The 72,089-nt window shown below is 31.3% G+C and overlaps 1 protein-coding gene and 1 long non-coding RNA gene across 2 annotated transcripts; both read right to left on the bottom strand.

The window, feature by feature from the left end:
* Positions 1-15,758: 15,758 nt before the first annotated feature.
* On the bottom strand, positions 15,759-18,681 carry LOC121116058 (uncharacterized). The gene is made up of 2 exons (XM_040710271.2): positions 16,503-18,681; positions 15,759-16,428 (listed from the first exon to the last, which is right to left on the bottom strand). The coding sequence occupies exons 1-2, from the start codon at positions 17,130-17,132 to the stop codon at positions 15,991-15,993; spliced, it is 1,068 nt and encodes a 355-aa protein (XP_040566205.1). The 5' UTR covers positions 17,133-18,681; the 3' UTR covers positions 15,759-15,990.
* Positions 18,682-35,685: 17,004 nt separating this feature from the next.
* LOC139905077 (uncharacterized) lies at positions 35,686-36,732 on the bottom strand. Its single transcript, XR_011779554.1, has 2 exons — positions 36,180-36,732; positions 35,686-36,074 (listed from the first exon to the last, which is right to left on the bottom strand). It is a non-coding gene; the product is annotated as an uncharacterized lncRNA (long non-coding RNA).
* Between the last annotated feature and the right edge of the window lie 35,357 nt (positions 36,733-72,089).

The raw sequence follows: 72,089 nt of genomic DNA, 5'->3' as shown, positions 1-72,089 counted from the left end.
CTGATGGTGGCCAGATTCATAATTATTATGCATTGTTATAGTAAAAAATATCATAAAATAAAATTTTCTATGTAGGATATCGTCCTGGTCAATTATGAGTATTTTAATGACTTCTTAGAGGTAGATCTCAGTACTTTTTCTACACCCGATACGATCATTTATCCTAAATGAAATACAAGGGTGTTCTGATATGTTTTCGACCTTAACGTGAAGATGGCAGCACACGTAAAAAAGCCAGTCACACCTATCTAGCACCTGTTGACAGCTACTCACCAAAGTTGCACTGTTATGTAACAGTAGTTTGAATGGGTTGATGTGAGTGTTTCTTTTTATTTTTCAACATAGTGTCCTTGTAACTATACATACTTTTTCCAGTAATACTCCCATCTCTGTAACTCGTCCTGATCTGTAATTTCGCCGGGATAAATTGGTAAAATCACCAATTTAATTGTATACCTCAATATGTTTCAAAGTTATTGTGGATTATGTAATTTCAACGTTTTGTGCTACCTTGACCTCTCAAAATTGAATGGCCTCTTACTGAGACCATATATAATCTTCATGCTATGTTATATCAAAATGGATTTGTAACTTTTGGTGTAATCCTGGTGACCAACAGACAAATAAAAAAACAGCAGCAAAAACATAAAAATCTCTAAAACCAGTTGTTAAACACAACATTATCTTCTTTTATTATCTTGCAACCTTTCCTCCAAAAAAAAACAAAAAAACAGTTACAAAATCATTTGGTATTAACTAGGTCAACTGTGTCCTTGCTATTCAATAATTATTCATAGCTTAGAAAAAAAAATCATATTTTTTTCATCCAATTCACGTACAGAATATTGATAAGAAGAAAAGAAGGCAAGACATCGCAGCTAAAAACAAAAATACATATTTTATAGATTTTGTTTGAAGAAGTTTTATTCTACAACTTAAAAGAATTCCAACTCATAAACGTGGTAGCTATTATAAGATGTTGGTACAAGGGGTCCCTTAATATGGTTCCTTTACTTGTCATAAGATGTAATGCCTAAGATATATAAAGAATATTAGAGGGATTCTGTGACTACAAATTATAAATGGGTAGTAGGCCTTCACAGCTACTTAATTTTATATCTATCTTTTTCTGATTGATTTACTCGAGTCGATCCTTATTATGGTGTTAGCTTTATCACATCACGCAACATTTCCATAAAAATTAACAGAAAAAAGTGCCCAAAATCAATTGGAGTAGTAAGCTAATTCTTCCCTAACTATGAAATTATTATTCTATAACTAATTGTTGGCAATTGCTAATATCTTAAAATGATATAATTTGAAATTCTCAACTACGGAATTCTAGAGGCCTGGAATAATCAGGCCGAATATTCATTCCCACATGAGGAGAATATAAAATAAAAAGATAGTCAATAAAAAAGAAAAAAAAAGAAGAGTTAACGTCATGTTTTACTCCATTCTTTCAAGAGGGGAACACAGAACAGAACCTCACTAACACAAAAATACCCTACATATTTTGTTGTTGGCTGTCGATTCTCTCCTCTTCCTTGATATGTCATGGCTATTTCATAATGTATTCTTTTTCATAAATAATCAAAAGAATAAGTTATTCTATAATTATATTTTTTTTTCAAAAAAAAATGGAATACATTTTCTTCTTGATCCCTCGCCCTTTATAGGAGATATATTGGCCATTTATTATATATATGAAGAAATTTTGGCCATCATATAGTAATATAAATTAATAGCTACGCTTTTAATAGATTATTATAGTATTGCTTAGTAATATTCTATTCAATAAAATACAATGTAGGTTTAAATATTACTAAATATATTCTAAAAATGTTGAATAAACAATATTTTAGGGTGATAGTCTGTGAGTGTATAAAAGATATAGATGAATTGGTATGATTGACTTATTTGGCTAGATACCAGATAATTTCGGCCCTTTTTTCTGTTTCTTTTCGGAGGAAAGGCTGCGTGATACAATAAGGGTAACGACGTGGGAAATAAAGGAAAACAGGCTACGCTGCTTGAGTGATTATTCCATGTGTCCGGAATTGCAACCAATCAACGTTCAGAACACCCATTAGTGAAAAATAAGTAGAAAAATCGGCAGCTGCTAATTAAGTAAAGTGTGCAATTTTAGTATTTTAGCCATCTAACGCCGTGGAGAGATTTTTTTTCCAAATCCTTAATCACAGACCCTACCCTTCAATTGCAGCTAGACTAATTAAGAACTATATCTTTATTTATTAAGTAATATGTAAAAAGAAAGTAGGGAAATCATCATCATTATATTATTATATTAGTATATAAATCCAAAAAATAAAATAACTTCCCGTATAATCATCAAGACACGCACAACATGGGAGTCAATGATATCATTAGGTAAAAAAAAACATAAAATCGGCGAAGCGTAAAGCTTTAAAAAACGTCAGTTGTTGCGCAAGAAAAAAAAAGTTGTACATAAAACCTTATGTATGTGTGGAGTATCTACAAGTGTAGTCCATAGTCGTAATTATACTATAGTTACTAATGAAATAATGAAAAGAAGACAAAAAAAACCAAAAAAACAGACATTATTGTAAATTATAATGATTTTTCGTTAAATTAGTAACCAGTAGTTCCTTTTTGATTTACACCACTAAATATATATGTAGTATTAAAGAGACAATATTCAGAGTGTGATTGACTCCAGTCTAATGGAACTTTTTAGTGAGAGCTGGAGAAAGGGTGCAGCTGAGTGTGAAGAAGATAGAAAAGAAGAAACTCTCCATTTTGAACTTTTAGTTAGATGGAGCAACAAACGGGGGAAGGGGGGGGGAGAAAAGAAAAGAGCAGAGGAAAAGAAGAGTGAAAAAAGAAGAAGAAATAGTCCTTGATATAAAATAAAATATATAACTATTAAATAATGCAATATTCCTGGAAGCATTTGAACAATTGTTGTAACCGTGAAACAACATCTCCATGGGACCATGCGTTGATTACATTATTATTATTGTTATTTACTACAATTTACAGAAAGAACTATACACATTACACATATCTCTATAAGAATGAAATAATAATAAAAATGACTCACATCCTGTCGGAACATCCATCAATATACCAACCTATGTATTTTTTTTTTTTACAAAAGCATTCTGGAAATTAGCCATTTTTTTTCTTCTTTTCTTCATTAAATGGACACGCAGCAATTTTATTTTTTTTACAAAACAAAATACATTTATAAACTTGCAATTGACTTGAAATTAATTAATTCATTTATATGAATCCCAAGGATTTCCTTTTCAATATACAGCAATACTTTGTTCAGATTCAATCAGTTCTTCTTTTGCTATAGAGTATTTTTACGTCATGTGAGCATTGTTGACATCAAAATAATCAAGCCATGTTTAGGGATTTTTATTAGATATTATCTTGGTTTAATTCAAATACCGGTATTTATCATTTGCATGAAGCAGTATTCAATGCAAATGTTAAGTCTTTTTATATTTATAAAGTCATTTGATGAAGTTTCATCAAGATTTAATTGAAATTGGTCTATTTTATGAAGTAAAAAGATCAACTTTGAGCACACAAAATGGCGTCGTTTAAAATAACTACTTTATATATCCTGCACGGTCCGGACTTTAGGGGAATTTTTTTATGGGTTTTAACCAATTTTCAAATCGATTTAGAATAAAAAACAATACTAAATTCAGAAGGATCAAAATCCAATTATTGGCTATTAAAAAATATCAAGAATCTGATAAAAAATAGTGAAAGTTCATTAATATTTTACTGGTTTCATAATGTTAACCCCTCATTCATCTAAAACCAACATTGATCGACACACATGCTCTATTTCTGGAAATGAAAATATGGTCATCGTAAATAAAATCTATAGTTTACTCACCTACAAAGATGTAAATTCGTACTTCGTAGCACACTGATAGTCTGGTACAGATTGGTATTTTTATGCAGAACCAATAACTTGGAATGATTGGAAGTATTGATGAATTTAAAAAACAGGGTGTTAAGATTAATTCAGTGCACTTTTCAAAACTCCTAAATGGTCACTGAGACCATATTATTAATTGGATTTACTTGCAAATTTGCTTGAATTGTGCATATGAATGTTGAAAAAGAGAAAATTTGATGTATTTGATGTTCAAAACTTTTCTGCCTTAAAAAAAAAGAAAAGAGACGCCATTAGACAGCTAATCATTACACAATCACTGGGTCCCTGTATATATACGGTCAATCAATACAAAAAAAGAAAGTATTTTTTTCTCAAAAGTGATTTTTTATATTCTTCAACTAATAATTTTCCATTTTTACAAATGAATTATTCTAATTAACGCTTCGAAGGGCCGACAAATTCAAATTTATTCTTCTCAAACATTATTTGTCACAAATAAAAGAAAATAATGAGATAGTTAGATTATATTTATAGGTCATATAGATCTAAATAAAGTCTCATAAATCAAATGAATGCAGGGACGTCTAAACTTTTTTTATCATGGGCCAAGTCATATATTTAAGGTGATATTTTTTTATCATCAAAGTTTATTAAATGGAATAAACATAGAATTATGTAATATGTTGTTGCATATGAGTATAACTATAATTTGAGTAAGAAGTGAGACTCATAGGCCCAGTTGCACCAACTCAACTTAAATTTAAATTCAGCTACTATATAGTTACGTCATAAAAGAATTTAATGTGCTGCAATGCAATCTGCATCTCTCAAGTGGAACATCCCCCCACGATACTATAGTAGACATTCCTTTGCATCTCAATTTTTTTCGGTTAGACATTTGAATATAAAGTTCATATTGTGAGAAATATATCTATCAAATAATTTTAGTTCGTTTGAACATATTTCAAAAGTAACAAAATAATTTTGGAGTATCGCATTTTGTTGATTTTTATTCAAGAAGTATTTTGTGTTGATGTATCACATAATACCTAAATGCATAGATGAAAATAATAGTATAATGTAAGAGGGCCCGGCTTTTTGTAGTTGCTGCCTGAATATACAGGATGTCAAGAAATGGATGTCCTCGTTTTTAATTTGCCACCTCTCTATAAAGAAGTTCAAAAATGAAAAGGGGAAAAAATAAACAATAAAGCACGTGGGTTTAGGGACTCTAAAAAATCTGTATCGATCCAAATTTAAGGTAAGGAAGCAAGGATGCATTTTTTTTCTTAATCGAAATTTTCACATAACTATTAAAAAATATGCTGTCACAGAATGGTGAAGGAGTACTCCTTAAGCACCCGAAACAGGACCGTAGGCCAACTACAGGCCGGAAAAAGGCAGGTTGAGATCATTCGGCACCTTCACGTTTTTGTCGGAACCATTAGAATGTGGTGGAACTGTCACTTTTCCAGGAAGAGCCTCGAGAACATTGGTGGAATCGGAAGGATTTTTTTCCCAAAGCTGCAAAAATAACAATCGCCTAAAGTCTTAGGAAAAAAGGTCAATCCTTGGAAAATTAGGGACCAGATTGATGTCAAATAGTCATCCAGTGTTACACAAGACTGTTCTGCAAGCACATAAAGGAATCGCTGAAGGTTTTGAAGAACAGGTCTCAAATGCAACCGAAACTCACAGAGATTCAGAAGAAAGTGCGACCTATTTCTTGTCGTGAGAGGAAAAATTGGTCAATAAATTTTTCTCTTATGAGTTCACTTTTGAACTGTTTTACCATCTCAATCTTCAAAGTGGTAGCGTTTGGCTCGCAAGAAGGAAAATGTTGTGACAACTCCGGAAGTATAGTTTCCCTTGAAAATTCACGTCTGGGGTCTTTTGAGTTACTGGGCTCTTAGTGAGCTTCATTTTATACCTCGAGGACAAACTGAGATGTCTTCATACTATGTTGAGACCATACTAAAGAAGTTTCTCACCACTGTGATACAAAGGAGCCGAGAAAACGGATCGATTCTGACGCAGAAAATGCTACCAGACATGTCAGGAGCCATTTTCTAGCAAGACAAAGCTCTTGATCATAGCTCTCACGTGGCTCAAGCATGGTTTCAGACTAATTGGACTATTTTGAACAAAAGGTACATGGTATAGCAACAGTCCAGACTTGTCTCCGATAGAAAAATCTATGAGCCATTGCCCAAAATAACATCAATAAATTATCGACTGCAACCAATGAAGCAATTCTCGTCCAAAATGTAAAATTTGCCTGGTTGGAAATTTCAAATGAGACTTGGGATAGTTTAATTGCTTGTATGCCCGAACGCATAAAAAATGTATAAAACTTAAGGGGGGATATATTACGAAATAAAATTATACCATATTGCTAAATTTACTTTAATTTATGTGAGTTTGAAAAAGAGGACATCAAATTCTTGACATACTGTATACTAGGATGGTCTGAAAAGTTCCAACCTCAACGTGAAAATGGGAAATCTACAGGGATAAAAATCTCATGTATATTGGGCATTAAAACCCCCCGAAAATCAACATGGTAACCCTGAAAATTTGAGGAATGTTCTGGAGGAGAATTTTTCTTAGATATTTTCAACTACTCTTAGATAATAACTTTTTTTTAATCTTTTTCAATTCGTGGATCGATTTTTTCAGTATCATTATAGAGAACGATTTTTTTCAGTCTCAATCTATCAATGCACCGATTTTTCCCCCTGTCCTGATTGTAGATTTGTAAAAATATCATTGGTACAACATATTTAACCTTATATGATGTTATTGTAGGTTGATGTTTACAATTTTGAAATAACGTCATCAATAATTAGTCTATAGAATTGGTCTATAACGAATCTTAAATGAGTCTGATCCAATTTGAATGTGAGACACTTTAGACTCATGAAATATACGTTCATCTAACTACGACTGGTATTCGAATATTCTGAAAGATACCTAACTAGTTAGTACGGATTGAATTGAAGGTAATGATTCCTCAATATGTCCAGTTCACATATTGGATTAAGCCGGGACTACAAAGCGGAAGGGAGGTCATAAGCTTCAGAGACACTTTTTTATCAATGTGAATGCATGATCATGATGATTTGTTTTAAAGGAAAGGGATTCATTGATTATTTTAAAGATCCTTCCCTGCGGATATATCCATGGATCTTTTAAATTCGCCAAGATTCTTCTCTTGTAACAGATGGATGATGATTGATAGTTTTGTAAATCATTTAATACTAGAAACTTTTAAGCGAACGCTCAAGCCCGCCCGTTACAAATGGGGTAGAAGAACTGAGCAATTACTATAATGACATAACATAAGTTTAAAAGGCCATTTGTCAACTATTTATCATATTTTTATGGAAAAAAGTATTTATTAGATTTAAATAGTCAAACATACATATACCTATATAAACGATCAGGCTTGTGAAATTCATAAAGCTCCTTTTTTTGTGAAATTATTTAATTCCAATACCACGCCTATGAAAGCCTGTTATTTTATCTATAGGTATATATTCGACAATTTGATTTGAATAAATGGGTCTTTTTTTTCAAAAAAATATAACAAATGGTTGACAAATTACCTTATGAACTTATATATGTCATTGTAGTAATTTCTCAGTTCTTCTACTCAATTTGTAGCGGGAGCGCTTGAGCCTTCACTGACAGGTTTCTAGTATTATATGTGTAAATCCTGTGAATTTTTTTGGCTGACTCGTTTTTGGAATTAGTAATCAGAAGAATACATTTTCTTTTCCTTAGCATTTATCATTATTGTATAATTCATGAGTAGTTTACAATGTACATCTTTTTCTAAATAGATTCAATTATAATCCAAATCTGATTGAACATTAGTGTGCACTCATAAAAGACAGAACGTAGACCTGAAGATTTGTTGCGGAGTTATAATTAAAGTCCTTGTTGTACTCGGAGTAGAGCTGGGGATCGAGATTCGAGTAATTCTTGTCAATGTTCTTGTTTATGCCTTATCCCCCTCATCCCTTGTCACTGATGATTGTAGCTGATCTTCTCCAAAACATTCTTCAAATTGTCAAGATTAATTATACACAAGATTTTCATGACTGATGATTGCTGACCTCCCTCTCTCCCAAAAACTCGAATATCGACAGCTGATAAGCTGTTTCTTAGGAATCAGGGCTACCATATTCATTTTATATTATAGGTGTGACCGTCTAAAACTGAACGCTCCTTTAAATTTTACGCCATACACATATTCTTGATTTTATTGAGTTGAAACCGATTTATACTTCGAGGCAAGGGTCTTGACTAGTTATAAACAAAACTCCAGCAAAATCTAAATATCAACAGCAAAACAACAGCCGATAATATGGAGAGACGTCGAGTTGCAATTTTGGAACTTTCTGGGGGGAAACTCCCTCTGAAATTGCCAAGATTCTGAACTGCAGCCCCACCACCATTTACAGCGTGGTAGCCAAAGGGACTCCTGAGGCGACCACAAGATTTAAGTCAAGGCCTCGAAGGTCGGACGAAATGGTTGCTGCCGTGAAAAAGTCTGTCGAGGACAAGAGAGGCAAGTTCACCGTCAGCGGCCTCTCCAGGGAGTTCAACATCAGCAGAAGGCCCATGGACCGGCTAGTTAAGAAAGATCTTGGCCTTAAGGTCTACAAGAGAACCCCTCGTCAAGCCCTCAAGCTGTAAAATTTAAAGGAGTGTTCAGCTTTAGACGCGCACACCTGTATAGCATGAGTGGTTATTTTATAAAAAATAACATTATTTTTTAGAATTTGTTTCCCCAAGAACTTGACATGTTTGTGAAACGTAGAGGTTAAAGAATTAAATTAATTTGGTCGGCTAAAAATCATAGCGGTTTCAAAGCAGTCTAGGATTTCAGACTGAGACCCACCACTAGTCAATAATACTACGTAAAATCTATGTTCCACGTATCTTTTAGTGGTTATGACTTACATGCTTGCCTAAACCGCAAAAGGATTATTGAACTTTAATTTGTCTTCTTCTTTCGTTGCCAATGTTTCTCTAAGATATTTATTTTTTATTTTTTTACACGGAATTGTATTACTATTTATTTCAAGGTTTTACTCCTTTAATACATAAGTTCTAATCATATTTTTAGTAGTACATACACATTATAATACTATCTGAACAAAATGACTTAACCTTGAAAACAGAACAAAATATATAAAAATCCATTTCAAACTCTCTACATATAGAAAGGGGGCAGACGGGAGGCAAAAAGGTTGTTTGATATAATGCTAACGACCTTTGAAAATATAATATAACATTGGAAAGGCCAATTATACCTGTCTCGAGAAAGTCTTTTTTGTAGTATATGAACATAATATTTATTAATATTCTACACTATCTCAAATGTGGCCCGTCAACATACAAACAGGCTAGAAGGATTTTTCTCAAAATGGAGTGGAGATTACATTTGTATTCTTCGACAAATGATCGTCAATTGCTATCAGCAAATAATTCTTATTAACCCTTTGGGTGTGTCACAAATTACAAATTAAAGCAGACAAAATTCATCGTCATAACAATTGATAGATTATTAATTTGAAAGAAGCCATATCGAGGGCAATATAAGTCTATTCAATCAAGTAAAGGTTCTAAACTATAGCCGAAACTCTTTAGTACCTTAATCCGTCTCATAAATTGGAGTATAAAGCATATAATTAAGTCAAATATGTGAATGAAATATTGGCCTGTAGCTACAGGGTTGATTTTATTTTGTGATACACTTCATTTAAATTTGAATAAATCGGAAATTTATTCGTCGATTGTCTTCAAACACATCGAAAGATAGGTTTTCGGACTCAAAATTCCTTATGTCAAGTTTCGACTCAATTAAAAACAAAACAAACGAGAACATGGAGCAACAAAGGAGGGAAATTTTGAAGCTTCTCTCACACGGCTTCTCCCCCATGGCCATATCCGAGGAGCTAAGATACAGTCGTACCACTGTTTATCATACCAGGGACATATTCACCGCCCCTATAGTCTTGGGTGTTGTGGCCAGAATACGCGAAGTCTGCCCTCTCTTTTTTGTAAAGAAGAAAGAACAGCTCAATACATTGAACTTCTGGATTAGAAAGTTCTACCTTGGGCTAAAGAAAGTTTCTGGACAACTTTGTTTTCACTCAAGATAGAGCTCAATATCATCGTGCCCCTATGACCCAGGCCTTACTGAGAGACAGCTTTCCACACTTTTGGTACCTCAACATGTGACCGCCCTCCTCTCCAGACGCGAACACTTTGGACTACTCTATAATGGGACATCTGGAGATAATATGTGTGCCATATGTGTCACATGAGTGTCCAGCCTCTAGAGGATTTCCATGAAATAGCAAACCAAGCTGGAGTCAAGGCCTGCAAGGGCTTTAGGCCTCGTACTGAGAAAATTATTAAGGCTGAGGTCTCACATATTTAATAAAACTCGTGCCACGCACTATTTTCAGATGATTTTAAAAAGAAAATGTACTTACCAAACCTCTTGTTTTAATTTTACTCTTGAAAAATTGGAAATAACAAAATATGTAACCCTAGATAAAATTAAAACTAAGTTTCTCCCTTCCTCAATTTTTACTCAAGTTTATTTTTATATTGACACACCACAAATATTGTTCTTTTTGAGAAATTATTATATAAATTCTTTACTATAAATGCAATTATAAATAAATATGGATTAATTATAAAATTTCCGCCTTTTTTTTTATTTCCACAAAAAAACCATCCAGGAATATTGAAATACAAAACTCAGCTCTAATAAAATTGAAATTTTTATTTTCAAAAAAATTAGTCCTAAGAAAATAATAAAGAAGAACTTATACATTATTTTGCAAAACTTAAGTAACAATTTAATGACCTTCCTATTTTTATCAATTTTGGTTTATATTTGAAGATGAATAACAAATAAGGGCATGTGACAGGGGAAATATAAAATGGAGTCCTTTTAATTCTTTGTTTAAATTTGAATTTAATTTAGAACCGAAAAATATTTTTTCTAATGTCAATTTTTCTAGAACAATATTTTAATAACCATTTTTTGTTAGAACAAGATATTTGTTAATTTTTGAAATAATTTTTATAAAATTAACTCTGTGCAAGCGCCTTTTCTTATATTCAAGTGGGGCTACGGCAAATGCCCTCCCCCTCCCAATACCGGCATTGCAAGTGATAGCAAATGGAAGTAGTTCTGTGTCACATACATATAAAATAGACACAAAAATAGGTCCCTTTGTAGTGGTGTGCCTTAGAGCAATAGCTCCACTACTGGGAATAATATTTTCACAATTAATCCTTGTTATCATGGAAGCCCCCAAATAGGTTTTATTATTTAAGAATGCCTCTAATACAAATAAAAATACATTAGTTGAAATATAAGGAAACACAGGTGTAAAAAATGCATTTTGAAGTCAGCTGTCGTTGGTAGTGTAACATATTATATAAATCTCAAAAATCAAGTCGTTGCTCTACATGGTACTCTGTTACCCTCCGAATGCATAAAATTGAAATAAATTAAGAAAATACAATTAGGGGGTGAGCTACATATTTGTTCTTACATTCAACGTTTTTATAGTGCAATTTGATCGAGTTGGGTAGAAGGGCGAAAGATTGAACTATTTATTTGCTAGTTCCTTCATAAATCTCCTACAAGATATTCTGAGTTACTTAGATAACTGAGTTAATTCTGGAGCTAAAACACACACAACATGGGTATCATTTTTACCAAACCCATACAAAGTTAGGGATTCAATTTGTCAATAATATTTTCATAAAAGTAGATAAAAAACATTTGATATGTATAAAATTAATTTCACAACTTTTAACTTTTTTAATTAAATATGATTAAAATCCGCTTTTTTCATACACACAGTACCTCTTTTTGTTTTATATGCGAAATAAAACAGCATTCTCATATTAGTAGTACTCTCTGAGTAGAAGTTATATATACGTAGGGGTGGGTATTTTGTAAAGCGAGAGGAGAAGGTGGGAGTAAGACTTATGTGTATACTAAATTTAAGAACCATGTTAAAAACAACATTTTTTTTTTTTGTTGGGGGGGGCGAGAGAAAATGGGTTTCTGCTATAGAGATGAGAGTCTACAACATTTATAGAAGCATTAATGTATAAAAAATATTGTAACATTATATTTTAAGGTATATATTATTATCCTATTCTGCACTTTAAAATATATATATATAAAATATACCAAAAGTAGGATAGGAATTTATCATTCAAAGTGAGATGTTAATACCACGACGATCTATTAAGGAATGAAAAAAAAGGAAAAAAAGAACGAGAGAACTAACAGTTATTTTTGTGTGTACTTTGCCCATCCCTTTCTACTTCTTTCTTAGACTAGTGATTCACAACCTTTTCATCACGCCAAACCCCTAAAACATATTTATGTTCTCCAATATATTATTTATTACCTCGGCGACAAAGTTGGAGGGAGGCTGTGTTTTTGCCTCTCTTTGTTTGTTTGTTAGTCACGAGGAACATGGACATAAGTTACAAATCAATTTTTATCAAACTTGGTAGAAGGATTACACAGGGGAACACTCATTTTGTACAAATCTTTGAGCGTAGAATACAAAACTGATCTCCGTTTTTCTCTCAGTCATCTGAATTTCTTAAATATCTGGAATTTTAGTAATTCGGGACAATTAACGTTTAGAATAATTTTTTACACTTAAAACAATCCCCAAATTAAAAATAGGATTAATAAAAAGTGTTTCAAAATGTGTTAAAATGTTTTTTTATGATTAAAAAGTATTTTTATTGATTCTGTATCTTGTTTTGTTCTCGATATATTTCCATTTTCTTCATGAGACCCTTATAATACATAGTGATGAAGAATATATTATAGCTTATATTACGTAAAACATTCAATGTATAATTTTTAGAAAGATCTATTTAAAAAATATGTATCTCCAAGGATTATTGTTCGATTTTTTATTCTTTTAAGGGATCCCATTTTGAAATATTAAAATTATCTACTCATCGTGAATGGATCGCTTTATTGTTTCAATCCTGGTATCTCATTCGAAAGGAATGAGTCCACTCTACTCCCTTATGAGGTCTGTTAGTTTTCCTCGGATGAATTCTCCTTCCGTTGTCCCTCGATCTTCCTTTTACAAGGCATGTCGTCATGAAATTGGTATTCAAATAGGAAAAAAATATAATGATTATGTAGACTATTTGCTAGTACACTTCCATAAAAAATGTGAGATCACTACAAAACAGAACAAAAATCCTTATTGTCCTAGTTATGAAGTTCTAAAGAAGAGTGTCGTTTTGATCCTTTTTTAGCCTAAAAATGGAAATATATCGAGTTCAAAACAAGATACAGAATCAATAAAAACATTTTTTAGTCATAAAAAACACTTTTATTCATCTTTCTTTAGATTTGAGGATTGTTTTAGTGGTAAAAAATGACTCTGAACGATAATAGTCTCAAATTACTAGAATCCCAGATATTTCATCAGAATTCAAATGACTGAGAGAAAAACTGAGAGATTTTGCGCTTCTGGATAAATTTAATTTCTGTCTTTAATCCATTTGGACACATCCCCCCCCCTCCTTAATTGTTCCCCTGAGTTAAATATGGTCACTGTAAGAGGCTATTAAATCTTTAAAGTCAAAGGCCAGGCTAACACAAAATTTACGAAATGCATAATCGCCCATAACTTTCGAACAAATTGAGATACAAAACTCAATATCTAAATCCATCCAGCCATTAAGTTGAGGGTCATTAAAACTCTTTTCACAACAGTTGATAATTATATGTACTTCATATTATTTATACCCAGTCAATACACAATATGCATAATATACTTAATATATAAAATCATATCATGGAGGCCAAATTTTTTATTTAAACAACACGCAATGACTTTATGATTGCAGCCTTTTAATAATAATAATATTGTTAATAATTGACTGGTTGTCCAGGCAGGCAGAATGGAATTATTGACTTGATAGAATATCCTATGAATTGACTTCATGTTATAAAGAAACAAAACAAAATATTTGAAAGGAAGAAGGAATCGACGAATAGATACCTCCTTCAGAGGACGATACACATGTTTATATTAAGTTTATGACAGGGAAACGGTACATTGAGTGTAAAATATATATTCATGTACACATAAGTGGAGTTGTATATTAAGAAAAAACAAACAAAAAATATATTATTATTATTTTTTATTATTGAAGGTTGTAAAATGGATCATAAAATCCTTTTCAAATTATTGCTATCGATCAAATAGAATGAAATATATAGTATATATGTAGTACACTAACTGAAAAACAATCTGAAAATATAATGGGGCACTTGGCAGAGTGTTAAACTCCCCCTAAAATCAAATTGGGTGATGTATTTCAATTAGTTAAAGTTAGGTTCGATTATGCATTTTCATCTCCACAATAAGTTGACTTTGTCTCTGTTTTTTGTTAGTTTGTAGTGATGGGACGATTAATCGGAAGCGGGCAATTTTCTGGAATCGGTATCGGAAAATGTTTAATTTACGATTTCGATTATTATGCATTAATATTTAATACCGGTATTTAAGTATTTATTACTCTTCTAAGTTATGAAATAAAAAAATATATATCCATCAAGATATAAAAAACGACCATGTGAATTTGTTTCTAGAGTAATATAATTTTATAAATCCTACGTAGTATTAAAATAATTAATGTGTGTGTCTGATTTCCGTTTGTCCGCTAGGAAAAATGATGATAAAACTTAAAAAACGGAGACAAACACATACTTTAGACATAAAATAAAAGTTGCATAGAATTCTGTGTTACGTACTTACGTATATGGTCACAGTAAGAGGCCATGAAATTTTGAAAGGTTAGGGTCGAAGGTCAAGGTAACACAAAAAGTATAAAAATGCCTAAGCCTTAGTACAAATTGAGATACATCATTCAATTAGATTTTAGGTGGGGATTTTGCATTCTACCGAGTGCCCATTCTAGTTTACACTTTGTGTTACATTGACTTTTGACCTAAACCTCTCAAAATTTATTGGCCTCTTACTGTGAACATATATAATCTTCGTACCAAGCTTGATCAAAATCGTTCTGTAACTTTTGCGATAATCCTGGTGACTAACAAACAAACAGATCAAAAACATAAACTCTGTTCAACATCTTTGGTGGACGTAACAAAGATGAAGAAAAGTAAATAATTTACTATTTATTTTTGTATATAATATACAGTCACATATTTGGACCAATTATCGATTTTATAATTGGTCATAGAATACAAATGGAATTCTAGCTTGACTTTGTGTTGACGGCCCATATATTTATATATAAAAAATACCTATCAATCTATCTTTGTAGGTATGTAAAGACTTATTTTTGAGTTGCTAGTAGTCCAAGTCTCTTTTGTATGAATTCACAAGATTCGTATATTATAGAAAATATGAGATAATTTATCTTTAATGAAGACTTAAATTAATGCCTTAAGAGGTTTATTTTTCAACGAACTTAGCCTGCTGTGATTTTTGTTTTGTTTTTTTGTTCTCCTTTTGATTTATGAACTGACCGTGATAGTTCAAAAGTTGTACATAGTTGAGGAATTATGTTGTATCTACTAAGAATCTACCAAATAATATGGAAGCATAATAACACAGAATTTATCTATCTGTGTAATGATTAACTGCTATCGTGTTCTTGTATGTAGATAAAGCCTAGACAAGGAGCATTGTTTTTCAATATCATTCTCAGTGAATTATGTATAGTCTTTTACAAAACAAAGTCATAACACTCAACCAATAATAATTGTTGTTTAAAAAGACATTGAATATAGACAAAGATATATTCATATATATTTCTTGAGTAACATTTTAAAATTATACATACATATATATTTATGTCGAGAGACCGGGTCCTGACTGGATTTACATACATAGATGTCGTCTTTATATTCAATCATTTAGACATATTATCGACATACATATATCAATAATTAATAGGTAATAATAGCAATTGAATCATAATTTATTAATATTAATTAAAGAATATATACGTATTTCATGTTAATATTTGGGAGTACAGAGTTGAAAATGTACACTTCCTTGATTGTATAAGTAAATGTGTTTATTTGTGTTTGACGGCTTTCCAGAGCCAATTGAGGGATCGAAATGTAACCACTCCCATCTATTCCTTCTCCCTGGTACAAGAGCCAGTACATGGACATTAATGTTGTATACAACGCAGGTTGCGATGATCTCTGTCGTTTCTGCAAACTCTTGTCGATCCGTTCGAGTTTTCCTCGAGAAATAATCGTTTGTTGATGCATAGCCGATTTCGGATTTGATCATGGAAGAGTAATTATCCAGATTTTCTCGTATATATGACATGACTTCTCGTCGATAGTTGTTGTAATTGGACTCTGTTCCTGTAAAGTAGAGACTCAAGCATCGATAGTAGCATCCTCCGTCACCTCGAACGTCTTGAACAGTATATCCACTCAACTATGAGTTAAAAGATTGAGAATTTTAAATTAATTTTTTCATAAATCGAAAAAAAAAATAAAGAGTTGACTTACCTTTTCTCGCACTTCTGATGGAAAGGACGTTAAGCTACTTCGAATACCACTGTTTCCAATGCTGCCGATGCCATAGCTGCCAGTACTGCTGCTAGTGATACTACTTCTAGGAGTACAGTAGGAGGACGGCTTGATATCCTCTGTGAATCCACCACTTGTATAGTAGGATGTTGTTGGGCCCACCGTTTTGGAGCGAGACTCCCGTGGATCGGCCTCTTCTTCTTCTCCTCTATGAAGAAGTGCTCTACTATATCGCCGATTACATTTCTTCTTCCATTCCGTTTCAACATCCTTCGAGGCATAGAGCCCCGAGATGGACTCACCATTCTGTAGTTTCCATTTTTCGTAGTTGCTCAGTTCCTTCCCATATTTGTCATATGTAGGAGCGGAGCGTAGTCCAAAGGTGTCCGATATATATCTTCTTGCCTCATATAAACTCCGAGAAGGTGATGATGAAGAAGTTGTTGGGTTGTCAGGAGAGTATAAGTATGCAGAGACTGTGGAAGGAGGGGAGTAGTGATCCGAGTCAAGAAGATAGGACGACTTCTTCCTGTATGAGCTATAGTAGGAAGATGGTGTTGAGGACAAATAGGAGGAGTGGGAGCCCAGGATGGATGTATTGTAGCTCATTTTTGGACTTGTAGGACTACATCATTAATGTATTTTTGTTGTTTTTTTCCTCTTCTTTTCTTTAATTCGCTCTCTTCTTGTCTTTTTATAGGCATAGATAGACGAAGACGACGTCTTGAGAAAGGCCTAATTGAACTGCCTTGTTAACGAACGTACATACATATAAGGTTATATTATGTATGTATTTATTCCCCCCCCCCTCTTCCTTCAAATCTACTTTCTAGTAAAATGTTATGTAAAAATCAAGAAAGGAAAGTCAGTAACATTGATAAGAGCTATGACTAAATGAGTAATAAGGAAGAGAAATAAGGAGAGGAAAGGACATGGCCCATGTCCTAAATTTCACCTTTATACGCAATAATATACTATACTAAACATGCAATGGCACTACTAAGAGGGAGAGAAGAAGGACCACCCTGTCCTTATTTTAACCAACTAATTGTCGCAACAACGCGCGTCCATTCTATTTGCTCTCTTCTTTGACGTGTAAAGCACATAAACATTATTAACTGATTCTCGAAAGGGCAAGAAGCAGCGGGAATCAAGGTTCTGTTGAGTCCTTGCAAAAAATGAAAAGTTCCGCAGAGGGAAAACTATCACCAAATGTACATTCATTTTTACATAATATGCCTTTAAAAAGATAATCGATGAAAATTGGTGATGAGAAGACTCATCCATCAAATTATACACATAAAAAATAAAAATATCCCCCCCCCCTCCTCCCTCAAATAATATAATTATGAGTTATGAAGCTCCAAGAAACACACCAAAATGATTCTTATTAAGGTCCGACAATAATATTATTAAAATGAAGCATTTAGATATATTTTTTTCAAATGGATAATTAATTATCACTTTTATTGACGAATTTCGTATTTTATTTATTAGATATATCGGTAATGTTAATATTTATAATTATGTATTAATGATTAACTAGCTAAATAGAGACTTGATGGCTTTTATTTGGTCAACTATGACACCGGGGAATCCACAACGGTCAAATATAATTCTCTCACTATTAGTTCTTAAGTCTGTTTTTACGAGTTTTTTTTAAACTTTTTTTATATGGAAATAATTAAAAATAGATAATTTGATAAGCATACTCTGTGAATTCTTCCAGTGCCAAGATTAACCAAAATATTGAAAGGTTTCTGAGGGTAAGGCTATAAGATTAAACCTTCTCCTTCTTCACGAAGAGAATGTATGTCTGTTGGTATGATGGAAAGTAGCTGAGCTGAAAGGCAATGACTTCGTCTTCAAAAGTCAGAGTTGAATTATTACACAGTATAATCGTCCAACAGCACTCACACTAACACGGAACAAAAACATAAGCAATGACGAAGATGCCTTCGGGATTTGATTCTTCTTCATCGTGTTATTATTTTTCTTTTTTGTGTTGTTGTTATCGTTACCTAGAGCCCCTTCAGGGCTCTTTTTCTTCCTATCTGGTGCATAACCTCATAGTATTTAGATACTACGTAAATACAAAGAAGTTACATCCGTTATCATAATGAACTGCTCCTGAGGATGTCGAGAGGAAGAATCGCTCTGTATGGAACGGGAGATCCACGAGAGGAATACAATGTCTCATTTTTGTAATCATAAATATATATGCTTATACAAACAAGGCCCCGTGAATTCTTCCAGTGCCATTAAGAGAGATTTCATCGATGGTAAGAAAGGGAGGCGTAAAAAATATATATAAAACAGAACATGCGTTAAATATGGATGTTCATACATAGTTGTTAATAACATTTCTATTTTTTAAACTACTCTAAGGAAAGAGAAACAATCAATCCTTCATCATGACTTTTCAAAAAAAAAAAAAAAAAAAAAAAAAATGTAACTATGACTATTTTTTTCACGCAAATGACTTAATCTTTTCATAGTTATATTATTTAAAGTTTACATGAAAATCATACATGACAAAAACATGACGTGAGAATACATTTTGATAAAGAGTTTCGCAACAGAGACGGCATCCTTCTCGTTGTTGTTGAAAAAGGCCACACCACAACGATGGACACACTTTAATTTCACATTTTTTTTTTTTTTAAATGAGGTACTTAAAATTAACAGATGGAGAGCCTAAGACGACATCTGGCATTCTACTCAGTTGGTTGGTTGGTTGGTTAGTAGTTTGAAAAATTCTACTTCTATGTTAGTTTTTTTGTTGATGTGTTGTTGGTTATTTTAACTTACCACTCATACAGTAATTAGAGGTATTATTCATGGATCTATGTACTATTCTACGGAATGGGATGAGGATTTTTGGTGCAAGTAATAATTATGATTAAATAAAATAAAAATAAAATAAGAAGATAAAATAAAACACTTTAAAATGGATTGGTTGGTGAAGTTTTTCACAAAAGTCCCAGAGAATATTTTTCTATATAGGTTCGAAGCAATGTTCAATATATATAACTATATATATGTATTAATACTTTGCTTTGTGTCTCCTTTGCTACAAGGACTTTAAGTAACTAAAGTTTTTGTGCCGAACTCCTGGCGAAAAAAAGAAGTAATTTTTCGGTATAATTATTTTTGTTTTTCTTCCTTTGGAAGGCGAGCCTTTAAATTATTATTATTATTGGTACAAAAGGTAAAAAAAGAGCGCTTTTTCCGAGGGCCCAAGGACCGCGCCTTTTCTCCCCCTACTACCATATTACGACCACTAAATATAATATATTCCTCACCGAGTATGTATATATGTATTCAATACGTGATGGTGGTAGATTTTTTTACTTTATATTTTTTTTACAGAAAAAAATATTTATTCTTTTTAAATTACGTCATTTAAAAAAAAACATGGTAGCCAATTGATTTCTCAGAGCTTTTTGAAAGTTATATTTAAGTCATTAATCAAATGGGCTTTTTAATATACATACAGTGTGATCCAAAATCCAAAATGTAGAGTACCATTCACGTCATTAAATTACTAGTATTGTGCCAGATAATTTATTTAACCAAGTCAAGAAAATAGGAAGGGGCTCCGGGGGGTTCCACAGGATTATATATAGAGAGAGAGATATATTTTTTTTTTTTGGGGGGGGCTTAAATTTGGATTTTTTTAAATAATCTAAAAATTAAAAATTTTTGAAAGAAAAAATTCAAAAATCTACAGCTATTGACAAAAAATTAATTTGTTTGGAAAAAACAAATTCAAAAATCCATAGCTATTCACAAAGTATTGAATTTTTTCGAGAAATAAATCAAAAATTCTCAGAATTCACAAAAAATTTCAAAATCTATAGTTATTTGTAGATTTTTTTTTTTTTTTTTTTTTGAAATTGGGATATTTGGACGCTCCGGGACTCCATTCATTACTGCAAGTAATGGCAAGCATGGTTTATTAACCATTTTGAGCACTTTTGGCCTCCTTCTTTATTTGATCATAACTCCTTTGACTATGCAATGTAGGGCAATTTCAAGTGGGAGATACAGTCAATATCCAGGCCCAGCAAGGAATCCCTCTTGGTAGCCACATATGCAAAAATTCCCGTAGACGCTGTACTATAAGTCTGTTAGAATGCCAAGTTGTTCATAACAAGGACATTTGAATGATATATTACTCAATTGGAGAGCTGGTAAGGGAACCATTTAAAAAAATATATATATCCATACCACTGTACCAAGAGTTCGTGTGGTTCCGTATCCTTACCACCGTATCAGTTTTTCAGATATAGGTTCATTCTCCTTTTTATCACCAATTTGTGTCGAGTAACACGGGTTGCCGAGATACTCGAAGAGTTTTACTAAATAAACATCATATACTAAAGCTCTAAAAAATACTTATGACCCACCCCTCCTTTTTATCATTGGAGGTTTAGAGGGATTACACTAAATATGTATACATAAAGAGGTGCAATTTGAAAGGACAAATGCAAAATTTGTATAGGGGCTTAATTTCACCTTCGTCCGTGCCCTATATTCGTAGCATTTTTTTCAGATGGTTTCGTATCTGTATATCCGTGTCCTTCTGATATGTACATAGGTCTATTTTCGATCAAGCAACGGGCATAATAGAATTATGCATTATTTATTTTTTGGATTTTATGAAGGAAGATTTCATAGTTTTACTTTTGTGCCCAATACTCCACCAAAAATTGACCTAAAGACTCAACAACAAATGATACCGGCAATTGGAAAGGGGCCATAGGGCACTAAGGCATAGTTCTACTTGACCCGATACTCCAGCAAAAATCGATTTAATATCACACCTGTAAAAAGGGATTACTGTTGCAATACAATCCTTATTCCCTCAATATTTTAATTTTTGTGATGGAAATCATATTCGGAATCACCTTGGAGATACATATTAATCTTATTAATAAATAACATAATAAATAGGTGGTGAAACACATATTATTATGGGTGGGGGGGGGGGAAGTCTTCTAAAAGTTGTAAGGATTGTGGTAAAAGCTAAAAAAGTCTACAAATAAAATTTCCGAAATAAGAATAATTATTTAGGCTGTTAGGTAGGGAAGTTGGGGGTCCAATTAAGGAGTCTCATAAAAAGTCAGACATGGGTTGTTATGAACACACAAACACACACACACACACCATAAAAGGGAGTGTCAATGACAAAAAACAGTAAAAACCAGAAATAGAAACAGTACACGATGACTTTCTTTTTTAATGAAAAATAAAAACTCTTTTAATCAGATTTCTTTTTGCAGGTAAGAAATAGTCCAGGAGTTGTGAAGTGTGCTTTGCTTTGTTTTTTCCCCTCCATTAATACACGTTTGATTTTTAAAGGACAAAAAAAAAAAGCAGCTAGCTAGGAACCTATTTTCATAGTATATTTTAGAAGAAGGGGAAGGGGGTGAACGTCCATGGGAGGAAGAAGAAAAAGAGAGACATGAAGGAAGGCCTCTCTCTCTTTCACCTGACATACCTGCTCTTTCCAGAGGTCCTGTAGAATATATAAATACATATATATAATTTTGGATTTATCTGATAAGAAATAAATTCTAGGAATTTGATTACCGGGTTTTTTATTTATTTTTTAAATAATAGGAGGAAAATGAAGGGCGGTTTTTTATTATTTTTAGAAAGCAGTTTGTAGATATACACATGTAATACTCATGACATTTAGAAATGAATCAATAGCCTTCCTTCCGTCGTTGGTTAGATGGTATTCTACCTTTCACTGTTACCATTCTTATAATAATAAATATAACAGAAAAAGAAAATCCATCGAGAAAAATGTACGTATATGTTATCATAAAATATTAACCCCTTTTATAAAATATTCAAGATCTTTTTGTTTTCTAGAGTTTTGCTTTTGTCTTTTCTCCACTCATGCTACGAAAAAAACACACACATAAAGGTCAGAGAGTTGTATCGATAAATTATACTCTGGTGGTAGTTGCAGGGGGATTGTATGCTGTTTATACGTACATATCATACCTACTTGATAAGTACCACAGCAGAACCATTGAATATACATACATAAAAAGGGAAAGCACGTCACGCAAAATATAAAGTAGATACAACCATAAACCAAAGTATCTAAAGTGAGGTAGTCATACCTGAGTCCCCCCCCCCTTTTTTTTTTTTATTTGCGTGCTAGGGTTTTTATATACATATATATGTTTGTATGAACATACATACGTTTATATAAAATATACATATATTTGATTGACATTCGAATCAGGGAAAAATAAAAAGAAATACTAATACCATACGTTATGAAAAAGGTGAAAATCCCACTTTTTTAAACATATAATATACCTATATATATTATATATACAATATTACCCTGTGGCACTTGTAATTTGTACAAATACATTGTATAAGTTACAAAAATGAGATTAATAGTTTTAAATCAAGAACTGGTACCGCTTCAACGCTTAAATCTAAAGATTAGAGCATTGGCTAATTAAGAAACTATGTTAATTTTTCGGAGAGGGGCATACATTAAGTTTACAACACTTTGAACAATTCATAAGAAGTTTCATTAGTTTTTTTTTTTTTTTAAGTAATGAAGAAAATTGAGTATGAACGGACACTCACGTGCACTTCTTGAATCGGAAATAAAATCTGGAGGCTCACTTCCTTCTGCAGATTCGGGCTAACTTTCCGATGATTATGTTGTCACGTAATTAGACGGATCTCCTGCTCACCTTGGCAATGCTGCTCAAAGATGGTTGAGTAATAACATCAATTTCTGGCCAAAGAAATATTATATATTTGGAGGGGGCTTGGTTTTTTGATAACAAGCCCAAAAATTAGTTTTTTCCCAAAAAAAATCCAAAATCAGTAGCTATTGATAAAACATTTAATGTTTTGGAAATTTTTTCAAAAAACCACAGCTGTTCACAAAAAATTAATTTTTTTCTGAACAAAATTTTAAATATTAAATTTTTTGAAAAATAAACTCAAAAATCAATAGCTCTTCATAAAAAATTTAATTTGTACAAATAAAATGTTAGCATCAATATATTAAATTAAATAAATTAATAAAAAGAGTCTAAATTGAAGTATCTCTATCTTTATTGAAGTGGATAAATTAAAAAAGTAAAAACGGAAAAATACAAAACGAAGTGCTCTAGCGGCGTCCGCAGGATCATAAATATATATATATAATTTTTTTGGGATGGGGGGAGGGCTTGGTTTTTGATTTTTTTTTTTTTTAATCTATAAATCTAAATTTTGTGGAAAAGAATTTTAAAAATTAAACTACAATATTCTTTTTTGGGAAATAAATTAATTTTTATTTAAATAACTATGTAATTTTGAATATTTTTTTGGAAAAAAATTATAATTGAAATTTTATTTAAAAATTTTTTTCCCAAAATATTTTAATTTTGTGAACAGGTGTAGATTTTGGATATTTTTTCTAAAACAATTATTTTTTGAGAAAAGTAATGGATTTTTGAAATTTTTTCTAAAAAATTTTATACTTGATATTTAATTTTTGAAATTTTTGTGAATAGTTGTGTATTTTTGAAATTTTTTTCAAATAAACTTTAAGTATTTAATTCTTTAGTAAAAAGCAAAAATGCCTTTATGAGGATGGGGGGGCTACAGACCGTTCAGCCCCCCCTCTTGCAGACTCCCCTGTGCCCGTTTATTAATTTATTGTAATAATAAAATACTTTCACTGTGTACATTGACTGTGAGATCGTGTAATTCCTTAAGAAATCAGTACTATACACTTTATAAAAAATCATTTAGGAACAGCAACACTATAAAGTTTAAAACAACATGTATGATGTTTACTGATAAAAATCACTAGCTTTTAAGAGACCATAAAAAAAGGATGCTAGTTATCATTTCTAAATCCAAAATATCATTTTCCTTTCGTGTAAAACTAAATTATCCAAAAATGATTCTATTAACATCTTAAGTAATATGGTTGAAATAGAAATATATAACATAATTAATAAACCACCAAGTTTGGAATTACGGAAAAAAACTATGCAAATTCTGGTACTTTTCTCCAAATGAAGATATTTTGCAATAGAACTGTAGCAAGTCATATATCTTCAAAATAGAAGAAATGAATGAAAAAAAAATTCTATTTTGTATTGGAGTAACAATCATCTTCATGGAAATTTAAACAATATACCAAATTATAATGCTTAGGGAAAGTGTCATTCTGTGCTTCAGTAAATTCGTACAGAAATATATGTAAAATAATATTTTGTTAAACAATAATATCACTTATCTGTAATATAACAAAAGATATTAATGTACCATAATATATTAATAATTTAATAGGGATTTATTAACCAGGTGTGTCAGGTAGACTGGAGAGGGTAGAGCCCCCCCCTCTGAATAATATAGTTTTTGATTTTTAATAGTATTTTTTTTGTCATTTGGGTATATTATAATGCAGAGAAAAATATTTAATATTTGAAATTTTGGTTCTAAAGAATGATTTTTTTGTCACCAGCTATGGAATTTTGAAATTTTTGTATTTTTTTTCAGAAAATTACAAAAAATCAAGGCCTCCCCCGTTTACTAATTCTTAATTCAATTTTAATAAATTCATAACTATGAGCTTGGATGTGGTTAAATTCGTATAAAGTCCAGCAAATAACTTTTAAACAACATTTTTTACTTTTTATGCATTACATTCACCCAAGAAAGAGACTTATTTAATAATTTTTCCCTTGATTTTCTTGTTGGCTTATCTTGTTCTAATAACATTGGTAGAACCAAGTAAATAATTGTTCAAGTCGACACTACACTAAATTAAAATTGATATTATGATTAAATAAAGTGTAAATATGTAATGTAAAAATTGTAACTAGTATTATCTGTTCAGGGGCGTCCCCAAGGGGGTGAGCTATAGCCCCCAACAAAACAAAAAGTGAAAGAAAGTTAACTTTCTACAAGAATACGTAATATTTGAAATTTAATTCAATTTTTCTATTTTTTTCCCCAAAATTTAAAATTCTGTTAACAGATATGTATTTTTTGAAATTTTTCTGCAAAATATTGAATATTTGATTTTTTTTAAAATTTTATATTTGAAATATAATTTTTGAAATTTTTGTGAACAAATTAAAATATTCCCCCCAAAAAAAAAAATATATATATACATATATTCATGCGGACGGTCATGTTGTTTAATACGGATATAACGATTTTAAAATTTAATCGTCCCGCAAAGCTACGTCTAAATAGCAATTTGTTGAGTAAAGGATGTCCCATAGAACATTTTTTGCTAAATGCCTTCATTTTCAATCAATCTGGACCATCTAGGATGCTATATTTAAAAGAATAGCTTATACTTCAACTAGGTCTAATTAAGAACAATAGGAAATAAATTTGTGCATGGCAGATACTTTAAGTTTAACTAACTAATTCCATTGGTGAACATACATTAGTGAAATTGATGGCTTGTAGAGGCCCCTCTGAAATTTTGGAAGTTTTTCAAGGACAGATAACAAGGACGGGAATTGATGTGAGGCAGGACTGATTGTAATTACTACATATATTAAAGACTCATACAAACATACAGCTTATACACGTAACAACCTGTACACAACATTTTTATCAAAGATAATGGGAGACGAGCTATACTCGTCTCACTAATTGAATGGTTCTATGTAGTGTATGTGTCAGTTCTTATTTCTTTAATCCAATCCAGTCTAAAGACCGGTATCATCAGTCTTTGGGAACGGTACTTTGGACTATCAGTACTAAAACTGATTTAAAAAAGAAAAATAAAGTTGAATGACGTCATCAAGGATGGAATTTTATAACCTCATTGGACTAATCTACAGAAATGAACTGGACTGGACCGATACTCAACTGGACGGGACATCACACTTCTTTTCCAAATAAGGACTGACACTTAACTAGCTCTATGTATAGTGCATTTCCATATAAGTCATAAATCACATCATTATTGAAGTCCGTCTTGGGGGCTTATAGCTGAATTCATAGATTCATAAAATTATATTTCTTTAATGATCATTTGGGGCCTAGAAAAGTATGAAAATTAGTTAAAAATTACAATAAAAGTTGACCGGAGATAATATTTTTTTGTTAGTTTGTTTGTTGATCAGCAGGATTAGGGCAAAAGTTACGAATCGATTTGATCCAACTTGGTATCAAGATTATGTATGGTCAAAGAGCATTGCAATTTGAGAGATGCAGGTCAAAGGTCAAGGTAGCACAAAGCGTTAAAACTAACATAATTGATTATAATTTTGCAACATTTTGAGGTACAGAGCTCAAATTAGCATCCTTATGTAGGTTTAATAGAAATGCTTTAAATGATTTAAAAATTTAGTTCCTCTCCTGCTGATGGGTCAATTTATTCTTGAATGGCTCATATATATTAATCGTACTACTCAAAAGACTTTCATTTTAAATGGATGGACTTGAATTTTGTTATGCAGGTATTATATGTTAAAAAATAAATTCAGGGAAACATAATTTGATCCGAAGCCCCTACAGGTAGAAGTCCCTTGTCTTAAAATTGGGTTAGTCTAAACTATGAATCCGACTTCTTTTTATTGATTAACCATTTTAAATAATTAAATTATATTTTTTTTTGCTTAATAATGTATATAAACAAGTATGCTGAGGTGTCAGTGGAATTGGTCTTATTGATAACCGATTACAATACTTAAAAAAAGTTGATTCTTGTCGGTACTCTAGTTTAACTCTTTTATTTGTTAGTCACATTTTGATATGAGCCATTAGTGGACTATTTTCCTTAACATGAATAAAAAAGGGTTTTTAAAATCCTCCAAAATGGTTGATATCAACAATAATGACGTCACATGAAAACGCTTTATTGTATAAGTGTACCAGGTGGAAACTTGAAACTTACACACTGTATTATATAAATTTGATAATTTCTGTGTGTGAAAATTATAACTGTCTGTAATTTTATTTGTTCCCATGTATCTCAAGCACTGCTGCTTTTTGAATTTTTTAAATTGCACGAGAAATGTCATTGCAGCGAGATTCAACACTTTGAGTATCTAGTCGTTTTCGTGCGGCTAACACTCCAACAGATGGGGCCAGGCTGGCGAGAATGAGTCGTAGGTCCATCTACATTGTTAGAAGAGGCTAGACCACAACAAAACCATAGAGAGGAAGGAGGGCTCCGGAAAAATCCCATCCTTAATGCGGATGCTTTCAAAGACCCCATCAAAAAGGACCCAACCAAGTCTTTGTGCATCCATCCCAAGAATCTTAACGTCAGCCACAAGTTTGTTCAAAAATGTCAAAAAGCTGGTGCAATGTCCCTGGTGAGGTTGAAGATTACCCATCTTCAACGATGTTAGGGACTCATCAACTTATGTCGAGTGCGACGTCAGGCAGAGTCATCCTCAACTCAGACGATAAGACCTTGATCTCGTCTACAATCCACATGATAACCGTTATGTCAGCTTCAGGCAAATCAATAAGGATCTTCGAACTGTAACCACCACCAAACCCCGAAAATCATCAACAGCGCTTAGCATTGTTGATTTTAACGGCATTGCAACACTTTGTTCTGATTCTTAGAGGGTTATAGGCTAACGACAGGCATTTACATCGACCTTTATCAACCTGCTCCCCTGAATCCAGGAAAGTTTTCTGAAGGGCAACCTCATCTTTCAGCGAGATGAGACCCCGCTCACATTGCGAAAATTACTCAGACCTTCTTAACTAATAACAAGACATGACAAGAGAATTTTCCTGCCATACAGTCCGGATGTCAATCCCCTCGACTTTTCTTTTTGGCCACATATCTAGATGATGGCTTGTAGTATCTGTCAGCCGAACGTTGAAGCCATGAAGGCTTTCGAGGAGTGATCTGCCATGGACCCGAAGTTAATTTGCAACTCTTTCACAAGAGGCTATTTGCCATATTTGATACCAATAGCAGACGAATTGTATAAATCAATTTGACATTGCCTCTGTATCAGAAAAAGATAAATAAAGGTTTTTGTTAAATGTACATAATTACAAAATGCCAGGCTATTTTTGTTTTTCTTTCCAAGTGTGTATGTTTCAAGTTTCCACCCGGTATTGGTTGAATTAATACAACGTTATAGTTAAGAGAAGGAAAAGGAGGCATGAGATAAATGACTTCATAGAGTGCCTCCCTTCGTCGTCTTCTTCCTCTGCTGCTTCTTCCTATTTATTATTATTATTCAATGTTGTAATGATGATCAAGTCATGGTTGCATGAAATTACAGCTCTGCCTAACCATTATGTATGTATTACAATTTTAGTGTCTACATGAAACAAGAAGAAAGAAACAGAGAGAAACGTGGCATTGATGAGTATACAGTGTATATTACAGAATTTTCTTTATATATGTATATATTATACAGTAAACCCTCAAGTCATTGGACTCGAATACACAATATCTCTATGTTCTCAAGATTTTAAAGATTTTGATCTCCTCACGGTCTCAACTTTTCCTTTTAGCCTTGCTTTTCTCTTGATCTCCATGACCATAGATTATAAAACGAATGAAATCTGAAAAGTTTCCAACCCTAAAGTGAAGATGGCAACACTCGTAAATAAAAGCTATTCACTTTTACCTATCAACTGTTGACTGTTACTCGGCAAAGTTTCAGCCATTTTGAACGCACAATTGTTATGTAACAATCGTCTGAGTGGGTTGAACTGAGTGTTTTTGCCAATATGTACAAAATCGATTATCGAGCTGTCATTAAATATATTTTTTTGAAAGTGTAACCTTGGAATATATTCAAGTAATAGCTGACATATAAATGCTTGTTGTGTTCAAATTTGACGTGTCTAAGCCAATCCAGCTCGGAGTAATTGAGCCAAAAAAAATGTCTCGTGAACTATTATTTTGCATAGAAAAACGCGGAGTACTATTTGGACGGGTTACAGAGATGGGAAGATCGCTGATAGAAGTGTGTTGAGTTACAAGGAGACTATGTTGAAAAAAAAAAAAAAATCAGTAAAAATATCTTGTATCTTTGTTAGATTGGTAACTTTTCAGACCAGCCTCGTAGATAGATAATATTTACTGAGGTCAAAAATTGCATTATAATTGAAGGTGAGACCATGTTGAGGACTTATAATATATTCAAACCTACATTAAGTGGTCAGGAAAGGGAAACTGTTAAGAGTGCACGAAGTGCAAGTTATCTCTTAAACAAAGGTTTCCTATTTTGTAATAATTCTAAATTAGAAAACTAGTTATTACCACTTATTGCGGTGATACACTTAAAACAGATGGCACTTAGCCCAAGTTTGACTGTATATTTTTTTGTAAATAAAATGAAGAAATTTTCAAGAAATGTTGATGAAACTTTATTAAATGGATTAAAAAGTTTTAAAACTTTACATTTGTATATAATCATAGTCGTAAAAAACAAATTATAGTCGAATATTTGGGACTAGCACTTTTTTAAAACATTTTTTACCAAAGACATTTTTAATTGTTTTTAGAAAGCTCAAATATACTATATTACTTTCCCGAATATTGCTTCGTTTTCCCTCATTTGGGCGGGGGTAATGGCCCCTTCTACCCTCTTGTTTCGTACGCCCATGCATACGAGACAACTACAATAAAATAAAAGCAAGACTATTTGAACTAGATCAAATAACTGAAGGCTGATTATCCCAATGAAGTGGATAACTGAGACAATAAATATCTCATTTTTACAATTGTACTTGTTAATTTATTGCATGCACTATGTATAAACAGGGTGCGTTATATAAATCTATACAAATGTTAGTACAACAATTTTTGATCTAAAAAAAATAAATTCTCATGTAATAAAGTTATAATTGATTGAATATGATTCCAATTAACTACCAAAAACAGCCTCTAATCGGGTCTTAAAGACAGAATTAGTCTTCTAGATGTAGCCCTAATCAATTTTGTCCCAGGTTGCAATGATGGAAGCCTTTAGGTCATCTAGATTTCTGTGGAAAGTTCAACTGGCTTCACAACGCTTCATATGCTGTAATCTAATGGATTCAGATCTGTTGATGATGGGGGCCAAATGGATACCGGCCAAAAATCACACAAAGTGGACTCAAGCCAAACTTTGGACTTTAAGCCTTCAAGTTGACCCAGATACATCAAGGCTGCATACACAGTGGTGCACGGTAAAACCCAAGTGGTCGGCAATGTTCCTGGGCTTGATTCCCTCGGGGAGTAAAATCAGGATGTTGTTTCATTTTGTTTGTTGAATGACTTCAATAAAAACAAAATTAATAAAGTAACACACAAATCTTCTTCATAATATTATAAAGCCTCGGTAGACTTTTCAAAATTCTAACTCTTGTCCTTACTCTCCATTTTAACCCTTTTATGCTAGTCCAGATTTTGGTTAAGCAAACTGGTAATGTAATTAACACATATTTTTAAAATACACTCAAAATTAAACAATAGAATATATATATTTGATAGACAGTAAAAGGTGTATCCCTTATATTCGATGATCTCATTTTGATATCTAAATGGATTCCAGTACTTTCCTTAATATTCATGAATACAAATTCTTATAAAAAATGGTTCTTCAGATTCCCAAGATGCCCAAAACCAATAATGGAAACGTTACATAAAAAGGTTTCAGAGAAGGAGGAAGTTTTACTTGAGGGGGCAGTCATCATATCAGCTGTTGCAGAACAAATGTATGCCATATCTTTCGCTCCCCAAAAAACGTTTATGGAAAGTTTCAAATTTATAAATTAAGAAGAAATGGTTCCTGCGTTACAGGGCTAAATAGAGGGGAATGGAAACAAAAAATGAATGCAGAAGAAAAGAGAGAGAGATGTAGAAAAAGACAGAGAGGATAAATAGAAAGAAGGGAAAGCGGTATTATTTCTGTCCAAAACATTCTTTTAATGACCTCATAGGCTAAAAAAATATCAAAGGAACATGCATGGTATTTTTTACGTCATGCTTTTAATCAGAGGATGAGTTAATTTCTAATTTTTGTTGCTCGTCTTCTAATTCGATTAAGACATTTTATTAATAACTTAAGTAATTCTAGATTCAATGAAGTAATGTATAATAAGTTGTTAGATATATAATCAATTATAAAACAATTTCGCTATATGACGTATTGCTTCTGTACCAAAGTAATAACGCTATATTATTAGTTTCTTAAAAAGTAATATATTACATACTAATTAACGCGTTAGTATCCAACACTGTATTAGAAGGGTCTTTTCGGTCTTTAGTCATTTAAAAAAGTTTATGAAAGCGTTCCATAGACTAAGTAGAACACGGACCTCCAAACATAGCTTCTTTTCGTTAAACAAATTCATTGCTAATATCCTCCACTATATATACATATATAAATTTTATACGTAGTGAGTAAATTTTTTAAATGATTTATTAGGAGTAGTCAAAATAAATCTATTGGATTATTTTTGATTTTTTTCCTATAATGTTTATCACGGTCGGACTCAACGATTTATACTATTTTATCCAGATTTTTTTTCTTCTGGCTGTGAATAGATATCCACAGAAAGTTACATTTTTTGGAAAAAAAATAGAATTTTTTTTTTTTGGAAAAATGTTTCAAAAATTAAATTTCAAATAGTGAACTTTTTGACAAAAAATATTCCCATATCCATAGCTTTTCGCAGAAAATTAAAATTTTGAAAAAAAAATTGAGCAATTCAATTTCCATAGTTTGAAATTTGAATTTAAAAAAGAAAGAAATTTTGGAAATAAATTGCAGAGCCTTTTTTCGACCATTTTGTGGGGAATAACTAAATTATATTTTTACACGGCCTTTTTGAATGAATAATATCAAATATATTGAAAATACATTATTTTTATAACGACCTTTTTTATAAAATTCTATGACCTTTTTATATAAGACTTTTCACGAAAAAAATATTTTCCATAATAAAATTTTCTTTATTTTTTTCCAAATTTGCCAGTCTACAAAAATATTCCTCACTGAGGGGCCACGATTTCCATACTCCAGCTACTCCGCCAATATGCCTCAGTAAATTTTTTCTCGGATCCGGGTCAGTTCGGATCTGTAGACCAAAAACTGGGGTAAATTTCGGGTACCCGAAATTTCAGATCCAAATCCGAAACCAAAATTACACAGATACTTGTCTCGAATTTTATAAAAAATTAACAAGAATTTCAGACCATTTTTACTGATTACTCTTGCCGAAATAAACAAAGGTCATTACTATTAAAACATAATTGTTAGTTATTATTAGAAATATTGTTATAATAAGATTAGACATGTCAATCGCCTTCTTGTATCTCGCAAACTCTCATTCGAAAAGAAACAGAAAAGGCCCCAAATAGTTGCCCAGTTCTTTCAAATATGGAATTATTATTGAATAATAATTGTTACCTGTTCACAATAAAAACTAAATACTCATTCGTATCCAACTAATCAATTTTAAGAATACTGATTAGAGGAAATGAAGAAAGAAACATCTGACAACCAAATAGATTGGTATATACATCGTATTTTTTATCAGCTGTCGTTTTTTTGCTTCTTCTCTCCTACTCAGTGTTCTTAACGTTGATTGGGTGAATTATAATTAGCTCCTTTTAAATTGTGAACAATTTTTAAACGTCATTGAACAATATTTCCAGAGTTGGGAAGAATTGGTAGCTACCAACTGTTTTTAACCATTTCTTCTGTTTGTTTTTTCGGGGAAAAAGTTCTGTGATACAATGTGTGACAAATCCTGTGTAGAATAACACCGCGATACAACTATTTATGTAGTTGTCGCTCCAATCACTAATCAATATAATTAAAGTGTATGTTCGATATCGATAAAATATTTTTTTCTAAACTACGATTACGTATTAAGCAATACTACAAGCTTTTTAAGATTTTGACAATCCTTAAGATCTTTTTATGATCCGTAAAAGTTCAGGTATCCGAAGAAAGTTCAGGTCTTGCATCTTTTTGGATAATACAATTTTATTTATACTGTAGCCTGGTACTTCGGATCCGTATAAAAGACCCGTTCCATCTCTATGTTTAAGTACTCTAGTACCACCATATGACCGGTATACCAGACAATCCTTATGTATATATAACACTAATCATGAAAGGTTTGGTAAGGCCTACTTTGTACTCAAACAGGTGGTCCACCTCCTCTGTTTCCTCGTCCATGGAAGAAACAGATGCTTATACATATATATTACCTATATAGGTACTCAGTCGTTACAACTCACAACCTCCATCCACCGGAAGAGGATCAAACAACAACAGTTCCTTTTCTTTTAACTTTAAAATAAATATATATATAAACTACAGTTATGTATGTATGCAGATATGAGTGAACATGAATTCTACAAGACAATTTTGCAGCTGCTCTATGTACGTAAGTACATAGTGTTATTATACAGGGAGTACTTATATATCGAGCAGTAGTGCTCGTTAACTACAAGGCTGGAAGATTCTTTCTGTATAATGCACAAAGGGTTTGCAAGTAATCTATATTACCAGTATGGAACGCTCTCTTGAGGAAACGTGAGCACTTAGGTAGCTGATTTTTGTTTGTTAGAGCAATTGTTCAAACCTGCACCAGTTGGAAAAAAATGGAATCAATTGAAGAATTCGTTGTCCCAAATATTTGAAAAAGGCACGGAGCCCTCTTTGGAATCCACACCGGGAGCGATAACATAACAATTGCTGGAATTCTGGGACTCAGTGAGACGTTTGTTTGCAAGCTTAGTAGTGAATTTGAGGCCTTTAAAGTTCCTGCCACAAATCGAAAAAAAAACTCTCAAATGGCTGTAAGACAATTTTGACGACTTCATCTTGCAGGATTTTTACTCTCCAAACTCACTGGATCTGAATCCAATGGATTTTTTTTTTTGTGTGGGGCACAATCAATCGTCAAACTAACCGAATCTCCTGCAACAGCAACGACAAACTTATAAGTCGAATCAAGAAAGAATTCTAGAATTTGCCAAGGGGCCAAGTGGAAAAGGCCTATTCGCCCTTTCGGCCTGGAATAAAGACTATAATTGAGGCTGGATGTGATTTTTATTACATTGAATAAATCAAATTCTATCAAGCTTTCAGAATCTGGTTTTAATTTTTTTATTCTGAAAACCGGTTGGAGAGAAAATTGCATTTGAAAAAAATCATTTTTGCAGCATAGATATCTTCCGCACCTCGTACATAAATGTGGCAAATGCAGCGAAACTGTGCACCGAATAGTGTTTATGGTTTTGATATTGTAATAGCCCATTACAGGCAATTTTGGTTTCGATGATTTAATTCCGGTAATTTTGATGTCAAAAGTACACCACGCTCTGGAAAGCAAATTGACGAAAATGGTTTGATTGCCATGGTGCTATACATATATTAATGGAAAATAATCATTCCATTACAAATAATGGATTTATTACTGTTTCCACCATATACATATATAATATTTATATATGTAATATTATATAGGCATATACTTATATGTAAGTAGATATATCTTGAGGCCTCCTCGAAGATATTTAGAAAATACGAATGTACACAGTGTAATACATATAAACCGTAAAATTGGTTTTTTGCAAAAATAAAAAATAAACCTTTATTTATATGCTGTTGACAATAAACAATGACGATAAAGAGAGTTATTTTCATGTTTTTGGATGGATATATATTAGTGTTGGATTCGAGTATAAATATTTGAACTCGGAAATAACTCAAATTTAATACAGTCTACATTTTTTTTTGAAATTACTTCAAACTCAATTTCTAATTATAATCAAAACTCGAAACATTATAAGTAATAATTAGTCAAATGGCCATGTAGTATCACTCCATTAATGACTAAAAAAAACTACAGACTCTCCTGTTTCATTAAAAAATTGTTGATTATCTATTAAAAAGGAGAAAACAAAAAAAAAATGGTATATAGTGTCCTAATATGAACACGTTGACTCAACGTAGAATTCAAATAATAACCTGAACTTGACAGAATTTTGACTCGAATAACTTATATAATACATTTACAGTCAAACTTGTATTAAGTGGTCAGGCAAGGGAAAGGGTAAACACGACCGCTTGGTGCAGGTGATCTCTTAAACCAAGTTTCTTATATTGATACCATTCTAAATTAGAAAAGTTTTAAGTTCATATAAAAGTTGAGACAAAAGTTATTTTGTATTTTTCGCTGTATTTCAATGCTAAATAAGAATTATTACAATCAATCTAATTAATCCAAGTATGCCCCGTTCTGTTCCATAACTTGTTGCCAAGGAGAGTCCAACTTCATAATGCCCTTCTCGTTGAAGGACTTGTGCCGATCGGGAAATAAACTGAGACAATCAATTTTCACAGGCCTCTATTGTGGGCAAAAATTGTATCCCCAAGCGCGTTGACCATAGATAGAAACAAGGGGTAGTCATCTGCATAATAACTTCCCATCCAAGGTCCCGGAGCTTCTAGCGCGTTATGAAATATATGTGCGGTCTGGTGTTGTCTTCATGATGTCTTGTTGTCTCTTATTTACAAATAATGGCCGCTTCTGTTCGATCGCCAGCTTCTAATGGTCCAGTTGTTCACAGTAGAGGGTAGAATTGAGCAGGGGAAAAAATAGTTTGAATTAGTATTGTGCAACACGAACAGAATGAGTATCAGTCCCGAATACATCGCAAATTTTCTTGGTCGCTTTCCGTGCGTTTTTCCCTTTGAGACCTCCATGCTCGACGCACGATAATTCACTACTGACACGGGCAAGCGCGATACTGTCGAAAATCGTTTGTAGAATACAATCACATCTTTTCAAGGTTTTATTGTATGATCCGATGTGACCAATGATAAACAAGATATACTTTGTTAAAAAAAAAGGGCGGGCAATACGAAATTACTTTTTACCCAACCTAATATATATCTATTAGTTTTGGGGTATTGGTCTGGAAGTCTTAACCGGGTCAGAGATCGTTTCAACTTTATTTAATTTCGTCTATTTTCGACTTGAGCCTATATGGTAGTAAAATTTACAAAAAAATAACAGCCTTTTTTGAAATGGAATTTTCAATCTTCTATTTTCGTTCCGGTCTACAATTTGACTTATAGTCTAAATCAATATTTCTGTTCAGATCCCTCTAGAAAAATGTATTAAAAGACGAGTTATCACATACATCATACGTGTAGAAACAATTTATATCGTGGAAACTTGCATCTTCAAACCTCAACAACTCTTCCTGACATAATAAAGAGGTTCTGTGTTTTAAAAAGTGTCTTATTTTGGGTAGAGAAAATTACCCATATGTAATTTTTGTGCTTGCAAAATTTAATTTAGCACGGGATTTTTAAGAGAGTAAATCACAAAACCTCTTGATTTAGACTAGAATATTTGTTGAGGTTTGAAGATTGTGTAGAAATGAAAGTTCTTAGAAATAAATTGTCTATACACATATTACGTGATAGATGTGGTAACTTGCCTTGAGATGAAAGCGAAAAAATATCTATTATCGGATCGAGTCTCAACCCTAATGTATATATATATATTTATAGACTTACACATTTAAATGCCAAGAGGCAAGAATTGAGGAGAAGAAGTACCCGCCCTCATCAAGCTCCTTATAGTCACACAGTCAAAAAAGTATATGCATACTATGTTTGCTGAAGAGAGAAATACAACACAACACAATACATAATATTACATATATATTATTAGTCTTAGACGAGGAAAATGACAAGAAAAACAAAAAACAACAGCGGATATGAGAATTTCTCATGCAAATCAAGAAAACAACAAAGTATATAGAACCATATGTATATTTTGCTTACTTGCTTCCTTGTTAAACTAATTTTTTCATGGCTTTGAATGATAGGAGTTATTCAGAAGGTGTGTACTAGGGTTGTATTGGTCCTATCTTACCCTTGTTATCCGTCGCTAAACAAAGTCCCAAATTTAAAATTCGATATCTACAATATGGCGGTTTGATTCTCAACTTTTTTTGAATTTCGATAATGGCAAGTCCGGGGAAATCAATTTGAAGAAATCACGGATATTCATAAAAAATTAATTTTTTTGAAAAAAAAAAAAAAATTCAAATATTAAATTTCAAAAATCCATAGCTATTCACACAAATTTAAATATTTTGGAAAAAAATTCAAGAATAATATTACTGAAAATTTTTGATTTTTTTTTAAACTATAACTTTATTATATGATAATTTATTTAATAACATTTCAAGTTTCTATCTCTCATTATTATTGAGATATGTGATCAAGTATTGTTGTACTAACATTTGAACAGATTTCGATTACACACACTGTTTATACATAGTACAGACAATACAATAATCAGTACAATTTTAAGAATGTGATATTTATTGTTTTATAGGGTAGTTATAGGAAAAAACAACTTAATCAATAATTCTTATAGGTTAGAATAATGTCTATTATTATTAATAAAAGCAAAATAATGATTAATTTTCAAAATATATAAATTTTGTCTCCTTGAAAACTTTGAACTAGATGTCCTACGTAAAGATGGCATTGTAGGGGAATGGAACCATAGTCGAAATTTGAAGAAAGTTGAAAATAAACCGTCCTTCTCTAGTAGTTCTCATTTTGACTATTATGACGGTAAACTAACTACGGTTCTAGGTAACTTTGACACGACCATTTTCATACCTGGAACATCTCAGAGATGCTCCCGCATGGCATATTCGCCACTTTTTGATACTCTTACATTATATGTTCGAACTTTATCTTCATTCTTCGCTATTGAACCATTTTCATATTCCTATCGATGGAGTTTTCTTATATTTCTTCAATCCTTAAATAAGATCATTACTATAAATAAGGTACTACTAGTCAATGAGTCCTTTCGAAATAGACTCATAATCCTAAATCCATGACTAATTTCTTCATCGTCCTTATAAACACACTTCCTTCTGAATTTCCTTATTATTTTCGTTGTTTTTTCTTCTTGGGATCTATAGCTGAGATACAATTGATTGGTTCATAAGCAGCATACAAAATATATAAACTCAAGTCCCTGAGGGTCCATGCGAGAGATCTTGGGGTTACACACCATACTTCTCAGAGAGCTATCAAAAAAGTGGGGGTAAAGATCCTTGTGAAGGTGAGAGGCCACTTTTGACACCAGCAATGAAAGAAACCCATCTCCATTGTAGCAAGACTCTTTTGAATTAGTCTTTTGAAATCTTTTTGACACTTTTGGCTCCCTCACAGCCCTAATGCCAACTACTACTTTTGGGTGTATGTCGACGGATATGCATTCATTGTCCGTCATCCAAACCCTGAGGCCCTTGTTTTGTTCAACAACTATCACTTCCACTACGGTTAAATTATCAAATCTATATTAATAAAGCAAAATTGTATGTCTGTATGAAAAACAGTCACGGGGTGCACCGTATATGTTGCCTCCTGATATATACTATAAACATATGTTGATCTAAGAAATAACAAGGTAGTCTTTCTTTTCAAGGTAACTTTGCTAAAGCTTTTTTTTATGATTGTTCCCACCAGAAAAAAGTCCAAATGCAAATAAAACAATATGAATTCAAAAACGTGACAGTCTAATGTATAGACTATACAGTATAGTGCTCTATACACATATGTAAATAGGTCAATATCCCAAGGAAAAAAAAAGCAACAACAGCTGTTGTTGGAAACGTCAGTTTCATGCTTTACATTTTCTTCCTAATATGAGTCGCTTCACTTTTTATTTTTTATGCATACACAACCTAAAAAAATAAAAAAACCCGTCCTCCAAGATGGAAGGTTGTCAAACTCTGTAATTATCCAACATTAAAGAAGAAAAAAAGAGTAAAAAAATATATAAGGGAAACAGATAATGAGAGGGGTAGGATCGATTAAGTGCAAGGGCAAGGAACAGACCTAAAAAAAGAGAAGAATTTGGGCTATATATATATATATATTACCTATAACAACAATATATATTAAATGAGTAATGTGTATTATATGAAACGAGGGTGGTCTGAAAAGTTTCCAACCTAACAAAGATACAAGATATTTTTTCCTAGTTTTTATTTTATCTTTCCACATAGGCTCCTTGTAACTCTAGACACTTCTCCCAGCAATGTCCCCATCACTAGTACATCCAAAGAGGACTCTTCGTTTTTCTCTGCAAAATCATTGTTCACGAAGGTGATTGGCTCTTCATATAGCGGAAATGTTTGCAGTCCACTATTTGGACTTATTGTTTTTTCTGACGTATAATGCTGTATCCAAGTAGTTTCATCCACAGTAATTAATCAGCGTCAAAACTCGGATTCATTGGCCCTAAACTGTGATAATCGAAAAAAATTAAAAAAAAGTCACATCAACTAACTCAAACTACTGCCACATAACAACTGCGCGTCCAAAATGTCTGAAACTTTGTTGAGTAACTATCCACAGATGCTAAATGGATGTGATTAAAGAAGTAGAAGACAAGATGGTTAAATAAAAAGTAAACAAACACTACGTAAATGAATTATGTTCAGGATTCGCTTAACCTCAATAAAAAACTTTTATGATTTGTTAGAACATAATTATGATTCAAATACTATGAACTATGGTTTCAGTTAATAGTTTATGTTTCTATTTAAATCTAAAGAAAAATACATAGCTTGGTCCGAAACGTCGTCAAAAAGATGTGATAACAATGAACTGTACAAACGGAGTTCAAAGCGCCTATACTAAATATTAGACCAATCAGAATTAGAGATAAGAAAAAAACATTCTTGATTGATGACTCCTCTTTCTCTTATTGTTTCTTTTGATGTGACTTGCTGTTATGTACGAGTGCAGTCATCTTCACCTTGTGGTCAGAAACTTTTCTGACCAATATCGTACAGGGGCATCGTGGTATTTGTACGACACTCCAGTAGAACAATTTTTACAAAAAATAAAAAGCAGAACTATTATATTTACAACACAGTGTCTTGTACAATGTATTGCTATTCGGAGAGGAGGTTTGATTGGCTGGCGTGACTATGGATGACTCACCACTAATATGGGGGATGAGTACCACTACTATTCAATATTGGGAGCTCAGGCCCCTAGTGATTCCGCCCTTAAAACAATTTTACAATGACATTATACCTCCATATTCATTTTTTCTACTCGCACTTAGTGTTGAGTTCGTGCTAGCTGCTTCCTAATTCACATTTTCTCTTCCCACAATCTTTCTATCTAATTGGTCCAGTCTTTTTCTACCCTTTCAACAGTCCTGGAGTCTATGAAGAATTTTTACAACCATCATAAATTACATCATAATTGAAGGAAAACCCATTTTGGGGTCTCAAAGTTGATATTTTTACTAAAAAAAGTGAACAAATTTCCAAATAACCTTCATGAAACTTCATAAAACGGCTTTATGAATAAAACCGTCTTAATATCTATATATCTATATATAATATATATATATTTGATGCCAATGATAAACACTTATATTTGAAATAAACCAAAGTAATATGTACAAAAAATCTCTCACAATAGCTAGTTTTGTTCATTTATTTTTTGGATCGATTAGGGACAAGAACATTAGGAAAATTAGAGAAAAATATTGTATACATTCTAGCAGAATAGTTAACTTTTTTCTACAATATTGCAATAACATTGCATAACGATATAATAACATACTTGAATACATTTTAGAGTATACATATACAGTAATACTAACCATTAGATGAATACAATTTTGATAGACAGTATGGTTGAAGTCCTGTTAATTGTTGGTGTCATTTTGACATTCAACAGTTTTTTTTTCTTTTTAACAGAATTTTTTTTCGTCATTCGGGTAAATTATGCAGCAGAATAAAAAATTTAGTATTTTGAAATTTTTTCGAAAACTTTAATTTTTTAATGTATTTTTCCAAAACAATTAATTCTTTCAATCTTCTTGAGTGTGTCTATGGATTTTTAAATTTCTTTGCCTAAACATTTAATATACGAAATTTAATTTTTGAATTTTTTTTGGAAAAAAAAATTAACTTTTTTTTTTCCAAAAAATTTAATGTTAGAAATTTTTTTTCAAAAAATTCTTACATAGGAATAGCTATGGATTTTTGAAAATTTTTTCCAGAAATTTTAATTTTTGATATTTTTTATGAAAAAAATTGATGTTTGACTTTTACTACGCTTTAATATTGACGTCATAGTAGATGAGTGGTTGCGTGTTATTTCAAAATCTGTTTTTCTTGCCAAGCAGGCGGTACAATACATCAGATTGAAAATTCTAGCAAGCCCGATTGCATAATGGCCTAACCTTCTAATTCTATTAACCTTGAGTAATACTAAAATCCAAGATTAATAGTAATAATGATGTATATCAACCACTAAGTATCTTCCAACATGGTATTAGTTTTAGCGTTTGTATGCAATCTGTGATATCAGTGAAAGCTCTCCATAGACAGTGGTTAGTGTAACTGGTAGAAGTTCTTTACTAACTTCACGCAGAAACACACATTTCATCATGCTTTTATTCCACTGTTGCACTTTGGATTTTTTAAAGAAGTCTTCACCTATCATCTAATAACAGTTTGTACATATTTCATGGGATTTTAAATAGTACATATCTTCAAAATATTCATTTTTCTAATTCATTGATGTACTGCAGGGTTTCCCAACCTTTTTTTCTTTGCTTACTACTCGTAAAATATTATTTCAGCCATGTGTTCCCTAGCCAGATCAACGTTTGTAGTCTAAAAAAAAGACGTAAAACAAAATCTACTTAACATGTGTTTGATTGAATATTGAACACATTTACATATATATAATATATGTACCTACTCAATATTCTACTTTTTTAAGACTCACTTTTCCCCTAATAGAGATGGTCTTGAAGTATTCCAAGAGGTACGCGTACTGGTTAGTTTTGTCAATATAAGTTAAATATTTTTTTTTTTTTACTTCAAAGATAAAACAAAAATATTGCAACAATGTATTGCACTTAACAAATTGCAACTTTAATGCACTTGAAGTGGCTGCCACATGCTTTGTGATTAAAGGAGGGAAGGAGGAGGATCTGAAATTTGGAGACATTATTTTGTAAAAAACAATTTGTTCCTCCTTTTGTTTAATATTCTTGAAAGGCACATTGTTCAGTACTAGAATAAACGAAACCGCCGACAAGACTCTACACGGACAGCTCCTCTTTCTGAAAGGAAAAAGACTCCAAGGAAAAAAACCGCTGATGGAGTAGAATCGCTGTAGGTCATGGACAACCCCCTCAGGAAAAATTATTCTCTTGAACTCAGTCTGCGTATGTTCCTACAGAAAGAAATGTACTAGATTCCCTGGTTAGTTGGATTAATTTTAATGCCATAATATTTACTTATACTTAATCAGTGCAATTCCATCTAACCTTTAATCAATTAAAAGAATATAAATAAAAAAAAACCGCTGATGGACAAAATGTATTTTTCCCTTAAGGGATTTTGTTCAGCGAATTTTGTCTGACGGTTTTTTTATCCTGTTAGTGCGGTGTTACATAATAACGTTTTAAATTCGTCAGAGCCCCGATATCACTAAATTACCGGTATACTAAACAGTACCACTACCAATTATGAGATTATGAGCTTATTGAATTTTTAGTCAGATGATTTGCCACCCAAAGATCAGAGATCTATTTATGTGTTTCAATCCCCAATTGATAAGCATCGTCATCTATGTGTAGTGTGTACTGTAAATACAATGTTAGAATATTATATAATAATTTTTTCAAAGAAAAAAAAAATCTGGTTGTCTGGAAAAAAAAACATTGTGGTTCTCAACCACAATTCGGTAACAAATTATGATCTTGCACTTAAGTAGCCTTATTTAATTACAATATGAGTCATTTTAATTACCAACTATTACTTGATGCTATCATTTCCTTTTGATCTATTAAATTACTTATTTATTTACGAGTAATATACCTGTGGGCATTTGAACTTTATAATGTGCTACTTAATATGTAATTATCAATTAGTAGTGTTGCACTTTATTAGTAGACCAACTAATAAAAAATAAAAAAAACTCGATTTGACTACAGATTGGGTGCCCCAAATCTTGCACAAGTATGAATAAATTACGAAAAACGTGATTTTTAAATAATCAAGAATAGACAACTCAAAACCAATTTGTGATATATTTAGCTATATTTTTTATTCAATATGTCCTCCTTCAGAAGCAATAACACAGCTTCAATACGCCTGTGAACCAATTTACAGCTCTTAACGACGAAGGTTGTGTTTTGGCGTACAACGCTGTCATTATGGCAGTCCGGAGCGTGTCCAAATTTGGATGAGATGTGGGGCAGACATGATTCTCTAAGACACCCTAAACTACAAAATCCAGGGGTTTGAGGTCAGGGCTGGACAAAGTCTACATGAAGGCAGTCCAGAAGTAATCTATATTATTGATGGAGAAGTTTTGGTTATTCTTGGGTCTACTGGACTTATTGATGTTGTAGGTAGTCTGAATGGGGATGTCAATTGTCTCAGTAGTCTTCTAGGGACTCACATAGGTGATACACAGGTGATGGCATACGCATTGCCTTTTTTGTTGTTGCTCCTAGATTTTTACAGTTAGAGACCTGGAATAAAAAAAAGATAATTTATGTTTCAGATGACGCTTGTGCCACAATGAAACCTTGTTATTAACAATAACGGGAATAAAATTGTCGATAATTATACTATGTAAAGTGGGAACCAAATTATGATTACTTTTTTTTAAATTTAACTTTATTTGAACTGAATTATATTTCAAATAAATTGAACCATTCGCGTTATGATTAGTCAAATTAAAACTAGAGACACATTCCTTTTTTTTATATTCAAAAAATAGTTGATGTATTCAAAAAGAGAAACTACATACCACTCAATGTAGAAATTCTCAAAATTCCAGCTCAACCAAACTCAACAGTTGGTGTATTGTATACATACGAACTCGACTAGACACAAAACTAAAAAAAATAGAAATTAACCAAAGTCGAATTTGGATTCAAATCTAAAATCGAGTCCCTCGTAACACGTGTGTGAAGGAATCCCAGTCGGAAAAATGGTATATAAATAATTGGAAGAATTTGATGTATGTTGGAAAAATTTGTAATATTTTGTGACAATGATTGCAGTTTCCGTGAAAAATTAAGAATATTCAAAAACCATAAAAATCGAAGGAAAACGTTATTCAGAAATTAGCCTTTCCTAGAAAATTAGTTCACCCTATAAAATTTTCAACGCAAATTAAGGATGTTTTTAACCTCTCAATGGATAAAAATGGCCCTTTATTGACCATCTAAGATAGGGGTCCCTAACCATTGGGTTGTGACTCATGTTTACACAGGGGGACAATTAGGGGGCGGGGAATTTTGTACAATTAAATTCAAGACAATAATCGAATTTATCTAAGAGTGCAAAATCGAAAACTGATCTCAGTTTTTCTCTCAGTCATCTGAATTCTGAGATTATAGTAATTCGGGATTATTATCATTCAGAGTTATTTTTTACCCTTAAAACAATCCTCAAGTTAAAAATAGGAGAAATAATTTAATTAAGTTTTATTTAATTAAAAAGTGTTTTTATTGATTTTATTGTGTCTTGTTCTAAACTCGATATATTTTAATTTTTACGCTAAAAAATAATTAAAAAAGACACTCTTGCTTAGACCCTTATAACTTATTCATAATAAATAGCGAATAACTATAATCTCAGATATTTCAGAATTCAGATGACTGAGAGAAAAAATTAGGTTAGTCTTGGATTCTGCACTCATAGATAAATTCATTTTTTTTAGCTTGAATTCATTTATACAAAATGAGCGTTCTCCTGTGTTATTATTATGAATCGATTTTTTTTTTTAAGAGTGACTTTTGTGCAGAATTAAAATTGGGGGGGACTATATTGAGGATTTTTTCCAAAAAAAATAAAAATCCAAAAACCAAGCCAAAAATATATATAATCCTGCAGACCCCCCTGTATACGTACCGCTCCAAAGGTAAAAAAGTACAGAACTGAACTGCAGAACAACTTTGTTCCGTACCAGTCCTAATTTTTACACATAAATGTTACAATAATTGAGAAGAACCTTCAATTTACATATGATTGACCTACCGACGGAACTAACAAATTATTCTCCAAATGGTGGTCATTACTCTCATATCTCATAGGATGTAGGTACATTATAATACAAATCCATCCGAGAGAGGGTGAGGGAATAAATGTCTATATGATTAGCAGTTGTATATTATGAGTACGCTCTCAACAAACGATCGTTGTGTTCCTTCCTTGAAAAAATAAACAGAAAAAAAACAATAACAGAATCATATTATTGTGGCTTCCGGAGTGGCTCGCTCGCTAACTCTACTCGAAATTAACGATTCAACACTAATGTTTAACAAAAAGAAAGAAATGAACATATTATATAAAACACAAACACACAAAAGGGAGAAAGTTTTTTTTTCATTGTTATTATTTTGTAATTAAAAAATAAAACCAGCGCCATCTGTAGTACTCTGATAGGAGACATGATTTCCTCTTTCAAACATCCTCTTGGCTTTTATATATATATTAATGCATGAGATTTTTTTTAATCATTACAGGTGTTTCCTGTTTAATTATCTTTTTATATAGAGTAGACCATGTACCTACATACGAATGTAACCAAGCAACTAACGAAAATGTTGGGAGTGGACTCAGTTCTTACTCTCTTTTGAGACCCGGGAAAATGAGTTTCTCATGACGTCAAAAGTTCGGATACTGTTATGAAAATAGGTAGTGTGGTGTGTACTTGAGTCGAGTCCCTAAGAGTCAACTCGCCTCGATAAATCAGGGAAGGGAATGAAAAGATAATACGCTACGCATGCCCACTACCCGTTTAGTGTTGTTTAATATACAGCTGCTGTACTAAATTGGTATTAAAACCAGTATTTCAAGCGTCATTACTTCATAAAAATGGACCCATCGCAGGGGTGTTTGCAGGGTGTGGGATGGAGGGCCTGTAGCCTCCATTAAATTAATGGATTTTAACTTTTTACTACGTTTTTTTGGTCAGAATGAAACAATTTTAAGCAAAAATAGGGTTTTTTTTTTAAAGGATTTTTTTTCTTAAAAAATAATATCTAAGAATTTTTCCAAAAAATTTAATTTTTCGTAAATAGCTATGAATTTACGATATTATTTTCAAAAAATTTAATTTTTATAATATTTTTTCGAAAAAATTTAATTTTCTGTGAATAGCTATGGATTTTCGAAAAAATTTGCGACAAAATTTAATGTTGTATTATATTTAAGAAATTTTTTGTGAACAGTTGTGGATTCAGAAATTTTTTAAATTTTTCTTCAGAAAAATTTAATTTTTTGTGAATAGCTAAGGATTTTAAAAAAAAATTCCACAAAATTTAATATTGAAATGTTACTTTGGAATTTTTTTGTGAAACGCTGTGGATTTTTGAAATGTTTCCTAAGCATTTAATTATTCAATTTTTTTTTCAAAAAAAATTATTTTCTGTGAGCAGCTTTTTATTTTTGAGATCTTTTTCCAAAACTTTTAATTTTTTGTGAATAGGTATAAGTTTTTATTTTTGTTTTTCTGAACAATTTAATATTTGAAACTTTTTTCTAAAAATTCTAATTTTTTGCGAATAGCTGTGGATCTTTGGATTTTTTTTCGAAAAAATTTAATATCTAAAATTTTTTAATAAAATTTTAACTTTGGAATATTTTACAACATAATTACAACTCCTCAAAAAGTAAATATATAATCCAGCCTACTCCCCTGTTGATTGATCGATGTTATTAGGACAAGGTTAGGCAACAAGAAAATCGTAGAGCTTTAACAAAAGCATTAATTCAAAAGAATTATCCCCGTAGATCTAATATATGACTCTCCCGCCATCTATTGGTGAAAAAGAGAGTTAAGAGAAAGACAGAATGAGTAAAGCTTAATAAAACGTCATCGTTGTCACCAATGCTATCAAAGGAAGGTTCGACAACAAAAAATCCTAGGGCAACCCCATTAAGTAACTCTCTTTCTTTTTTATAGTGACGTCATTGGGCACATTTGTTTATATAAATAATTTTTTTTCCCCCACTGATTTCTTATTTATTAACGCTATATTTCAATTATTTTCTATAGATTTATTCCTGTATTTATGTGTCCTAATTACCCCAACAGTTATGCTTGTAATTTTTCAATGATAGTTGAAAATCTTTGCTGGCTTATCTTGATATAATAACCCTGCCCATCGAGAACGTAGCTCCACAAATTTATGAGCCTTCCTCTCACTCTAAAGGAAAGATATACAATAAGCAAGGATGAAAATTGTACTTCATAGAAAAGTTTTCCACCCAAACAAAAATCCTGTGGGCACCCTTGTAAATATGTGTATAATAAATTGCTCTTAAATAATTTTTTTATCTTATATTTTTGTTATTCAAAAAGTATCAAAAAGTTACGACATACCAATGTCTATTTTCGTACCGCTTTTTATTATAAAAAATAAAAGATAAAAAAATGACTTCATTAATAGGCTGAGGGGCAGGAGCCATCAAATGAATGGAGTTAGTATCCGGACGAGAGATGAAGTCGCAGAATCCTTCTAAGGGGCCATGTACAAAATATGTACGTTTTTCGGCCAACATATGCCCCATATTTGAAATTTGGTACACATAATTAGCGTAGTTTGTACTAGGTTGTGACCACAATTTCAAACTCCCTTCTTCACCTCCTACTTTGGGAAGAGCCCTAATATTCCTCCTATAGGATTAGAAATTGCATCTTTAGACAAGTTAAAAAAAAACAATTTTGAGCGACAGTTTTTATCAAATCATCATAACATTTGATGAGGTTTTGTGATAAAACTCACTCAGCCGACTCAATAAAAATATGACGTTGGCTGATTTTATTTTAAATTTGAATATCGACTCAAAATTGGAGTTGAGTCGACAAGAATAGATAATTTTTCGAGTCTATACATCACTTTAAAAAAATTGAAGAAAAACATCAAGAAAATAAAGATTAGCTCAAGAGAGATAATTTGTGTCATGAACCATGTGCAATACCAATGATGGATGGCTCCCAAGAATTGATCATTGACGATGAGGGGTGAAGAACGTATATTACGTATTATTGTTGGGCGGGGGTCTGAAAATCCTATATCGGTCTAAAAACCTGATAATTTTTAGTAGAAAGCACTTATTCACTCATTTAAAAATGCTCCGTCTGGGCGAATTTCAAAGAAAAAATCTCTCTAAATCGGGTTTAAAAGAGAAATTAGGTCTGAATCGGTCTTACGAAAAAATCACTCAGGATCGGTCTCATTTATAATTCGGTCTACATTAAACCAGTTGGTTTTTCACTTTTTTCGAATTTCGATTATGGAAAATTCGGAAAAATTCAGGTTTGGTAAAGAAATAATCTATACAAAATTTAATTTTCCTTACGATGTCATCATTAGGTAGCACATCTAATTCAAAGTTTGAAAGGAGACAAAAGTTATTTATAAAGATTAAAATATAGCATTAATCACTATTTTGCATTTATTAATTATGATAGACATTATTCAGGCCTGTAAAAATGATAAATAAAGTTTTTTCCTTCAAAAACTTCCCTATAAAGCAAAAGAGAGAATTACATAAGACACAATTTGATCTTCCTATACTGAAAATATAAAAAAATGATGCGCACTATATGCTAATTTGATCAAAATTTGCGACCTATAGATGACTTCGTAGGACAATGCAATTTTGCATAGGTAAATTTCATACCATACGACAACTACCCCTAATTGAAATTTGAAAAAAGTTGAAAACCAAACCTCTCTACTGTAGATGACATATTGTGGGTTTAAAAAGTAATTCAACTAGTGTTGTGTCAGTCCTTATTTATTCGATCCAGTCATGTCTTAGTACCGGTCCGTTCTAAAACTGTTTTAGAACTAAAATTAAAGTTCAGTGAGGTTATCAAGGGCCAAACTTTACAACGAGACTGTTGTTTTCAGTCCTAAATAAGGACCCATACAATACTAGATACAATGGCGTCCTATCAAATTAAATGTATTACACAAATTATATCCATACAACCCATAAATAGGAGAGAAAAATTGGTTCATAGCACGTCGTCGTTACCTTCATTGTCTCACACAGCCTTTCCTCCCCGAAAAACAGGAAAGAAGGCCAAAAATCAGTTGGTAGTGGCAATTCTTTACCACTTCTTCTGAACAATAATTTGTTCATAGCTACAAGGAGCTAAATGTAGTTCAACCAATCAACCTTCAGAACACTGATTCGGAGAAAAGAAGAAGAAAAATTGACAGCTGACAACAAATATATTTTTGTGTTAGCGAAGTAACACCGTGATAGATTAAGACCGAAAAAAAATGTTCTACATATTAATAACAAAAAAATCGTTCCACATTTTGAAAAAGGTCTAGAAAGAATCTCTATTGACCGGAACAAAACTTGGTCTCGGGCCGAGTCTCAACCTAGTACATATGTACTTTGTACATATTCATGGTAACCTTTTGAGAGTAGAACATAATACATAGATACATGTAGCTATGAAGGTATCTAGTGGAACATTCATTTTAATGAAGTTTTTATGTCTTTTCTGCTCTAAGGCAGGAAGAAGAGGCATTAAAAGTAGTAGCAGAGAACAAGAACAACGACAACAACATTCCAGCACCTGTTGTTCCCTATCTAAAAATATATCTTTCTACAATTATACATAATTTGTAGAAGTCAACCAGATAGATCTCACCCTCTCAGTAACCTTATTCCAGGCTGATTTCTTTAAGGCAGGGGATTCTCAATATCCCATCTTGTCGACAATTCAAGTTGTCGATGTGACGATGAACAATCTGAGAGTAATTGAATATAAATCCCAGATTATATAGAGGAGTCCACGGTTTTTTTAGGCGGGAGCTAGCTTATTATTTTATTTTTTTCTATAGAAGTCTGGTTATAAAAAAAGTCATTATGAACCTTTTTTTTTGGGGGCAAGTGATGTGAAGAAATTTGCATGAAGAAGGATGACAATATGTTTAACCAATAGGAGATGAGAAAACTAACTAGTATTCATAGCCGCAAAATATGTTGTAAAGAATCTGAGCACAGAGTTACAAACGAGTAAACAACGCTGATATCCAGTGGTGCAAATCAGTTGATAGCTCGCCCGTTTTTTGTTTTTTTTTTTGAATTGGTACACAAAAGAGGTTTATTTTTTATTTTCTTCCGCTGTTATCATTATTATTTAATGCCTCAGGAGTGAACTTCCTTTTCTGTAACATACAAGAAATCATTTTATATATTCGAATTTGGATTGAACATTTTTGTGGCTCTTTTTTTGTGTGTCCTTGAGGATCGACTACGGATTAATTATCGCCTTTTATTTCCTTTCCCTTGCCACAGCTGCTTGTAGCTGATCGAATGAAACATTATGACAGCTAAGCTGCAAAACATTTTCAATTTGTCAGGGTTACCATTTTGATTTTTGGTTTCATCTCCAAAATACTACCAATTACCATCACTACTCATATCCTAAAGCTCAGGCACACAGATGTAAGTTGGCTATCTAGGGGTAACGGTAGGTAAAGAATTATCGACTTGCATCTATTTATGTATGTACACTTTAATTCCTCCATTCATAGCAGACATGATGAACTCATCTCTGTATAAGTGAAAAGTTAAAAAGTAGATATGTTATGGTCCAAAAATATTGATATCAGAACTGGTTCCGTCCTAAATCTTAAGGATACATCCGAATCAGACGTAAAAGCTAAACCATAGTATAGGTATTCTCAACAAGCAGCCTGAAAAAGTCGTAAAATTATTTAATAACAATAATAAAATATAAATAAAAACCTTTGATGATGGTATAATTAGCCTAAATTTTGTCTAGACTAATATGTATTACCCAATAATAATAATAATCTCGGGAGGGATGAAACAATTACAACCAATGGTTTCTACTGATGCAAGTCTTTATATACGTTAACAATACCTCGACCCTAAATTATTCACTAGTAAAATGGAACCAACAACCGGTTTCAGTGTTCATTGGTTTGATCCAAAATTTATATTTATGACGGATTTGAGTCTGTTTTCTCTTTGATGAATTTTGTATCATTTATATAGTTTACTAATCTTACTCATGAACACTTAGATTAGATAATGAGGGATACTATAGAGCCAGTCTGTATACGAACTTTAAAAAGATAGCTCTGATTTAATGAAAAAATATAGTCATTAGAGCTATAATATATGTAGAAATAAAAATATTTAAACTTCAATTACTTTTATCATGTTTATATTAAATACTTTCCAAATAAAATTAAAGCCAATGTTTCGTTAATGTGTCCCGCGAGAGGACTTCTTCATCTCATTTTGACTAACAACCAAAAATGTTGAGAACCTTTGCCAAAGATGAATCTTTGCTTAATTAAGTAATCATAGTTATCAGCAAGTGAAATCATCACTAATGAATCATCAGCCAATTTTGTAAGAATAATAAATACTCCAATTAGATCTAAACTATTCATATCTATCAAAAGATACTTTACAATTTACTAAATTAATTCCATTGGTAAACTCAAGTAAATTAAAAAATTGAATTTTATGTAGATAATTTATAAAAAAGTTTTATCACCTGTTTTTCTGACTAATATATTTTTTTTTTTTTTCAGAGTGATAATTTTTCTAAAATTCCTTAATTTAGCTATGGCATTTAGACTCAATATTTTCTTCTGCTCTTACCAACTGTAGATCCTAGAGATCCGCAGAATTATATTTTTTTTTTGGATTGGGAATACAAAAAAAAATCCTGTTTTCAAAATTTTTATTTCCTTCAGAACGATAATTTTTCTTAAATTCCTGATTTTTTTTTTTTTTTTTTTTTTTTTTTTAGGGGTGGGGAGGGGGGATTGTAGCATTTATACTTTCTTTTTCTCTTACCAACCATAGATCCCGAGCGTTTACAGAATTCTACTTTTTTTGTTTTTTGGGTGTGTGTATTTTGATTTAAAAAAAAAAAAAAAAAAAAAAAAAATTATCGTTATCTTTTTTTAGAGCGATAATTTTTCTAAAATCCCTTAATTTAGGGAGGGGGGATGTAGCATTTACACTTAATATTTTCTTCTTCTTTTATCAACTGTTTAATCCCAGGAGTCCGCAGGATTCTTTTTTTTTGGGGGGAGGGCTGGATTTTGAATTTTTTGTAAAAAGTTAAAAAAAAAAAAAATTCTACAGCCCCCCCCTGTGGCCAACCCTGTAGATGAAGTAGTAAATCCCCATTATTATTGTCCCAGACTTAGATTATAAATAAAACACAAATAACTAATTAATTCTTGGCCACCTCAGTACTGATTGATCCCGAAACCGGCCTCGTTCCGTGGACCAATGATCTATGGTATCATAAAAAGTGACATCTTGCGTGGGAAAAGGATCAGTCAACAACCGTAGCTTTTTTCTTTAATGTAAATCTTTTAAAAAGTTTGAGAGCCATTACTTTTAGGATTCAACACAAAAACCTTTTTTTTTTTCATTAGAGAGATTCCATGGTCGACTAGTTTGCGTGCTGTGGGACTTTGGACTCCTTTCTACTCCCTTGCTATTTATACATACTTAGTCCATTCATAAAATATACATATGTACATTTATTTTATATTTTAATATCAATTATTCAAATGAACATGATATTCATGAAGCAAAAACATTATAGATTTTTTTTACAAGCAGTTGAAGAATGATCTAGTTATTACAATTGATTAAACAAGTTGGAGAGAAAGAGAGTTATGTTAGTTGTACGATACATGTAATAATAAAAAATACAATCAATAGCTTAGCTTATAGGAATTAGAAAGACTAAGAATATATTTTTGTATTTCTATTAAATATTCATTTTTGCAGATTTTACAAATAGATTGTTTAATACATATATACCTTACTTAATAATATTCATATTAGGATGGTTTGTTTCTCACTTTTTTTTCGAATTTCGTTTATGACAAATGAAGTAAACGTTGTATTGTTCTAAGAAAATGCCACCAATGCAATAATTTATTGTTGTATGATGTCATCTAACAGGGGCGTCTGCAGGATTATATATATAAATATTTCATTTTTTGGAATTTTTTTAAAAAAAAATATTTTTAAAATATTAAAATTTTCTGAAATGTTAATGCAAAAAAATTCAAAAATAAAATTTTGTAGAAAAAATTCAAAAATCCATAACTATTTGCAAACAATGAATTTTTTTGGAAAAAAATTACAAAAATTCATTTTCAAATATTCAATTTTTGGAGAAAATTTCAAAAATTTAAAGCTATTCACAAAAAATTAAATTTCAAAAAAAAAATCCAAATAATTACAGCTTTTCATAAAAAATTTAATTAAAAAAAATCCCAAAACCACACAGCTGTTAACAAAAAATTTTAAAAATTAAATTTTAAATATTTCAAATATTACATTTTTTTCTGAGAATAATTTCCAACATTCATTTTTTCTAAAAATTATATGAATGATATTCTTGAAAAAAAAAATTAAAATATTACATTTTCTAGTAAAAAGCAAAAATTTCTTAATTTGGGGAAGGGTCCAGCCCTCTCCCTGCGTACGCCCTTGTCTATAGGTATCTCATCTCCATCATTGTTTGAAATAATTGAAACATTTATTTAGTAGTTTAAGATTAAAATAAAGAATTATTCATATTTTTGCTTTAAATGAACTTGATATACATTTTTCTAACCTATAAAAAGTATCAATAAAGTGCTTTTCTAAAGAACTCCTATGGAACAAAAGGAAAGAATATCGTAAGGGAATTTTGAACTAATTTATTAATCATTTTCTTATGAATTTTTTACAAATAAAAGATGGGCGTTATACGAGGATCGTCAAACTAAAGGTTGGTTAGGACATCCATCATACGTGTACAGACAATTTGTTTCTATGAACTTTGCATATTATATTATCTTAATAATTCAATCCTAAATTTGAAAACTGCCTGTGCAGTGTGGTGACACACTTAAAACAGGTGGTCGTTAAGGAATTGACGAAGCCAAAATCGTGCATGATTGGCTGTACCCGGACCACAAACTCTATACATTGTAAGCCACCAGGCTTCTTCGCCTTATTCGAATAAAAACATGGCACATTTTCTCTTTTCTCTTATTAAACCGATTGCACTTATACAAAGTGAGATACAAATTACTATAGCCATCTATTGATAAAGTAATAGATTTATTTTTATTACACATATTGTATATATATATATATATGGAATTATGTAAATCTACTGTATTTTTTAGCTGGCCCGTTAATTTGTAATTGGTAATATAAAGAAGGATTTTTTTTTCCTTAGCAATTGTCATTATTATTTAATTTGTGAGTTATAAACAACCATTCCTGAATTGATTCAATTATATTCAAAACCTTATTGAACATTTCTGTGTGTGATCATAAAATACGGAGAGTAACCCTGAGGATTTGTTGCAGAGTAATCATTGTAAGTTCTTTTTAGACTCAGAGTAGAATTGGGGATTGAAATTGGATTAATTCTAGTAAATGTTCTATTTCATATCCTTTTCTCCTTCCTCTCATGGCACAGCTGATCCAATGAAACGTCATGAATATTATTATTTATCTTCCCCCTAAACATTCTTCAAATGATCAGGGTTACCATGTTGATTTTCCGTTTCTTTTTTTTAACATGCCCATTCTACTCTGGATTTTCATCATTGTATATATATTTGTGTTTGGTATTATCTTGTATAAGTTAGACGTGTCAGAGACCCTGAAAATTTTAATTAATTCGGTCCAGCTTTCGTCCACATAAAAAATCATGCATCTTTTTTCGTAAAAGGAAATTTCGATCTACATGGATTGAATTACGGTCTGCACCAAAATATAGGTTCAGATCCCTCTAGGCAAAATATGTTAAAGGGGATTACCACATGTATGATGTATTTATAGGCAATTCATCTCTAAGAAGTTTGTGTATTATATTCTTCAAAGTAAAACAACTCTACCTGTCAAAATAAAGAGGTTCTGTGATTTAAAATGTTTCTTGTTGAGAGAAGAGGAAACGCCAAGTAATTTATTTTCTAAATACCAAAATGAAATTAATGAAGGTATTTTTATAAACAAGACATAGTTTAATCACAAAACCTCTTCATTTTAAAAAGGGAGAATTACCGAGGATGAATATTATATATGCAAAGTTCCTATAAATAAATTGCCTTACACGTATTACGTGTAGACACATTTGAAATGTGATAAATTAAATTCAAAATAAAGAATAAAGTGTATCCTATATGAAAACTCTAACTATGTAAGCCCCTTCCCTTCTACAAAATTGCAACGATAGGATACGTAGGAAAAATACGTGATATAATGTCTGGAATTATTTTTAAAACATGGAAGTTTCATAAGTTATTGAGTGGGCGGTGTTTATCAGAATTGTTATCAAAAAGTGGTTTTAATTGCCTTGTCATCATAGCATTATTCATAAGTCAAAATCCGTTTGAAATAATAATAATATCAAAAGGATAATAAACCATGGATGATGAAGAACCCACCGGATATGCGGGGGTAAATTATTATGGCCTAAAGGAATACTTACTATGGAGGACTATGAAGTAAACCAATCATATAATTAAAAAGAAAAAATATCGAACATCCTGTACGTATGGAAAAACCATTCGTGTTTGCCCCTTATTTTGAGGTCTTTTAACACAAAAGCAAGGTGGGGATAAAAAAATATGACATGTACTATGGTTAAAAAACCAAAAATGCCATGATAACTCTGACTATTTTATGAATGTGTAAGAGAAAAAAAGATTGGCTGTCTTTGAATTAGAATAGCTATGAACAGGAAATAAACCCCAAATCCTGCACTGAATCTATATAGTAAAAATATAGATGGGCATTAACTCCAATATTGATCTTCAATTTTACTCCGAATTCAACAAGGATATTACACATAAGGGAGTGGTTTTAAAAGTTTCTACCTTAACAAAGATACAAGACATTTTTTTAAATGGTCTTTTTCAACATAATCTCTTTGTAACTCTACAAACTTCTCCCGGTAATGCTCCCATATCTGTATTCCATCCAAATAGTACACAGCGGTTTTTTTTGAAAACTAATTGTTCAAAAGACACTATTTGATTTTGGCTCAATTACTCCAAGTTGGAAGAATACGACACGACAAATTTTAACTCAACAACCCTTTATATGTCTGCTATTGTTTGAATCTATTTAAAGGTTACTCGTTCAAAAAAAAAAAAAAAAAAAAAAAAAAAGAAGTGTACATATATTAATAACAGCTCAATATTCAAACACTCGCATCAACTTTCAGACCATCCTCGTGTGTAGTAAAGACATAGATAGGAATTAACTTCTATATCCTCAATTCTACTCCGAGTTCAACAAGGTCCTACAAAAATAACTCCCATACAAATAATCAATGTTCCTCTCCATCATTCAATAGCACTTTGTACTTAGATGTACTCTCTTCAAGGATCAAATAATATGATAACATTTTTGGGGAATGAAAAGTACTGTTAAGGTTGTAACTACAAAAAAACTCACATGCTTTTTGGTTTATACTTTTTACAACTCTAATGTGTACTATCAGGAAAATAGAGTCTGAAAATATATTTTTTATTAGGTAATAATTAATTACCTTCCATTTCTATTAATAAATCATTCTGATTAACCCTTTTGGAGGTGCTGCAAATTGCACTCAAATAAATTGCTTGAGGTGAAGTATTAAAATTATTACAATTTCGTTAATTATTCACGGAACTCTTACTGTTTGGGGCATTGCTGCGTTACATATATATTTGATTCATCAATACAAAAGGAAGAAGAACCTAAAATGAAATCTAATTATAGCTATTCCTCCATTTATAGCGGATTTTTAAAATGGCTTTCTACAGTTCACTATCGGGTTAATGAAGTGAAATACAGATATATCTTCATAAAAAATTATTTGACATATTTAAAGCCTAATTAATATGGCCTCCCTTGGTCCGGAATGTCATATAAACTTTAGTCCACCATTTGACGGATGGCTTCAGATCTTCAATATTACTATGGTGTATTTGGCAGACTCTATCCTATATTTGCCACCATATAGAGCAGTCTTATGAGTTGAAGTCGGAGCTCTATGGAGGTCAAAGAATTTAAATCAAATAATCATATTTTTTGTCATTCACTTTTGAAGAATCTTTGCAGTATGAGCGGTTACAAGTTCAAAAGATTTGCCGCCAAAAAATAATTCGATTTTGATCTTATAAATTAGCAATGTAAGGTTGCGTGGAAAAAATGTTTCGAAATTAAATATATAATTAAGTCTAATATTTGACTTATTTGTAATAAGTCAAATAATATATTAGAGGCAATTAGATTTAAACCCAATTTTAATATGTTTCACATCCAATGTATTCGATTAGTATTTATTACGGAATAAGTCATCTAATCAACTTATTAATATTTAATTTCGTAACTTTTAACACTACTTTTTTTATTTCTTATTTATTCCATAAGAAAAATAAAAGTTACACGGAGAAAATCAATCAAAATTAACCTGTTTTTTTAGTCACAACATATTTTGAGGTTGTAATATAAGGTTTACTTTTTAGTTTTAGCCATAATACGATAATAATGGAATTAATAAAATATGCAAGGAATATAATTTCTGAATATGATCCTTCAACTTTTACTTTCAGTTAAAAAGTATGAAAGAAGTCACAATTTTATATTAAAATCGTCAGTATAGGAGTGGTTGATGTTTCGAAGATATCATTTTGCAAGAATCATTATTTTACAGGCATGTTTGTTCTCACATAAGAGGAGAAAAAAATGAACACCAAGTATCATTATTTTATATGTAGTAATATCAATGTTTTTCAAATCATTCGAATCTTATGTAATCTATATTATTTCCCCACAAGAGCCAATAAATATAGTTTATTACATCATACATGAACTGATATGATCATTAAATATGGATATCCGAGATGTACATTAGATTTACTACAACATATATTAAGCACAAACTTTGATTCGTACGCACTTTTTCGGTTCATCTGTTATTTTCTGAAAAATTTATTTTCACGCCCTCATTTGTTGGATTATTTCTGATCATTTTTTTAAAAACCAAATAACGAACACGGAATCAATTGTATTTGGCAACGAAAAACCTTTTTTTGAAAATGAGATGTTTTTTTTAAAAGTATAACATGTAAATTCTATTAAATATGCTGGTGAGATGGAACATTCTGGACATCTATTATACTATTGCTAATACATTACTCACGTAAGAACTGTATTTAATGCATTGATTTGGGGAGCGTATGGAATTGAGCCAAAAAATCAGATTGGCTGGTAGGCACCAATCCAAGGGCCAGGAATGGATTTAAGATTGAAGAAATAAGCTCAAATTTGCTTAATATAACATATGGGGGAAATCTTCCGGGTCAACTATGCCTAGAGGGTTGGAAGAGCTAATGAAGATGCACATACCACAGGATTTTTTGGGGGAGGGGGGGCTTCATTTTTGGAATCTTTTGAAAGAAAAAAATCAATTTTACAGTGACAATTTTAAGGTAAAAATTAAATTTTTCTGAAAATTAATTTCAATTATTAAACTTTTGAAAAAAAATTTCAAAAATTCACAAGAAATTAAATTTTTGCGGAAAAAAAAATCTGAAATTAAATTTCAAATGTAAAATTTTCCGAAAAAAATTTTTAATATTAAATTTGTCGGAGAAAAATTTCTAAAATCTATAGCTATTCACAAAAAGTAAAATTTTTTGCAAAAAAATTCCAAAAATTATATTTCAAATATAAAATTTTTTGAAAAAAAATTGAAATATTACATTTTTGAGAATAAGTTCAACAATCTATAGTTATTCACAAAAAGTAAAAAACTTTGGAAAAAATAGCAATTCACAGAAAATTAAATTTTTTGGAAAAAAAGTTCAAATGTTACATTTTCTAGTAAGAATCAAAAATTCGTTGCTTTTTTTTGGGAGGGGGGGGACTCCAGCCTTCTCCTGCAGACAACCCTTAATTAAGAATTTTTGATGTTTTAATTTCAATCATTAAATTTTTTGTAAAACAATTTACAATATTCAATTTTTTTGAAAAAAAATCAAGAATTCACAAAAAATTAAATTTTTTGTAAAAGAAATTTCAAATATTAAGTTATTTGGAAAAATATTTCAAAAATTCACAAAATATTACATTTTACAATTAAATTACAAAAGTAGAATTTTGTGAAAAAGAATTTCAATATTAAAATTTTTGAGAAAAATTTCTAAAATTCAAAACTATTCAAAAAAAAGTAAAAATTTTTGGAAAAAAATTTTAAACATTAAAAAATTGAATATTACATTTTGGAAGAAAAAGGTCAAAAATCCATAGTTATTCACAAAAAGTAAAATATTTTGGAAAAAAATTCAGAGAAAATTTTCAAAAATCCATAGCAATTCACAGAAAATTAAATTTTTTGGAAAAAAAATTCTAATGTCAAATTTTTCAAGTAAGAATCAAAAATTCCTTAATTTGAGAGGGGGGCCTCTATCCTTTCCCTGCGGAAGACCCTTACTTAAGAATTTTTGGTGTTTTGACGAGATAGGAGGGATGGTGGGTTTAGAATTGACAATTGTAAAGGAATAATAATGTTTATCAGCATCTTTGTTTAGAACGGGTTCGAAACCCTCTCTGGATTCTTCTTCTTGTGTTCCCCTCGTTTTTTCTATTATCCTATTCCTATTCTTTGATAAGTAGATGAATAATGGTAATGATTTGATTAGTTATTGTAAATAATATTTGAATAATAATTTAATGAAGTTTTAAGATTGGTAATGGTTGAGTATATTTATGTATAGTTGGATGGTTTTTGTATTGGAGTAAATGATATTATTATATATTAAAAATACGTAGGTTAAAATTGATCATATTGCTATTCTTTCGCCACGTGCGAACAATAAATGTTCTTCGAAAACATATAAATGCTCCAAGAGCTGTGCAATAGAGATGATAAGGGGTCAGGGATCTTTGTGCCGCATACTTTTTTAGAATTTACAACTAGCATAAAGTAGTCAAAAAATTATTTAAAAAAAAAATTACAAATATTGGCCCATGGGCACCCCTTTTAGAAAACTGTGCACAGAGCCCAAGAAGCGAATAAATAAACCGTTTAAATATTTTTCCCATTCCGGCGTTCAAAAATGAACGGAATACAGGAACGGGATCATCTTCCACTAAATCTCCGAGCCTGATTAAGGACAGTAATTATTGTTGAGACTCGGTTCAGCACCGATTTTTTTTTTTCGGTTCGGTCTTAAGTGATTTTTTCTAGACCGATTTTTCAGTCCAGACTGTGGACCGATTTTTTTCTATATCAACTGTCATCAATTTTTTCCAAAAAAATCTTAAAAGTACACGTTATGTTCTAGAACAAATACTGTATACGTAGAAAAGACGACAATATCAAAATTAATCCGAGCTATCTCTGTTTAAACTTCGTATAACATTATTCGATTTGAAAAAATATATGACGTCATATTATAAACAATTTATCTGTAAAATCGGTCTAGACTGATTTTTTTGGGACCGAACTAGACAGAATTTTTCCTTTAGACCGATCTAGATCGGACTTTTCCCTTGTACCGATCTAGATCAAATTCTTATATGAGACCGGTCCAGACCGAACTAATTCGGTCCAACAAAAAATATAACGGTCTAGTATATCTAGACCGAACCCCAACACGAATAATAATCTTTTAATTTAAATTAGATAGGTATTGTATATGTACTGTGAGCATAGTAGGTACTAGTGTTGTGTTTCGGTCTGAAAATCATAGATCGGCCCGAAAACATTATGATTTTAAGTGATATTCGGTCTGGGTGGTCTCAAATAAAAATTCGGTCTAGATCAGTCCCAAAACAATAATTTGGTCTGGTTTTGTCTAACGAAAAATCTGTCTATACCGATTCCATAGATGCATTGTTGATGACGTCATTTTGTGTTTCAATATTTTGAACATCGGACATGAAATCCATGTGAAGTGAAATATGTATGTTGCATAAATATTGCATATACTTACAACTCTGTCCATAGATTGAGACTCTGATTTGATTTTGATTTTCTGTGGATTGAACTAATTTGAACTTTTTTTAAAGTTCGGTCTGTAGCGGTCACAAATAAAAAATCGTTCAAGAAGAGGAAAATTATATCCAAAAATTTAATATATGAAATTTTTTTCCAAAAAATTAGTTTTTTAAATTTATTTTCCAAAAACTTTAAATTTCTGTTTTATATTTGAAATTTAAATATCCAAAATATATTCTTTTTTAATCTTATTTTTTTTCCTCAATATATAATTTTTCAAATTTTTTTTCCAAAACGTTTAACTTTCTATGAATAGCAATATATTTTTGAAATTGAAAATATATATATATATATCTTTTAAATTTTATTCGGAAAAATTTATTTTTTTGTGAACAGCTGTGGATTTTGGAAATTTTTTGTGAATAACTATGGATGTTTGAAATTTTTTTCCAAAAACCAAGAAAAAATATATAGGTATATAATCCTGCAGACACCCCTGTATATTTTGAAACCCACAATCTGGACCGAAATATAGGACTAAATCCGTCTATAAATTTTTATAAAGATCACATCTAAAAAAGGAAGAAGAAAATCGGTCTGTGACCTAACCCGAACACTATTATGCACCTATAAAGTTAGCTTTTGACCTTTGATATCCGTTGTTTTTTTTCTTATTCCTTCATGACCCATTTCTCATCCTCAACGATCATTTTCCCTTAAATGGTATATATATATTTCTTATTGACTTGTCTACACTTTTTGCATCAGGGGCTACGAATTTAGTACATACATGACTCAGAAGTGGAGCTAGTGATAAATACTTATATAAAATATGAGGAAAAGTAGATGTACATAACCCAAGAATCCACCTCGTGATCTTTGACTCCTTTTATCAAGAAAATGAATCAGCTTTTTCTATATTATACAATTTTGTACATGGTTTGAAGGCCTCAATAAAGATATGTAATGTTGTACTCCATTCAAAAGTGAATCATATGAATACAAACACATTCTATTTGGCTATAATTAGGTAAAACCACAGATATACAGGAAATGGATCATGTATATTTACTATCCAGGGATTTCAATACTATTATCTCAATCAAAGTGTAGAAAGGATCTACAATGCTTACTTATTTTGTACATAAATTTGCGAATTTTGCCTTTGTCATCCTGAGAGTGATGCATATTCAAGGGAGTATCGTTCCTTAAGGAGATAAATATCTTGAAGGTAATAGTTTTGTTTTTGAATATACCAAAACTCTTAACTTTTAAGTTGACAAAGGTCTTAAAGCTATCGACATTGCTGTAAGAAATGCCACCTTATACATGCGTAACACTTTTTGTAGTTGCAATCTGTTCAGGGTTTTTTATGCGTTGGATCATGGATGATGGCTCGAATGCGGATTTTCAATTATTAGAAAAAGTTAAACTTTTTATTTGAGGTGTTTTGTGACATTTATTTCAAAAAGTAAGAAATACAAAAACCTATTGAAGCTATTGCATTCACTTGTAAAGATTGGAAATCCTCAACCAGTAGAGTACAGCTGAGGATTTGTGAGGGGGTTATAAGGCTAAGTTTCTGTTGGACCAAACAAAGATTAGAATTGAGGATCGACATTGGAGTCATTCCTACCTATATCCTTGCTAGATACGGAGTGGGATTTATGTCCATTCCCTTCCTCTTATAGCTGCATACAGCTGATCTAATAAAACGTCATAACAGCAAAGCTAACCTCTCCTCTTAAAAATTAATTATTACCCACAGAGCAACAACTAACTTTAACCTTCAAACACTCATTAGCTGATGCGCCAAAAAAATCAGAAGAGCTAGTGAAGATTCATATACCACAAGATTTTCTTGGGAGAGGGGGGCTTCGTTTTTGGAATCTTTTTGAAGAAACAAACCAATTTTACAATGACAATTTTATGGAAAAAAATTTAATTTGTCTGAAAAATAATTTCAATTGTTAAATTTTTGGAATTTTTTTTCAAAAATTCACAAAAAATTACATTCTTTCAAAAAAAAAATATCTGAAATTAAATTACAAATGTAAAATTTTATGAAAAAAAAATTTAATATTAAATTTTTCGTAGAAAAATTTCTAAAACCCATTGACATTCTCAGAAAGTAAAATTTTTTGTAAAAAAATCCACAAATTAATTTACAAATATATAATTTTTTGAAAAAAAAAAATGAAATATTCCATTTTTCGGAGAAAAATTTCAAAAATCCATAGTTATGCGCAAAAAGTAAAAAATTTGGGGAAAAAATTTCAAAAGTTATTTTTCAAAATATAGATTTTTTTGAAAAAACAATTCAAATATTACATTTTCGGAGAAAAACTTCAAAAATCCATAGCGACTCAAAGAAAAGAAAATTTTTTGAAATTTTATTTTAAATTTTCTTGTAACAATCAAAAATTCCTTAATTATTATTTTTTTTTTTTTTGGGGGGCTCTATCTTTCTCCTGCAGACACCTCTTACTTAAGAGCAACAACTAACTTTAATCTTCAAACACTCATTAGCTGTTGAGCAAGGATGAAGTGAAACTTGTCAGGGATTTTGACAATTTATATATTATTTTTACCATATTTTTGTATGACCATTGAATGATACGTTACCAAAAATAATCGATAGTTTTACAACATACTTTCCTTTTTTTAAATAACAATAATAATATAAAAAAACTATCTTTAGGAAAAATTTGGCAATAAAACTTTATTCAGATTATGGGCCTAGGTACGAGCCTGAAATTTGTACAAAAAAAAAAGAAGAAAAATAGCTCCATAATATATTTCTAAAATCTTGGTAATTACCCTCAGATGCAGACATTCGATACATTACAGGTCAGGTAATTGTGGCTATCAAAGGCGGAAGGGACATTTGTAGAGGATGAAAGAGGGAGTTTGCTTAGTCTCTATCATTATTTTTACATATCACTCTCACTTTCCGTACCCCGATGATATCTTATGTAATTAAATGGTAAATCAGGTTGAAAAAAATATAATAGGTTGAAGAAAAAAGTAATTTTTTTCTTTTTAGCTTTATTTCAATGCTTTATAAGAAATGTTACAATCATCCGATGTGAGCCAAGCATGCCCCGTTCGCTTTGATAACTTGCTGCCAACGAGAATCCAACTTCATAATGCCCTTTTCGTAGAAGCCCTTGCCCCTATTAGAAATTCTGTAAAACTATAAATTCTATACAACTTTCGAATCTGTTCGATCGCTAGTTTCAACTGGTTGAGTTGTTCACAATAGAGGGAAGAAATAAGAAAATCGCTTCAACCGCTGTTGTGCAACACGAATCACAGAAAGGATATTGGTCCTTTTACATTACAAATTTTCTTGATCCCTTTCGACGCGTTTTCCCCTTTCATGTAGTATTCCCTTAGACCTTTACAACACTTGATCCGATGTGACCAATCATAAACAAGATATACTTAGTTATAAAAAAAAGGCTTGAAATACGAAATTTATTTTTCCTCAACCTACATATATCAACATTTCAGGAGTATCAGAACGTATTCCAAAGCGTGTGTGCGTTCAGTTTCCTAAAGTTGACCCCAGGGATTAATGGCATCATGTTAAGGGGTCTCAAAAAGAGGGGCAATGTCTCCTTGTTTTGTGCCCAAGCCACCTTTTCAAACAGCAAATGGAAGTTGGAAATTTTTTCTAGTGCTAAGCATGTGTGGATAAGAATATTGCATGTATTCTGGGCCATCAACACTGGTTGGGCTTGAGGAGTTTGTGCCCATCCCAAATCAAGGTATGTTTGCCGTTAGAACCTAAAAATTATTGGTCTGCGAAAATAAAACGGGTTTAAAAAAAGTTTTTCAAATCCTGTGGACACCCCTCTGTGTACTGTCAATAGAATATCTATATTTTTTTAAATTTCGATAATATACAGCGGACGCAAACATTCGATACACCCCTAATTTTTACCTACGTACACATATTTCCTTGCAAAACATCAGATTTTCAAAGGGACGTTAGCACAATATATATTTTGAAGAGTATGTACATTTTCTATCCCTCAAGACATGATTGATTCTGTGTATCAGGTATTTGTGTGTGTGTGTGCCTTAATGATTTGCGAGGGAATTGCACTATACTACATAAATATGTATAGACTTATGACTAGTGTCGTTCAGTATCCCGGTACTAAAGCTGTACCGGGGTACAGATGCATTTAAAGCAGTACTTCACTTAAATGATATTAAAGCCAGAACTTCCAACTCCACTATGTCATCAAAAAAATACCCCTCCAATAACGTAACCCCTCAAATTTCTGATCCCCCCCTCTCATACACACACCAAAAAAGTAAGTATAAAAATATCGTTTCTACATCAAAAATGTATTAAATTCTTGACCTAACTCCTACTTAAGTTATTTGTCTCTTCTAAAAAAATAGTAAATTTTAGAAAAAAAAAAATCTGTACTCAAGATAACTTAATAAATAATTTCTTTTTCGAATGAGGGAATGTTTTTATCAATTATTATTGATTTAATCTTAATAATATATATAGTTATTTCATTTCAAAATATGACTACTCTGAATCGAAATTGTTCTTAAAAATATGATTTGAAAATAAATAACTTTTAAGTGAAAATCTACTGCAATTGAAAATTTGAATAGTCTTTTGCGTGTTCTATGACTTAAATGTGGATTTTAGCAGGCGGCAACAATGCAGTAGCAAAGTGTCTGGACTAAGACAACACCATACACCTATACCATATGTTCTATCTAATATCATGCAATCCACTATGAGCAATAAAGACAATTTTCATTTTTGTTTTTTGATTGTTGAAGTACAATTTTGTACGTTAGGAGGAGCCATACATTTTAGGATTTACGTTGTCGGGAGTGCAAGTACCGGTTTCAGTACAAGTTTGATATAATATTGTTTTAAATATATCCGTACCCTGGTACGGTTATAGTACCGGTATACCGAACAAAAGTATTATGTTGTATAATTATGCTTAAGGAAAAGGCTTCATAGAACCATGACCAATTCAATGACTCAGAGCCATTTCCCACGATTTAGATTGCATTATCCTTTCATCTAATGAGGGATATATTCATCATTGTAGGAACGGTTTAATATTATGTATGATGTATGTATATCGTAGAGTGTATACCTATTTGTATTAGGTAGGCAAGTCCATGACTCCCAGGTACTATGTAGACACAAATATAATTATGATATCCACTGATGTACGACGTACGTGTCTGAGGATGACTCAAACCTACAATAAGTATAAAATATCATTAGAATATAAAAGATGAACTAAATAGTTCGTGGTGTTTTTTCGCTTTATTTTGACAATCAAATTAACATAGTTAGGATTCTCCAATATAGATGGTTCCAAACAGTTTTTTGACTCATCTTTAGTTCCTGGGTAATGGAATTAATGCTCACATCTCGTTCCCTCTATGAGGGATCCCATTTTCCCGAGATATCTAGGGGTTTAATCCTGCATTCAATCAATACTAATAATACAAAGTTGGACTCCTGGGTATTAATAATATCCTCAACTATTGCTTTTTTAATCTAAAATGATGTTCCATTTAGACAATTGGGGCATTTTATTATGTGACTATGAGATACAATTTGAGTAATCAATGAGTTGATACAATTTGATTGAATTGAGCGAAACATCTGTTCTTGTGCAAAAAAAAAAAAATGTAAATTGTTGTGAAAAAGTCTTTAAAGAGTAACACTGATTCAACTTAATGGTATTTTTTATTATTAATATACTTTCCAAATGAAAAGTGTTAAATTAAATTCGTAAACTCATTTTATTTGATTAAAATGAGCTATTTGCAATTTATTTAAGAGTTAAATGGAATTAATTGGTTAAGTAATCAGATAGATATTTGTTTTTGAATTCAAAGCTGGAGGACAAATTGAAGAATTTAAAACTCCCGCTTCTAAAATCACAATTTCGGATATCACTTGAATTACCTTATTTTTAATTTATTATTTATTTTATTCATGGTTAAAAAAATAATATTTATTAGTTGATCTCAAATAAACTATGTTAACCCGGTAACAAATCCCAACAATGATTAAATAAGTAATGACACCACAATTAGAAAAAAATTAACGACCTATAATCATTAATCAATCGATTTTGACCTTTTATTTTGGTTCTTTATAGAAGAAAGGTTGCGAAATAGAATAAAAGTAACAACTTGTGTAATAATATTGTCTTTCTGTTGATTGGTTGCACACTCAAATGAGCTCTTGTTAAGGTGTGAATGATTATCTATTATTAATTGAAGAATAGTTATATGATGGGTAAGAATTGTTAAAAGCTACCAACTGGTTTTGGGCCTTTTTTCTGTTTTATTTTTGAAGGAAATTTTCCAAAACAAATAGAAAATAACAACGTGCAACATATTTACATGTTACTTAAAAAAGTACCAACCAAAAAAAATGTACAAAGACGCAATGTCTATCTCCAAAACATCAACCATTCCAATGGACTTTTTTGTCTGCTTTTGATTTTCTACCTCTCTTGTTCCTTAGTAGTGTTTTGAATGCTTATCTGTCTTGAAGACGAATTATCTCTTGCTAAGAAATGTGAACAATTCCTTATTATTTGGATTAATAATCCCACAATACTTGAGCAAACAAGACGTAATCCATAGATGGGGAGTGAAAGTCGAGACTTGCGACTGAAATTGGGCTTGATTTTATATTTTGAAGGCTTACAACTCAATTTGATTTCTAATTCAAAGACTCGCAACTTGACTTCGACTTGAAAGCTTTTTTATAGTGAACTCAAGAAAAGTCTTAATACTATGGACCTATATTCAGATATGTTAATATGGTGAAATGTATAGCTGGCCCGTTTTTTGAAATTGGTGTTCTGAAAAAGAAATTTTCTTTTCCTTAGCAGTTGTCATTATTATTTAATTTCTGAGTAGTGAACATCCTTTCCTATATAGATTCAATTATATTCAAAACCTAATTGAACATCCGTTTGTGATCCTAAAAGACGGAGCTTAACCTTGAGGATTTGTTGCGGAGTTATAATTGTAAGTCCTTGTTGAACTCAGAGTAGAATTGGGGATCGACATCGGAGTAATTCTAGCAAATGTCCGTTTTTATATCCTTTTCTCCTTCCTCCCTTGTCACAGCTAATTGAAGCCGATCTAATGAAATGTCATGAACATTATTTTTCTCTCCCAAAAACATTTAGTTGTCAGAGTTAGCATGATGATTTTCGGTTTCTTTTATATTAACATGCCTATTCTACACCGAAATTTCATCACTGCCTATATTCACAGCTCACTTTTTAAAATAAACAAAGTGTATTTTACTTTATTCGGCTTTTTCATTCATTTCCATAAGTTGAATCTTGTATAATTAAAAGCACCTGACTCTACGTATTATGAACTCAAAAAAGGTTATGATTTTTAGATTAATATATATCAATCAAAAGCCTTCGTTTATAATTTTTGTCGTTTCATATTCAGTCATCAATAAGATTATCAATTCAAGTTACATAATAATCAATAACTATTCCCTATATAATAAATAACAGCTGGCAACAAAAAAAAGTCCAGAAGACTAGTTACCATATGTTGCTGTTTTTTTTCAAAATTTCCATCTCTTTTGAGAGTCGAGGTTGAGAGTGGAGTTAAAGCTAGTCGTAAAGATGATTTTGAATTTGAAGTCAGTTCAAAATAAATTTGAGGACTCCATATATATATGAAAGGGAAAAAGTTCCAAAATCCATAGCTATTCAAAAAAAAATACAACCCCTCCAGTTCACCCCTTGCGGACGCCCCAAGAGATATCAACAATTTTTTTACAAGGACTTTGATTGGATAATTGTTTATACGCTCTACTCCTTTTAAAAGAGTTCGGAACAGTTCCACAAGAGTCATCATCATATTATAATATACCATAACGTATAATCAATCAAAATTGAAGGAAACAAAGAAAAGTATTTATTTTTATTATTATTATTTTTACAAGGCTTTGTATAGGCCTTGAGACCAGCTTTTCACTCTGGCATTTGTAACTTTTAATCATGTTTTTTTTTATCACGCTTATACATATATGTACTTGCATTTATTGTGAAAAGGATATTATAATATGTAATGTATTTAAAAGCATTAGAAGGATTTATTTATTTACTATTTTTACCGTTAGAACTAGTGATGGAATGATTCCATACAAAATCCCAATGCCGATTCTTTAATATTTTAAATAAAAGTTAAAAAATACCATTTTACTGTCAAGGGCGTTCACAGGATTATATCAAGGGGAGAGGAATTTAAAAAAATATCCAAATATTAAAATTGTTTCGAATTTAATTTGAAAAAAAAAAAATTAGATTTTATATTTCCAAAATCTTCAAAAATCTACAACTATCTACAAAAAATTTCAACAACCCATGGCTGTTCTCCAAAAAATTAAAGTGTTAGGAAAAATTTCAAAAATCCAAAGCTATTCACAAAAAATTTAATTTTTTTGCAAAAAAAAAGTCAATAAATTGATAGCTATACACAAAAAGTTCAATTTTTTGGGGAAAAATTTCCGAAATCCAAAGTTTTTTTCAAAAAATAAAAATTTTTGGAAAAAAAATTAAAATATTAAATTTTTTAGAAAAAAAATTCAAAAATCCCCAGCTGTTCTCAAAAAAATAATTTTGTCAAAAATGATATTAAATAAAAAATAAATTTTTGGAAAAAAAAAAATCCAATATTAAATTTTTCTAGTAAAAAGAAAAAATTCCTTAATTTGGGGACTTTTTTTTTCATGACTTAGTAAAGTAATAGACAGTAATAAATATAAATCAGAATCGTAAATTAAACATTGTTTTCCCGATTCCAATTCCAGAAAAAACACCAAATTTTCCGATTCCCGATTCTGATGAACCGTTCCATCACTAGTTAGAACACTAATTTTTTTGTCCATTAAAAAAAATGTAAATTGCCTTGTATTTTTCTCACTCTAATTGTTTCATTTATCATCCAATCATGGAATTATATAAACAGAGTCATTAAGAGACTAGAAATGACTGTTTTGAAAATAATGCAATACTATTTTTGGCTGTCATTTTGTACTTTTTCAAACTTTTTCGTCCCATTCTTACAGTTTCATATATCTAGATAAAGATAATTTACCCTACGCCATTTATACTTACTCATAACTTATATTATTGTATAAATTGTTCTTATATTTTGGTAGAAATATACTTTATTCCTCCTTTGTACAGATTGCATTTAATTTCTTCGAATGATGATTATAAATGCCTTTTCTTCCTAGTAAAGAAAAAAAAAGAGGGGATTCTGATCTTTTTATTTTAAGTGTGATTGATTAGTTTCACTGATACACTTTAAAAGGAATATTGGATGATTTTCATCAGGGTCTTGAAAAGTATGATATCAAGTTAACAAAGGCTATTTACATAGATGATGATTATATCTTATCGTTTTTCATACCCTTGTTTCGGAATTACAAACATAAGTGTGGAAGATTTTTATTTTATAAGGGCAACATCAATTTTTCCCGAATATTAATAACTTATTCAATACAAAAAATTTGAGACTAAGTGTTTGTACTTTTTTTTAGTAAAAGACATATACAGGGTTGTTCAGATCCGCGATGACAAAATATATTACCTATTGTTCAAAAATAAGACATTCTAGGAGAAAAGTTGAATATTATTTTTTTTTTCTTCATATATTTGAAAAGGTAAAAAAACGAATTAATTTTTTTTTCAAAAAAACCACATCCCTTGTCGATTACTGCTTCAAGTCTTTTTTGGAAATGATTGGCATGATTTACCCAGTAAGGGTTCAGGCAATGCGTTCCAGTCCCACACAATGCTGGCTTTAAGAGATTCAATATTTGGATGTCGTATTTTTGCTACCTTTCACTCAAGATGACCCTAAACGAAATAATCGAAGGGGTGAATATCTGGGCTCGAAGGAAGCCAAAAGTTTTTGTGCTAAAATTCCATATTAGACTACATGCACTCTTGAGATTGTCTTGAAAATAAGTTTTCTTTTTTTGAACTTCCGTGATTTATACGAACAGGCTCCAAAATTTCGGATATGTAGCGTTCTTGGTTCATCCGAACACCATTTTGAAGAAAAACTAAGGGAAGCTTGAAACCTTGACTGGAAATTCTGCACCATACCATAAACAAAGCTGCAAATTTAGACTTGAGGACTGCTCTTAAATCTGATGGAGCCTCATTACCTGGACCAGTAATGATTCAGTCATTTTGACAGTTGAACTTGCCATCAAGGCCCATCTTTTTCTCGACCGAGAAGATAATTTCTGCGCATCGCGTAAAATTTTGATGTAAAATTCGACTTCATTCCTCAAAGAGTGCTGTCGTAGCCTTAGTTATGAACAGCTGGGGCTGAAGCTGTAGGAATTAGATTTCCATATCCTTATGCACTATCCAGAGTATAGAGCTACGCGGAATATTATGTT

The sequence above is a fragment of the Lepeophtheirus salmonis genome, chromosome 4 (assembly GCF_016086655.4).
Source record: "Lepeophtheirus salmonis chromosome 4, UVic_Lsal_1.4, whole genome shotgun sequence".
NCBI lineage: Eukaryota > Metazoa > Arthropoda > Copepoda > Siphonostomatoida > Caligidae > Lepeophtheirus > Lepeophtheirus salmonis.
This window is presented reverse-complemented; position numbering and strand designations above follow the sequence as displayed.

Excerpts from the sequence above, each read along its gene's own strand:
- LOC121116058 (XM_040710271.2), bottom strand. The coding sequence starts at position 17,132 with ATGAGCTACAATACATCCATCCTGGGCTCCCACTCCTCCTATTTGTCC. Across the intron at positions 16,429-16,502 it reads CATCAGAAGTGCGAGAAAAG|TTGAGTGGATATACTGTTCA; the intron begins GTAAGTCAACTC and ends TTTAACTCATAG.